This window comes from Erythrolamprus reginae, chromosome 1 (genome assembly GCF_031021105.1).
Source record: "Erythrolamprus reginae isolate rEryReg1 chromosome 1, rEryReg1.hap1, whole genome shotgun sequence".
Classification (NCBI taxonomy): Eukaryota; Metazoa; Chordata; class Lepidosauria; order Squamata; family Dipsadidae; genus Erythrolamprus; species Erythrolamprus reginae.
Genome location: NC_091950.1, coordinates 268,921,994 through 268,993,359, shown reverse-complemented (window position 1 = coordinate 268,993,359; position 71,366 = coordinate 268,921,994). Strand labels below are relative to the sequence as shown.

Sequence of the window (71,366 nt, the reverse complement as noted above, 5' to 3'; positions counted from 1 at the left end):
CACTTTGAATTTTGACCGGAAATAGATCGGCAACCAATGCAGACTGCGGAGTGTTGGTGTAACATGGGCATACCTCTTGCGGGTTGCAAGAGTCTGGATTTTTATTACATGATCATAGGAATGCTGAAAGAGTCATTGATGGAGTTAGAGATAAGTCATTGCAGGATGCTAAGGTATCTGACTGTCTTCCCAATACTTACTGCTTTTTATACAGTTTTCCAAGCAGCAAAAGGTAGAAGAAAGTAACAGCATTTTTACTGGTGAATTCTCCCTGCCAATCCTTAAGAATATCCTCTTTGATACAATGTAGATGAGATCACATACCAGTCAGGTATAATGTCCCACATCATCCTGGCTATGTGAACTGGGTGAGATGATGTGGGGATTAGAGGCCCCACATCATGGCAGTTTGCTGCACACAACCTTCACATGGTCTCCATCTCTTCAAGTCATAAGTGTGCAAAATCGTCGTTCAGTTGTTTTCAGTGCCATTGTAACTTTAGAAAGGCACTAAAAAAATGGTTGTAAGTTGAAGACTATCTATAAATAAATCAATAATTCAGTTGTTTGGAAGAAGAAATCCATTTCACTTGAGTGCAAGGCTGGCCTTTTAGATTCCTATCCCAACACAACAGAGTAGCCAAGAATGGCGGAAGTTGAAATCTGGCACCATACAAAGATCTGACTTAAAGTCTGGCATATTTAGACACATCCTAAAAAGGACCAATTTTGGTTGAGATTCAGTTTGCAGCCAATGGAAAGAATATTTCCCAAACCTAGTGGCACTCACTGTATTGGAAGATTATTACCCTGTACATCATGTTGACTGGCAACTATAGAAATTTGAATTTTAACACCTCTGGAAAGCTGCAGGTTGAGAAAGAATGAGCAATAGTTTCCCACCAATTGAAAAGTCCACAATGGTTAGTGCTCTCATGCATAGTGCAGTCACTTGAGAATTCATATTCAAACTTGTCATATTCTCCTAGTCCTATTCTCTTTCCCTATCATCTTTTCCCACAGACATAGGATCTGTTTTTCAGATCAACAAATGCCATTTAAATGAATGCCACTTATTGAGATCAACAAATGCCATATATTCTCATAATTCAACTCATAGTAAACCTATAGGGAAAACCTACCTACTCATATTGAAAAGCGGAAAAGAATAGCCCTTTTTTAATAAAGAGAGATTCAAGCCCTCATCACTAAGATCCAACCCAATTCTAATTTCACTTGCTAAAATATATGTGTGTTTATGTTTAGGCAAACACACACATATATTATGTCATATATATTGCAAGCTGATGCTAGGTTTAGGCTGAACTACTGTACTTGATTAGTTCAGGCAGTGCTCTTCAGATGAGGTCATGCCCCCTTGCAGATTGCAATAATTTATATTGCCAGATTGTGACCAGACAGAAAATACTTCTGTCGCCAGGCATAGGGGGGCTAACTATCTCTTCCCCCACCACCACCTCTTTTTTTTTCTGACTGTAATACATGAAAATGGTGTGATTGTGCAGTACCGATTTTTTTTTTAATATTTGTGGGTTTTAAATTTAACTTTTTTATCTAATATTGGATTTGTCTAGAAAGCTTAGAACTACGATGCCTAAAACACTAACTAAGTATTGCCCACAAAATCATATGCAGCAACGTCCTGCCTGTCAATGACTACTTCAGCTTCAACCGCAACAACACAAGAGCACACAACAAATTCAAACTTAATATTAATCTCTCCAAGCTTGACTGTAAAAAATATGACTTTAGCAATCGAGTTGTCGAAGCATGGAACTCATTACCGGACTCAGTAGTGTCAACCCCTAACCCCCAACATTTCTCCCTTAGACTATCCATGATTGACCTCTCCAGGTTCCTAAGAGGTCAGTAAGGGGCGTACATAAGTGCACTAGCCTGCCTTTCGTCCCCTGTCCAATTGTCTCTCCTTATCTCATATATCATATATCTTTTCTTCCTTTCATATATCTTCTCCTCTACTTTTATATCTTTTCTTTATATATAATACTTCATGTCTATCCTCTTCAATATGTATTGTGTATTGGACAAAATAAATAAATAAATTAAAAAAAATAAGATGGAATAAGGTCTGTTCCATTGTTTTAATGCACTTCTAGAGTGAAAAAAAATCTAATGATGTAACCAAGTAAATAGCTGGGATGCAAATTTTTAGCTGTAAAGTTGAAGGTTATATAGTTGTATCAGATCATGTGATGACCCCTTAATGACTGCAACAATTTACAATCAAAATTTCAGGCTCAGTTGTGGTTGTATATCAAAATTCCACAATCAATTGTTGCAGTTTATTTAATCAAGGAAAATAGTAATTCCTAATCTCTTTGAGGAAAATAGAAGATTTTCACAAAAAATACAAAATTCATATTTTTTCCTAATATAAATCCAATTTTTAAAAAGATAAATGTTATATTTTGTTTATATAATCCATTACCGTATTTTTCAGAGTATAAGACGTACCTTTTTCCTTCCTAAAAGAGGCTGATAATTAGGGTGCATCTTATACACTGAATGTAGCTTTTTCCCCCAGCCCTAACTAGCTGCTAACAATCTTCCCAGCTCTTACCTTGCAGGCTCTTTCATTGTTTCTCTTTGCAAAGAATGTTTTCCAAGCCCTAAATCTTTGCAAGGTTTTTCTTTTCATTGCTGTACTTGAACTTTAAACTGGGTGGAGAAACCCTTGTAGCTTTAGATTCGGGTGTCTCCCAAATGTGCCAGCATGGCTCTGTTAATAAATTAGAACTTTGAGAAATACTTTACCTCGAACTCTGATTTAATTTATGATGCTATTTGGAACCTTGATAGAACCCTTGATTCAGTTTATGGACATTGTGCATATGGTTTAATAGCAATCAACAGAATATAAATGAAATAAAACATTTTCTTTTTTAAAAATCAGATTCATTCCCTTTCCCCCTCCTCTCTCTCCCCTCCTTCCTTCCCTCCCTCCCTCTCTCTCCACTTCATGGACTGAAAAATAATTCATTCCAAGTTCTTTGCAGGTGTTCTCGGAGGAAAAGAGACAAGTGTCTCACAAAGGCACCCCAATGGCAACTATTTTCTCTGCACTTCTTTAGGAGAAATAAGTAGTCAAAAATATACCTTAATGGAGATGAATATTCAGTCCCATTTCAGGGTCATTTCCTGATGCATTACAAAATAACACATTCACCTCACAAAGCCATAGAAGTCTGTAGTTCACCTGCAAGACAAAAACAACCCCATTTTTAATACAGGCATAAAGGTAACTTTCATTGTCTGTCCTAAAGAATTGCATCAGAGACTATTTTTGATGTGAACCTGCTAATTACTCGTAGATGGATTGCTTTGTAACCAAGCTTTTGTTCCATTGGAAATAGCTGCTACATTTAGTGTGTGCTTGTCAAAAGCAGATGAGCACATAATTCCATGAGTAATTAAAAGCTTTTGATGCAATCTCGCATTTTAAAAAAAAATGTTTTAAGCCTTCATGTCTTTGTATTGGCTTTTTGAGGAAGTGAAAAGCAGTACCAAAGACAATACATATTACTCTCATAAACTATGTATTTAAATAGAGTCTTTTTGTTCCATGAATGGAAAAATCCCTAAGTTTTATAGTCAACACTAACTAATTTGGGAATTAAAAATTTAGTTAAATCAGAAAAGGCGATAAATAATAATAATAATAATAATAATAATAATTATAATTATTATTATTATTATTATTATTATTATTATTATTATTATTATTATTATCTGGAAACTACTTGGAATCGTAGAGTTTAGTCTTAGCCTCCCTTTTCTCTTTGTAATAGTTCCAAAAGATTAGATCACAACGGAATAATCTTTTTTACATTACCAAAACATCATCCAAGTTATGAAAAAAAAATGTCTGGTTGGATTACAAAATTTTAAGTAGGCCTTCACCTTTACCATCTTTACAATGTTATAAAGTTTATTTATTATTTATTTATTTATTATTTGGATTTGTATGCCGCCCCTCTCCGAAGACTCGGGGCGGCTCACAACAAGTGAAAAACAATCCAATACATAATCCAATTAATTAAAATATTAAAAGTTTTTTAAAAAACCCTATACTAACATACACACATACACAAGCATACCATGTATAAATTCAGCGGGCCCAGGGGGAGATGTTTAGTTTCCCCATGCCTGACGGCAAAGGTTGGTTTTGAGAAGTTTACGGAAGGCAGGAAGAGTAGGGGCAGTTCTGATCTCCTGGGGGAGTTGGTTCCAGAGAGTCGGTGCCGCCACAGAGAAGGCTCTCTCCCTGGGGCCCGCCAACCGACATTGTTTAGTTGACGGGACCCGGAGGAGGCCCACTCTGTGGGACCTAATCGGTCGCTGGGATTCGTGCGGCAGAAGGCGGTCTCGGAGATATTCTGGTCCGATGCCAGTTGGCTGTAAAGTTGGCTGTAAAGATTATTTGGCTTGGGGATTTGAGTTTGCTATCTCTTTGAACTGTTTTGCATTTCCTATTTACAAGCCAACATCAGTGTTAATTACTCCTCAAGCGAGTTGCCAGTTGCAGGTTATGCAGAACCTTAATTAATGAGAATGCAATAGATAGGTAGAAATGATAGTCTTGAAACTAAGCTCGTTGTTTCAGTTTTATTTGTCTCCAGAAGTTGATCAGAAACAGGAGCATAAGTGACAAGATAAACTTTATGCCAATCTTGTATTGTAGCAGCAACATTAGTCTCTCCAATGTTTGCTGGGAACTAGGAAAAAGTCAACATGTATCTCAGAAACAGTTCAAAGTTATATGTATCATTTTGTTGTGGGAAGAAATGCCCATCTGGGTTCAGTTCCAGATAAGCCCATATCTCAACAACACTCCACGGCCTGCACTGGCTGCCGATCAATTTCCGGTCACAATTCAAAGTGTTAGTTATGACCTACAAAGCCCTACATGGCATCGGACCAGAATACCTCAGAGACCGCCTTCTGCCACACGAATCCCAGCAGCCGATTAGGTCCCACAGAGTTGACCTTCTCCAGGTCCCGTTGACTAAACAATGTCATCTGGCGGGACCCAGGGGGAGAGCCTTCTCTGTGGCGGCCCCGGCCCTCTGGAACCAACTCCCCCCAGAGATTAAGACTGCCCCCACCCTCCTCGCCTTTTGTAAGTTATTAAAAACTCATCTTTGCCGCCAGGCATGGGGAAACTAACGCACACCCCAATTGTCAAGGCTGGTGTATAGTTTGATTGGTTGTGTGATTATTTTATTTTATTATAAGGGTTTTAAATTGTATTTTAAAATTGTATTTGTACACTGTTTATGTTGTTTTGAGCCGCCCCAATTCCTCAGAGAGGGGCGGCATACAAATCTAATAAATTATTATTATTATTATTATTATTATTATTATTATTATTATTATTATTTTATGCCCTAAATTTGAGCTTTTATTCTGATTGGTTGTCAGACTCCCATGGGGCCATGCAGCAGTAACTTTATAGGTTGTCTTTTAAGTCCCCGGCTTGGTTGACTCTTGCTGGGTGATCTCATGAGAAGTCAAAATCTCATGAGCAAAATCTCTTGAGAGGACATGTGCGTGTGTTAGATTTTGGCCATTTTTTTGCTTCTGCACATGTGCGGAAGCAAAATCTCACTGGGACACGCACATGTGCACGCCGGCAATGCGGAGCTGCACACATATCGTACCAGTAGCACATGCTACCTCCTGAAGCTCCAGAGTTCAAAAACATGGGAATTTGGGAGGTAATATGGGAATGTGGGAGGGGTCATTGCATGAGGGATGTCTGCATATAGCCATAACAAATTCCTTCTGGATTGTCAAGGTCCTCTTTTGTCTTCTACACCTGCTATCAAGTTGGCAGATGATGATTGGTCAACACGATGAACTTGGGGTGGGGGGACAAGGGATTGAAAGTTCAACTGGGTGGAGAAACCCCTGGGACTTCAGATTCATCCATCATCAATCTGATTGCTATGTCAAAATCAAGCATAATTTGTGCAAGCCAAAAGGTATTGACAACAGAGTTCACAGATTTAAGGGCCAGATCTTGATGCCAACATGGCTCTGTTAATAAATTTGGACTTTGAGGAATCCTTTGCCATGGTCTCTGATTTGATTTTGGATGCTATTTGGAACCCTGACAGATGGCACATTGACAAAGGTGGGGATTACTAGGAGTGAGTCTTTCTCCTGCCTAAAATCATGTTTCTCCATTTCTCATACTGGGATATTCTATATAATATTCTGCCTTTTAAATACTTTGTAGGATATTTCATTTTTCTAGGAGAGGGGTGGGTGCTAACTTCCTACACAATCAATCAGGATAGAGTTGGAAGGCACCTTGGAAAGACCACACCCTTCCTTCCCTCCTGTAATCAGCTTGGTTGTTACTAGCCTAGTCCTGATGTATAGTCATTCCACCTGTTTACATGACTAAGCTAGCAACAACCAAGCTAATTACAGGAGGGAAGGAAGGGTGTGGGCCTGTGACATGGGCAATGAACAAATTGAGCAGCATTATATAAAATCAACTGTCTTCAATGGGGATTTTAACACTCTGACAACGTTAGTAGAGGACTAACGAAAGCTTAGTTAATTTTAGTAGTTTTTAATAAATTTAAAACGTTCTGGAGATCACAATGGCAGTTGCCTCTTCATATACAGTGATCCCTCGTTTTTCACAGGGCATGCGTTCCAAGACCACCCGTGAAAAATGAATTTTCGTGAAGTAGAGGAAAGGTATTGTTTTATGTATTTAACAAGTATTTGATATTTTAAAACCTACCCTTTGCATTAAACAGTCATTCTATAATGTTTCTCAGCTGGAACTACATGTGATATCCTACCAGTTTCTTTAATAAAGTACAGTAGTACTGTAGAAGAATTTTACGAATTTTTATTGGATTTAAAATTTTCAATGGATTTAACGGATTTAAGCCCACTTTGAAAACCCTTGAAGTAGCGAATCCGCAAAAGATGAACCGCGAAGTAGAGGGATTACTCTGTGTGTGTGTGTGTGACATGTTTTTGCTGAATTAGGGAGACTAGGATAGATTGTTTGTTTGTTTGTTTGTTTGTTTGTTTATTTGATTGATTGATTGATTGATTGATTGATTGATTTTTATGCCACCCTTCTCCTTAGACACAGGGCGGCTTTACAACATGTTAGCAATAGCAGTTTTGAACAGAGCCAGCCTATTGCCCCCACAATCTGGGTCCTCATTTTACCCACCTTGGAAGGATGGAAGGCTGAGTCAAACTTGAGCAGGTGATGAGATTTGAACCACTGACCTTCAAATCTGCAGTCAGCTTTAGTGGCCTGCAGTACTGCACTCTACCTGCTGTGCCACCCCAGCTCTATTTCGGCCTTGTTCTGGCCTCATCAGCTAGCCATACTTGAACTTGCAGCATTCACCTTGTAAGTCAGAGAATTAACCTCTAGGCTACAGTATCTAATTCCTTCAGCTTTGTACCAGGGAAGGGTTATATGTTTTTTCTGTCGAATCACCCTAGTATTTTGAAGGAGCATCACAGCTTCCTTTTTGCCTCTCGGCCCAACCCAAGGCCATTTCCAAGGCAGTTAATTTATTCATAGCCAACAATCTATCTTCTGTATGTGTCACATCTTTTTGCTGAATTTGGTACAAAGCTGAAGGGATTAGATACTGTAGCCTAGAGGTTAATTCTCTGCCTTACAAGGCAAAGGCTGCAAGTTCAAATCCCAGTGAGGGAATGGCTAGCTGATGATGCCAGAACAAGGCCAAAATAGATCTATCCTGGTCTCCCTTAATTTTCAAATTCAGCAAAAAGATGTGACACATACAGAATATAGTTTGCCGACTATGAATAAATTAACTGCCTTGGATATGGCCCTGGGTTGGGCGGAGAGGCAAAAAGGAAACTGTGATGCTCCTTCAATATACCAGGGTGATTCAACAGAAATATATACATATATTATGTATAAATGATAGTAGAAGTTTATAATCTTCTGGGACCTCAATACTAACTAAGGAGGGCCTCATGCAACCAGCAGGTCATGGGTTGGACACTCCTGGCCTAAATTGTCTGTTCTCTCAGATTTCTTATGTCCTCAGTGCCCATTGTAGGACAACAGCAGTAGGGTTGGGTTTCAAATTTAAGAATCCAAAGCTGAAACTCCTGTTCAGAAACCCAAATCCTTCACAGAGAGTCTTGAGCAAGTTATTCTAGTTTACAAGATTGATTGGAGGAAAAAAGAGATCCAATGATTAAGTGTTTTTATACACTGATATTGTGGCTTAGAAGAGGAACGTGACCAATTTCATCAAAATTGAGAACAAAGAACACTGTCATATACAAATTATATATTGCAGACTAGCCTGCCTGTTGCTAGGATATGTTCCCCACTTTAAATATGTATAAGCTTGGAGCAGGTGATGCCAAATGCAACAACTCAATTTGTTGAATTAACAACCATTTGGTTGACTGGAAGTGAGCAGAAAAACTATGTTACTGAGATTCAGTATATCACATCATACAGAAAAATGCTCACAGGCTGACATATTTTCCATCTGCTACAGATGACTTGCTTAAAAAAAATGTTCGTATTTCATTATAGGCAAAACTTACATAACATTGTTTTCATTTAGCAATATAAATTCTGGACTCAATTAGCAATAGCAATAGCATTTAGATTTATACACCGCTTCATAGTGCTTTTACATCACTCTCTAAGCAGTTTACAGATTCAGCATATTGCCCCCAACAATCTGGGTCCTCATTTTACCCACCACGGAAGGATGGAAGGCTGAGTCAACCTTAAGCCACTGGTGAGATTTGAACTGGTGAGATTTGAACTGAAGTAGCCTGCAGTGCTGCATTCTAACCACTACACCACAATTGTGGTTGTTAAGTCGAGAACTACCTATATACGTACCCTAGATTTCTCCATACGTGCTTGTCAAATGGATGGAAATTCAAATTTTGTTATCATTATCCAGCAGCTGTAGATGGGCATATGGGATATGGGATCCAATGCAACTAGGGGATAGCATAACCAGGAATGTTGAAGTACACAGCTGCATAATAAGAATTCATTCTTCTGGATTTATAAGAAGCATTTTTAACTTCTAAATCATCTTAATGAAACTAGCATTAGCATTAGCACTAACAATAAAATTAGCATTAGCATTAACAATAAAATCCAGGTGATTCCTATCTACGGTATCTTTTTATAAATTGAATTTTCTGAAACTGGGGATAGAACCCTTTTATCAACCATATAAAGAAGGTATAAGACTGTTCTCAGTTAATGAACCGACCTGTCTACCCTTCACCCGAGGAAGGCTTTCTTCTTAACAAGGAAAAGTTGTTTTTTTTTAAAGATTATGCTAAAAGCAATCCTGTTAGGCAAATCTTTGAATGCTTGCCTGTTCAGCTAGTGCATGAATATAAGAATCAAAATATCCTGATCTTGCTAGATACAGCATTACAGAATACAAAAAGTCAGCCACAGCGGCATCTCTGTAAATGGAAATCTGGCACAACTCCAGTAAATTGACTGAAGCGGCGTTACTAGGATGTCGTTTCTCTATGCACTTGAAAGACACCATCATTTTCCATCTTATTAGAATGAACTTCACAAACTGATGGACTGACCCTGTTGTTTGAATTAAATAGGAAACTTATCATTGAGATCAAGACAGGTTTCTGAAGCATGTTGGACTTAGTATCAGTTTATTCTTATGAAAGATTATCAGCTTTGTACTCTTAAACACATCCATACTTTGTACTATAAAAACACCCTCCACACCATCCCCCCGGAGGCTCTCTGGAAGCCAAAACTGCCCTCCTAGAGCCTCTGTGCAAGCCAAAAATTAGCTGGCCAGCACACATATGCACATTGGAGTGAGCTAGGGAAACTGATTGCATGCCAGCAGAAATGGCTCTGCATGCCACCTGTGGCACCTGTGCCATAGGTTCGACATCACTGGTATATAGTATGCAGATGGGAATTAATTCTGTGAGCAGTCTTATTTTACAGGCTATCAGTCTGAGCAGGAATAGTATATTGGCAAATTTAAGTTTATTTACTTGTCTGTTTGTCTGTTTGTTGGACTTGTATGCCACCCCTCTCCAGGGACAAAGTGAAAAATCCATATTTTGCCTTGTTTTTTTCCCTTCTTCTCTTGGGGTAGGCAGTAGCTTAATTTTAGCATCACCTTTCTTTGGTCTAGCTCTAGCTCATTATTGTAATAGGATCAAATAAGAAGGCACTTTATTGAACTGTGTTCATTGGTTATATTATTTGCTTCCCTCCTTTGTTCTCCCTATTTTAACAGTTTGTTTATATTGTATTTTATGTCTGATAATTTTGATATCTCATCTCGTATATCATATTTATGAAAAGTTCAAATATTTTAAATAATGGAAGTATAAGCTTTATATATTGCAGGAAATGCCCATGCGTGGAAAAATTGCTCAGCGACTCAGTGACACTGTAATAATCCCTTGATTATGTGTGGTATGGTTTTTAATTGTTGGGGTTTTTATATATTTTATTATTAGATTTGTCCCATTGTTATACTGTTTTTTATTGCTGTCGTGAGCCACCCCGAGTCTTCGGAGAGGGGCGGCATACAAATCTAATAAAGTATTATTATTATTATTATTATTATTATTATTATTATTATTATTATTGATGAGATGTAAGGCGTTGACCCAGATATAGTTTTTCAAACAGGATTAATTCCAAAAATTCTCTGGCAAACCTGGGCATTGCTGAAATTTTAATTCAGACACCTGGAAAGTTTGGATTAGGGAATCTTGATCTAGATACTTCTTGCCTTGTGGGAGTCCAGTTACTAGATGAATAATCTCAAGATATAAACCAGCAACCTGGAACCTACTAATGTCCCAATCAATTCCAAATTACAGCTCCTACCAGCCCCATTCTTAATGCATAGCAGTCCCGCAACATCACTGTTCAGCAATGGGGGAGAAAATGTGCTTATAGCTAGATTTGGAGGCAGTGAACACCAATACTGTGGACCAGAAAGGCAGTGTAAAAATTAATCCCAGGTTATTGGCCTCGGCAAGCCTGAATGGAAGGATTGGCTACATAAGAGGATTATTTAGAAGGCAATTTAGCAGGTGAGGTTTTGCAAATGGTGTCCTGGTCTGTTTATTCCCCTTTGCATTTGACATTCTATTATATCCAGAGGGCAACCGATTATTCCGAGGCGACATGAATTATGTAAAAGATGAAAGGCTCATAAGCATTCACTGGTTCTCAGCCTCTTATCTGCTGCTCCAGAGGTGCTAGGGTTTTAATAAAATGTGGCCGGCAGTGATCAGCTTCTCTGGATTCTAAATGCCTATGTAAAACTGTTGTTTCTTTGGGCTGCTTGGAGTTCTTTTACACTCCCCAGTGACTAAAATGTGAAAGAGGATGGGAATCAGCAATTTTAAATGTAGTAAAAGGACCAGTTACAACTCTCAAGGAATCAACACAAGATGCTGTTTATAATTCTTCCTACACATTTTTTCCACTGGCTTTAAAGCTATCTCAGCAACATACTTACAATACCTCAGAACAAAGCTTCTCAACTATATCAGCATTATGAGAAAAGAACAGGACTGGATAGAATGTTTCCAATGTGCAAAAGGTTCCAGACAGCTTTGCAAACTTTGCAGCTTTCCAAATCTGCTGTATCATAACTGTCAACAGTTTGGCGGGTTGTTAAAAAAGATAGCAACATGTTGACAACTAAAGATCCCATGTCTAGCCATCAGTTGTCCAACACTACTCTATCAAACAACTTTAATCAATTCTGCTGTGTGGAAATGCTTAATATAGCCTAAGACTTTTCAGAGAAAAATGGGCTAATACAAGGCAACAATCCTCCAGTGTATTATTCTTTTTAGCTTATGGCATTTTGAGAACCTACCTTTTGATTTCCATGACATTTGACCTGCTGGTTATCATTGTATCTGAAAACTCTGTTGGTCAAGTGTTTCTTCTCAAGAATAGATACCATATAGGCCAGCTTAACGATGTAAAGATGTCTGGCAAAAATATTTTGCTACATAAACATTACTTAGCCCCTTTTCATTTCTAAATAAATAGATCAAAAGTGGATCTGCAGACTTCTGGGTTAAACAATAGAAAACTGGCCTGCAAAGGTTGTGTTCTCAGGCCAAACTGCTTTGTCCCCAAGCAGGCACTGTTTTTTGGAGCAACCACAATAGGGATGCAAAAAGGGGTGGCTCAGCCTGCCCTTTCCCCAATATGAGGTCTGGAGATCTTCCAAAAATAAGTGTGAGATGGGGTGTGGGGCCATCAGGTGGGAAGCAGACCCAAGGTCAGCAGGAACCTATCATGCAGGGAGATGATGATGATGATTATTATTATTATTATTATTACAGATGAAACAATCGATCACATACTCAGCTGCTGCAAAAAGATCACACAGACTGACTACAAGCATAGACGTGATTCTGTGGCACAGATGATCCACTGGAACTTGTGCCGGAACTACCATTTACCAGTGGCAAAGAACTGGTGGGATCATAAGCCCGAAAAAGTGGTCGAAAATGAGCAAGCAAAACTACTGTGGGACTTCCGACTGACCGAATTCTGAAGCATAACACACCAGACATTGTGATCGTGGAGAAAAAGAAAGTATGGATCATCGACATTGCAATCCCAGGAGACAGCAGAATTGAGGAGAAGCAGCTAGAGAAATTAGTGAAATACGAAGATCTAAAAATCGAGCTGCAACGACTCTGGCATAAGCCAGTGAAAGTGGTCCCAGTGGTACTTGGCACACTGGGCGCAGTGCCAAAGGATCTCAGCGGACATTTGAAAACCATCGGAATTGACAAAATCTCCATGTGTCAATTGCAAAAGGCCGCTTTACTGGGATCGGCAAACATAATTCGCCGCTACATCACGCAGTCCTAGGTGCTTGGGAAGTGCCCAACTGGTGATGAAATACGAAATCCAGCATAGTGATCTCGTCTGCTGTGTTGTATTGACATTATTATTATTATTATTATTATTATTATTATTATTATTATTATTATTATTATTAATTAGATTTGTATGCCACCCCTCTCCGGAGACTCGGATAGGCTCACAACAAAAACAGTACAAATCCATTAAGTGTTGGTTATGACCTATAAAGCCCTTCATGGCATCGGACCAGAATATCTCTGGGACCGCCTTCTGCTGCACGAATCCCAGCGACCAGTTAGGTCCCACAGAGTTGGCCTTCTCCGGGTCCTGTCAACTAAACAATGTCGTTTGGCGGGACCCAGGGGAAGAGCCTTCTCTGTGGCGGCCCTGACCCTCTGGAACCAACTCCCCCCAAAGATCAGAATTGCCCCCACCGTCTCACCTTTCGTAAACTCCTTAAAACCCACCTGTCGTCAGGCATGGGGGAACTGAGATATTCTTTTCCCCCTAGGCCTATACAATTTATGCATGGTATGTTTGTGTATGTTTGGTTTTTAAATTAGGGTCGTTTAAATTATTTTAAATTTTAGATTTTTTATATGTTGTTTCACTATTGTTGTTAGCCACCCCGAGTCTATGGAGGGACGGCATGCAAATCTAATAAATAAATAAATTAAAACAATTTAAAACCCTCAATATAAAAACAATCATACATCTCATACAAACCATACATAAAACGAAGACGGTCCTGGGGGAGATAGGCAGGGCACGCTGCAACTTTATGCATTATGCACCTCTACATTAATTTGTGTAAGAACAAATGTAGGTGTTTCAGCAGCCATAACTTTGAAAACAAGTTAGCTCTTTTGGTGGGGGTGGGGAGTAAAGGTCCATTGTAATTTTTTTAATATTCAGAAATTGGCATTATGCCTACAATTAACTCAAGGTGGTGGAACATATCCAGCATCTTCCAGTCAACCTCGCTATGTTTCATCTCTCCACTACACTTCAGCTATCATAAAAAATGGGGGGGGGGGGTTATGGGGGATTTGGGAGGGAAAGATTTCTGGAGGGGCCCTGATAACTTTCAGTTCTCTGGCAAAGGCCAGTATGAGTTTCGATTTCTCTGAGAAGAGGTGAGAAAAAAGTCTGTTAGAAGCTGCGTTCCATAAGTATGACGTGAGGCTGAAGATGCGTCCACCTGACAAAGACGGACAATGGGTATTGGCCATTTCCCAAAAGGGAGCAAGTGGGATTCTTTGATATGGGCAACTATCGCACCTTTTTTTCAGTCTTTGCTTTGCTTCTGATGCTTTCAGTTCTGATTTAAGTAAAAATTCACTTTTGAAGTTCAAAATGGGCTGAGTTTTATTTTCCTTAGATTCTGATTGGAGCCAGCCTGACACTTCCTATTTTCCCCACAAATCCATGAAGTGGTTGGGCTGAGAATAAATGGTTCAAAGCCACCTAATTGCTTTGGGACTTGAACTCGTAGTTCCCTGCTCTGTAGCCTGGTGCCTCCTTAACCCCTGCACCAAATTGACTCTTAATCACTTGTAAATTACTCACAAGGTTGTCTGATACTATAAAAATGGATATAGCAAGCTATAAACAATTTTACTACATAAAACAAACTAAAGCTGATTTGAATGCAGATTTTTAAAATATATCAAACAAGTGTGAGGTTGAAAAAGATACTGCAGATTTGAAAATGGATTTTAAAATGCTAGGTTACAAGGGTGATATGGAAAAGGATGCCACAATGGATTTGCGTTTGATACCACCTAATATCTTGATAACTCAAGGGGACAAATAATAAATCAGAAGTATGATTTAGAAAGTTTTCTTATTTTGGATTTAAGAAACTATTGTTAAATTATTGAAGCTGTTTCTAAAAAGAGACAAAAAAAAATATAAGAAATTGACAAGATTAAACATTAAGACTTTTTAAAAGTAAACATAAGGAACTTATTTAACTAGGGTTAAATATAAATCATGTGGTTTCTGGTAGCTATTAAAGGAGTTTCTTTTTGACCAGGACTTAAAGAATACTTTAAAGCTCTTGTTTATAAATAGATTTATTTTGCTTTTTTACTTAAAGTGGTAACTTGGAATATAAAATTGATCTAATAAAGATTAAAATATATGAATTACTATTTCTGATAACTCTCAACATACCTTTTTTAGGACTCAATGGCCAAGTTTTATAATTAAATTATTGATGAGTTATGGGAAGGCATTTTTTAAAATTAATACTTGAACTGTTAAGTCACTGAAGTTGTTGAAACTTGTCTGAAGGCTGGGGGAGCTATCATTTACAGTAGTCCTTTCCCCCCCCCTATTGATTTCTCTTTGTACTTGTCTGCCATCTATTGGCACTCCAAAAGCACTTTCTGTGTGGCCGCACTTACCCTCTGAAATGAGCACATATGGCCCCCACCTACTGCCATTCCAAGAGATCTTGAAGGCCTGGCTTTTTACCCAAGCCTTTAGCCAAATACTGTATGTTTAAAGCCCCCTTTTATTTTTCCCTATTTGGATGTGTTAACTCTGCCATCTGGGTTCCTTTTCTTTTGTATTTTCTTATGGATGCTTTTAACAATTTGTAAACCACCCAGTATTTGTAGAAACCCGGCAACATAGAATAAATTAAAAATTGCAAAATGACAAAAATAAATTAAAGGCAATCCTATACAAAGTGCTGCGAATGTTCTAATTTCTTCAGTGCAGAAAAAAAGAAGTAGGAACTGCACTTCAAAATGAGTTTTCTTCCAGATGCCGTAAAATATGTTTCATCAGCACCTATTTGATATTGGAGAAATTATACAGGTTTAACAGATAGACTGTATCATATAAAATATTTCATAAGCTATTGGAAACTGGCAGGCTTTTGTCTACCTGCTAACATAGTGTATGGGGCATTCAGGGAGGAGTAACATCTCTGGTGTAAGGGCATGTCGTGTCCTTTTATGGCAGCTCATTTTAGGGCAGTTTTTAAGGGCAGCTCGTTTGCCTTTGATACCCACTTGTCACTCAGTTCTCGCCTGTGGCTCCTAGTAGCGGTAGCATACAGTGGCCACACTCCAGGCAACAGCTTTGACAGGCTGGCCAAACCAGGTTGGTTGATGGGTCATTGACCTCCGGTGAGATAGGGAATTGTCTATCCCAGACAGATTTCGGCAGACTGAGTGAATGAAATCTACTAGAATAGGACAAGGATCATGAAGGCGGTCTCTGCAAGTGACGTGGTATGCTAAGAGCACAGCAAGACATGAAAAACGCCCTGGTCAACTAGTGCACTGCCCAGCCCATCTCCAACTGACTTGACTCTTGTCCTGCTAGTGGAACAGGATGGAATCTAGGAAGAGGCTGACTACGCGCACCTCTCTCTCACTTTAATTCAATTCACGTGCATGCCTTGACATCTCTAGATGTCCATGGTCCTAGATGTCAAGGTTCTCTTTGAACACAATGGACGAACATCAATATAGCAATATGTATCACTGATCCGTATAAACAGAAAAAACAGCTGGGGCCACCAGGTACAGGCCCTGTTCCTTTATCAAATAAGTACATGCAGCACACACAATTCAAATATTTTTTTGGACTGTATCCTAAATTAATAATGGTTTGGATACAAGTTAAAAAGAAGCAGGGCTGGAGTGTTTTTACTTAGAAAGCAACTCAATAATATTTTGATACAACAGCTTGAAAAGTGGAATTTAATGAAGTTTTACTTCTGTACAAAGTATTCTGCCAAAAAAGTAAACACAAATCAAGTAAGTTTCCATTTCAGGACATTGATTTAATTTACATGCAAGTAAAAGAAATTAAGATAATGCAGACTAAAAGAGTTTATTCCAAACTCACAATACCAGCCTTTTTGAGAAACAATAGGTTAGACCTTTAAAGTGCTATGTTTTATGTACAATCTATTAAAATAGTAAATATTTAAAACCTGTATTGGGCCTTATGGTTACATGTTCATCAGCATTGCTGCAATTTATTTCAGGAATAGAAAGTCAGCAAAGCATGCTTTAAGTTAACAGAACATACCACTTTACAATTGTTAGTATTTCCAAAAATGTGAACAGCTTGTTACAAAACACATTTTATATTTTTTTTGGCATTTTTCTGTTTAATTTGCTATGCCGATTACGTCACGTACCACCACACATTACCAGCACAACCGGATTTTGAAGATAATGGGCCAAAGCCACTAGCCAGTCACTTCAAACCAGCTAAAAAGTCTTACTTCCTTTAGAAATCTGCATCCAAAGTGAATGAGTTATCTGCAGGACTTGACATCACACCCATCCTTTGATATTCTCCTACGCGCTTTTCAAAGAAATTAGTCTTGCCTTCCAGAGAGATATTTTCCATAAAGTCAAATGGATTCTCAACCTTGAATATCTGAAATTGACAATTCAGTCATATGGTTATTACTAAAGCAAAACAATATAAGCCATTTTTGCTTAATATTTCAAATGATCTCAAATGGCTATTGTCAACTATTTCACAAGATCCCTATTTTTGTTTCAGTTGTTACCTATTGTATTTTTGGAGTAGTTGTACATCTACTTATGAACTTAATTTATTCTGTGACCAGGTTCTTTAATAGACAGATTTGTAAGAACAAGCCACAGGGAGGGTGGAGGCCCTATTTCCTCCCAGGATTCCTAGAGAGGCCCCAGGGAGGCTTCTCCCTGCCTTTTTCGGTTAGTTTCAGAGGCTCGGGTTTGTAAGTGGAAAATGGTTCTATATAAGAACGTCCGGTTCTTATCTAGAAAAGTTCGTAAGTACAGTAGAGGCGTTTCCACTGTATAAGACACACCTTTTTCCTCCCTAAAAGGGGCTGAAAATTTGGGTATGTCTTGTACTCCAAATGTATCTTTTTGAAGCTTTTTTCCCTGGGTGCTAATGATGCTAAAACTAGGTGCTAATCGGCTTCCTACTCCCTCCAAAGGAGGCTATTTTCCTGCCCTAAGTCTTTGCAGGCTTGTTTCCATTCCTATGGAAAAGGCTTTTTCAGCCCTAACCAGGGGATGAAATGATGTGCTGAAGCTGAACAGACTAAGGGCACTAGCCAGATGAATACCTGGTAAGTAGATTATTTTCTCTATTTTCCTACCCCAAAAGTAAAGTGCGTCTTATACCTTTAAAATTATGGTAATTCTCTTTACTGGAATTCTTTCTTTAAAGCTAAAAATGATTTCCCCCCCCCAAATGCATATTGTTCCCTGTAGTGTTCCCCAATTCATTACAACATTGCTCCCATTCAACTTTTAATACCCTCTAAGCCTAGATTCATAATTTATCCCTTAATTAATGTGGGTTGTACTTTTAGCATGATGAAGCAAGAACTATTAAGTAAGTACACCATGCCAGTCTATGTCCACCATAGTTATCCTTTTGGATGTGAAGATGGAAAAGATAAAAGAAGTCCAGATAGCCTGGAAATATTTAGAATAAAATGACTCAACAGTGCAAAGTTGCAATAGCATGATGGTGCATTTGCAGAGAGTACAATTGAGCTTACTATAAATTGAGATAATGGTTATCATTGCAACAGTGTTCTGTTTAACCGTGAAGTAGCACTAAGGAGCCAGAAGCCAATTACTTAATGGCAAAAGGGCAGGCTTAAATATAATTAAGATAGTTCTTAAGAAACAGGGCACAAGACTTACCTTGTCAAAACCTAATTCCAGGATCAGTCTGTCTGCTACAAATTCAATATACTGCTTCATTAAAATGCAGTTCATGCCGATTAGGTTTACAGGCAATGCTTCTGTCAAAAATTCCTGCATTTAAGTAAACAAAGAATCTTAACACATGAACATTGCACCATAGAGAGAATAAAATGCCCTGGTAAGTTTTAAACTTCTTTTACTTCGATGTGAGAATGTTTAACCTTACCAGAAAGAACTGCCAATTACCTGTTCTATTGTGACAGCATTTGTGATGATCTCCCTCACTTTTTCCTCAGTTGGTTTGTGCACCAAATGTTTGAACATTAGACAAGCAAAATCACAATGCAAACCCTGTAAAGAATTGGAAGGTATTTCAAAGAACAATTGGGAGAAGCCACATATTTGTGTTATCAAACAGCACACTAATTAAAAGACTTCCATAAAAATTCCATATAATTGGTTAGAACAATGATCTTCACTACTGTTACCACCAATAAAGCAAACATAATTACTGTTGTTATTAAGCTTTGACACTACAGAAATTTTCAATTTTGCAGAACTAACTCTCTGATGGAATAACCATTTTTAGTTTCCTTGATCAACAAGCCGTACCTCATCTCTACTAATCAGCTCATTTGAAAAAGTAAGTCCAGGCATTAGACCTCGTTTCTTCAGCCAAAATATTGACGCAAAAGAGCCAGAAAAGAAGATTCCTTCAACTGCAGCAAATGCTACTACACGTTCGCCTGTTGAGAGAGAGAAAAGCACAGTGGCAGTGAAGAATAGCTCAAATGCCATAAAGAAATGACATCTGGAAAGTCAATCAAGTACAATACTGTACACACCATAAGTGGCTTCTTTGTCCCCAATCCATCGCATGGCCCAATCAGCTTTCTTTTTCACGCATGGCAGGGTTTCAATAGCATTGAACAGAAATTCCCTAAAGGAACAAGATAATGCCGGTTGATATGCTTCTGAGGTTATCATGCTTATAATCCCTGCTAAATAATACAGAATCCTCCCTAAAAAAGATCCTGCCTAATGCATGTTAGAAAAAGAAAAAGAAATAAACAAACATTGGCCTTTCTTTTCCTTGGCTTGCCAATCCTTTTGAAGGTAAATTCCGTAAAGCTCTAAAGACCCATCTCTGCCGACAGACTTGGGGCCATTGAAATTTTGATACCTTGCCCCGCCCAGTGAATGAATGTACCATGTATGACATATGAATCTGGTTGTCTAATTTATAACTGTGGGGATTTTTTTAGAATGTAATTTTATTAGATCAGTATTTCCCAACCTTGGCAACTTGAAGATATCTGGACTTCAACTCCCAGAATTCCCCAGCCAGCATTTGCTGGCTGTGGAATTCTGGGAGTTGAAGTCCAAATATTTTCAAGTTGCCAAGGTTGGGAAACACTGTATTAGATTTCTAACATTTGTAAGCCACCCTGAGTCTCAGGAGAAGGAAGGCATAGAAATTGAATGAATGAACTCCCTGCAATTGGTCTCATTGGCCATTCTAAAGGCCCCGATTTTGCATATTTTGAGAGTTGCATCCTCTCTCTTCTCATAACTGTTCTTGTGAAGAGCCAATTGCAGCATATTCCACATTAACTGAGGGAGAAGTCCAGAAGTCAGACTTCTCCTCTAAGCACATTTGTACTGGGACTGCTCAGTCATAGTAGAGATTAGCACAGAAGTTTAGGAAAGCACCCTAAAACTACATACACAAATCCAAACCACTTTTCAGCTTATATATAGGATGGTGGGACAGTTGTATCATTTGAACAAAACCTAATTACAATCTCCCTACCATCCCATTGATTAAACTGAGATTTGTGACAGCCCTTATTATGGTGTCAGTGGCATTGCTTCAAGCAGTGGTCCTCAATCTGGAGGTCAGTACCCCTTTGGAGGGTCGAACGACCGTTTCACAGGGGTCACCTAAGACCAAGGGAAAAGACAAATTTCCCACGGTGTTAGGAACTAAAGCTTCTATTCTGGCACCTTGGAACATATTTTTACAATCCAACCAATCTGACATTTCTGCCAATCAGCTTAAAGCTATTGAGAGAATTGGCGCTAGACTTATGGTTAGGGGTCACCAATGGCTTAAAGCAAGAATGAAGAAATGCAATTTCAATTCAGCCCCTTTTGATATACCAAGTAACTGGTGCTTCATGGCATGATTTTCTCCCTCCCTAATGCCTCATTCTATATCCCAGCTCCAAATGTAAGAACATAGAGATTATGGTTGAGAAAAGTGCCCAAAAAGTAGGAGCACAAGTATGCCACTACAGATCACAAGAGGAAAGACAGGTTTACTGTTATGACCTGGGAAATTGAGGATGACACTTGTTACCCCACTGTCTGAAATATTTTGCCCTGCAATATACAAATATCTACCAATGCTCATAACTACACAGTAGCAGCTGGAAATTTCTTTTATTCACTGAAAACATAACCCGAGAGCATGTGGATATCCAAGCAGATTTGGAAACAATTCAGTTCAAAACAATTCATCTTGGGTAAATTTTAAACTGCGTTGGAAAGGATTAAGCAACAGAAATCTATTGTTCAGAAAGCCCCACTATTAATCCCACACTTACATATGCACTGCAGCAATCGATATATGAAAAGGAGAATGTGTACAGGAGTATGCAGATACTTACATTACATCCATCAGTCTTAAAGAGACTGCTTTTTTCCCTAGCCCTTGTGGCACACTCAAAAATTGATGAGCTGACAACAGGAAGATGTACACTCTTGTACTTCCCTACCCCTTCAGATCTCTGCATAGTACTTAGGCACTGTATGATTCTGTTGTTTCTGCTTTACAAAAACAGAATACATATATTTTCTTATATTGTTGGGCGGGGGAAAACCCCTTATTTGCAGAATTTCTTTAAAACTAAGCAATAGAGCCATGGTTTTCATATTCGAACTGTTTGTGCGCACTCAATAAATATTTAATGCAGCATGCTCAAGTATGCATCTGGAAAGAATACTAACCGTTCTTTAGAATCCTTAATGTAAGTATCAATAAGTAAACTATACATTTCTGAATGAATGTTTTCCATGGCAATCTGGAAGCCATAGAAACAGCGTGCTTCTGTGATTTGTACTTCTTGGCTGAATCGCTCCACCTAGAGGACAGATATTTACAATATGTTACAATGCATATATTTCATTTGATCAGGTTATTTCTGGCTACTTTCCTGCATATGTAAGGCAAATGTCCTTTATCTTCCAATAATGTGCCAAATTCTGGCAATAGACTGTTATTAAATTAAATTTTCAAAAAATTAAACAAATACTCAAACACATGTTCATGTTTACTTGCTTAATAGGCTAAGATATCAATCTTAGTTTCATTCCTTCCATTTTAATTACCTATTTTATTACATCTAAATAGTCAGATTACTAGATGAAACTGAACTTACATTTGCATCTTGAAAAAAATGAAAATGTTTTTGAATCAGGCCAATTCATGTATTTTTCTTGGCATTATGTAGGAAATTTGTCATTGCTTTCTTCCAGATTGTTTTGCAACTTCCCAGTCTAGCCTACACAACATATGCCAAGTATTTCGTGATAAAACCTATTCTGCTAAAATTAGGTAAGTACATGACAATGTTTGTTTCAAACTCAGAATAAAACACCCCATGCTGGAAATTCTGCATGGCGAGAGGTTAGATAGAACAACCTCAATCATTTCTTCACTTCCCCACTGATATCACCCCACTGCAGCCTGTCAATCTGGCTCAGATTTTACTGGACATAGCCTACTCTCTAATAGAGGGGGAGGCAGACATAAGGAAGACTAGGCATGATAGGACTAGTGGTATACACCACTGCTTTCCACTAAATGAAAAGGCCACAATCAGTCTTGCCTTTTCCTCTCTGCCCAAAGCCATTGGCAATGACAGATTCCTTCCCAGCCTCTTCTGCATGGAAAACTATAGCATTGTAGTTCTACTTTACTTCAAGCAAAGCACCCAAAATTATATTTTGTACTCAGATTTAAATTGCATTTGCTCCTCTAAAAAACGTCATACACAACCTTCTTCCATTTTCTCTACATGTACCATATGCAGTTCATATTCATTAACTTAAGCTTAATTTTCTACAACTCATTACAATCTGAATACATAACCAGTCCTTCTAAATAAGCACTGTATCTAGAGATATTCATATTGCATTGTGCCTATGTTAGCTTATTTACCGATACTCAGTGTTCCCTCTAATTTTTTGGGGGGTGGGCGGAAAAGTAGTGTCTGAGCGGCAGTCCCTTCGGGACTGGGCGGCACAGAAATAATTAATAAATAAACAAACAAACAAACAAACAAACAAACAACCCACCCTGTTTTGCCTCAGAGAATTTCAAAATAAAATACTGTACTGTGTGTCTATAACAGTGAGCTCATAATAGGGCAACTCTATCAATATCAAAATGCCACTTAAATAGTTGAGCTAGTTTCAAACTAGATTTTGATTTTCTTTCTCTCTTCCTTACTCCCATTCTTTTTTTCTCTCTTTTCCTTCCTCTCTTTTTTCTATCTGTTTCTCTCTCTTCCTCTCTTCCTCTCTCTCTCCTTCCCTCTCGGCTTCTGGGCAGGTTTGGAAAACTCTGAGTTGATGATGATTTTTAAGTGAGCGATTGCTCACTGCTCAGCTTAGAGGGAACTATGCCGATACTATCCAATTATTCTATCATCTAATGGTCAATTTATAATCTATGTCCCAGGTCACCAACCAGTGATCCACCAGAAAATTTTGGTATTACGTGGAGAAATCTTGGCCCATGGGCCAGATATGGCTGAGAGCAATTAATCCAGGGAAAGGAAAGGACTACAGCTACAGCTCTGGAATATGGGACTGACTTTCCAAACATTAGCAAGCCACCATCAAATAAGTTTCAATTATTTTGTAATAATTACCCCCACCTTCAATAATTTAGTTACAATTAAACAACCTTTAAACATTTTGTTATGATTAAATAAGCATTTATGATTTTGCTATAATTATATAAACATTTATAATTTTGTTATGTTAAATAGGTGCATTTCATATTAATAAAATGGAAGTTCTCTGATCATTATTTTACAAATGTAAGTTATATTAGTGGTTTGCAAGATTTAAAATTATGAATTTGGTGGTCCATGTGATTTAAAAGTCTGATCTTGGTGGTCTCCTGAGGTCAAAAAGGATGGGGACCCCTGATCTATACGACAGTATACTATACTATACTATATGTATACTATACTATCCTTTAAGAATCAGTAACAAACTTATTCAAATGGCATTGAATGAGTTCGCGGAGTTCCAGCCACTGTAGCATCCATTTGAACTGGATCCGTGACGCTGCTGGGTGTCATACATGTGTATGTGTATGTGTATATATGCATAATGGATATCCTTGGACAGCTGAATGCAATGAAATGTCATTTTAATATATGCTGATTAGTATACATTTGAAATGATAGTAAAGTTCTATTTTATTTAATATATTATTTGCATACTATTGAAAGCCACTTTTGAAATTGGGAAGAAAAATCATTAAATTTAAAATTATACCCCATTAAAATGGAGCTATTATTCTCACAAGTCTATGAGTTTGCGTAGCTTTTCCTCTAGTTTCATGTTTCAACTGTGGTGGTAAATATTTAGGAAGATTCTTTACTCATAAATCAGAATTTTGTTTTGTTTAACATTTGTTTTTAATCGGCTAGAAAAGCTACAGAAAAGCCTCATAGGCATCATAACCAATTTTATAATTTTGGTCTAGGAAAAATTTAAAAAGGGCTAGAACATTACGGCCTGCTTCTTTTGATAGTATATCTGAATTGCTATTTTAAAGTAAGGTGCAGTAGATGCTGTAGATTACTGGCAACTAATATGCATACAGAAAATTGGGGTAATTATTTTGGCATATTAGATAAATAATTTGAACACACTTACCAAGTTTTCATTGACAATACCATCACTTGCAGCAAAGAATGCTAAGACGTGTGAAATGAAATACTTCTCTTCTGGTTTTAAGGACTCCCAGTGTTGAAGATCTTTAGAAAGATCAACCTAAATACACCAAACAGCCAGTGAGAATAGTCACAATACAAGCAATTACTTTAAAAGCTTTTTATTTTTCAAAAGATAGGACAATAATTTAAGTAGCACTCTTCCTTCCACTTTATCTCGTCTAAGATAAATCCAATACTGATGGGCACTGATAGTAATTAATTAAAAGACATTCTAGTGAGCTTCCAATGACCGAGTTCAGGACTACAGTGATCCCCCGTTTATTGCGTCCCCAACCATTGCGAACAGGGTACTTCGCTATTTTTCAACCCGGAAGTCAAAATACCATCTACGCATGCGTGCCCGTGGGCACGCATGCGTAGATGGCAACCGGGAGATCAGCTGCTGGGCGGCTTCCCTGAGTCTTCCCCCTCTTGCTGGCGTCAGCGAGGAGTTTCCCCACCGCCCACGCAAACTCCTCGCTGCCGCCCGCCCTTCGCCCGCCCACGCCGTTCATTCTCGCCGCACGGGCCTGTCCACGCTGTCTCTCGGCGCTTTCCAGCTGAGTCCGGGAGCGAAGTCGCTCCCCGACTCAGCTGGAAAGCGCCGAGAGACAGCGTGGACAGGCCCGTTCCTTGGCGCTGTCTCTCGGGGCTTTCGTGCTGAGTCCGGGAGCGAACTCGCTCCCCGACTCAGCTGGAAAGCCCCGAGAGACAGCGTGGACAGGCCCGTTCCTTGGCGCTGTCTCTCGGGGCTTTCCAGCTGAGTCGGGGAGCGAGTTCGCTCCCGGACTCAGCACGAAAGCCCCGAGAGACAGCGCCAAGGAACGGGCCTGTCCACGCTGTCTCTCGGCGCTTTCCAGCTGAGTCGGGGAGCGAGTTCGCTCCCGGACTCAGCACGAAAGCCCCGAGAGACAGCGCCAAGGAACGGGCCTGTCCACGCTGTCTCTCGGCGCTTTCCAGCTGAGTCGGGGAGCGAGTTCGCTCCCGGACTCAGCACGAAAGCGCCGAGAGACAGCGCCCCCCGGACCCCCAACCCGGGTTTGGGGGGCTGCTAGGAAGCCCCCCATGCCGGCGGCAAACAGCCGCGCCGCCCCCAATCTTCGGCTCCTCGCTAGCGCTGTGGGAGTAAAAACACCGTCTGCACATGCGCAGACGGTGTTTTTACTTCCGCATCGCTACTTCGCGAAAACCCGCTCGTTGCGGGGGCTCCTGGAACGGAACCCTCGCAACGAGCGGGGGATCACTGTATACCAATCTTGTGAAGTTCTAATCCAGCAATCTGATCAGACTGGCTCGTGACAGTTATTCTAAGTCTATCTTGTTAATGCTGCTCCTATCTCCACTCCAGAGCCTCAAAGGAAAGAAAATAAAAGGCCTTCACCTCTTCCGCTGTCCAGAATGATGCCTCTGCTTTCTTGTACATTTGCCAGATGTCGTGGTATTGAATAGGAAAAATGACAAAACGCTGAGGATTGTCCCTTAAGAGAGGCTCATCTTGCACATTGTTTGATGGAAGCGGCTTCACTCCTTGAGGCACCTCCTGAAAAGTACAAGTGCAATATATTACCATGTTAGAAGCATTCATGAGGTAAAAAAACGTATTTTCAATAGTTGTAGATTAAGACAAATTCAGAAATAAAATCAGGCCAAATCTTATTATTTTTAAAGAGAATTAACAAAAGCCCAACTTCTTAGATTCTACTATACATCCTAAAAAAGACAGATTGGCTTTGTATACAAATAGGAACTGAACAGTCCAGAGAGGAAGAAGTTAGAATGCAAAAGCATCAAAGGGCAAGAATGATATCAATTCAAAAGAGAAAAATAAGGAAAAAAAGCTGACAAACTCAAGAAAATGCCTTTTAAGTCCTCTATGGACCATTCAATTCTGGTCTATATATAAAACATGTCTGTATTTTAAAAAAACCTTTGTGTGAGTGTGTGTATACAACATCAAATCTATGCCAGGCAAGTTAAGAGCGCTCAGGTCAGAAATCAAAATAGGAAGAGGCCCCAAGAAAAACTGCAAGGGCAAGTGAAGTGAGCCTTCTCCTTTGCTCAGCTGATTCACCTATTGCCACAAAGCACTCTAAATGTGTTGCAAAACCTAAGAAAATGAACCTTAATCCAAGGAAGGAAGAAAAAGAAAGAAAGAAGGAAGGAAAGGAGTAAAGAAAGGAGGAACTGAAGAAAGAAAGAAAGAAAGAAGTGGGAAGAGAAAGGAGGAATTGAAGAAAAAAGGAAGGAAAGAAGAGGGAAGGAAGAGAAAGAAAGGAGTAACTGAAGAAAGAAAGAAAGAAAGAAGTGGGGAGGGAGAGAAAGGAGGAATTGAAGAAAAAAGGAAGGAAAGAGGGAAGGAAGAGAAAGAAAGGAGGAACTGAAGAAAGAAAGAAAGAAAGAAAGAAATGGGGAGGAAGGAAGAGAAAGGAGGAATTGAAGAAAAAAGGAAGGAAAGAAGAGGGAAGGAAAAGAAAGGAGGAACTGAAGAAAGAAAGAAAAAAAGAAAGAAAGAAAGAAAGAAAGCCCTCTGAAAGGCCAATGATCCACTGTTTTCCCCTTTAACAGCAAAGGCCAATGCCTGTCTGTCTCTTTGCGTAACTGGACGTTTGGCGCCAAAGCTGCAGACAAGACAACTGAGTCCCGCCCTCACTCGTTCCTATGCGGCGGGAACGAGTGGAAAGTTAGGGTCTCCACCCTTCCCACACAAAGGACTAACCTTCCATCCCTCCCCAGCCTCCCGGCCCCCCTCCCGAACCCTTCGAGCGGTTCCCCACCCCCCAAAAAAATCGGCGAGACGAGCCCGCTCGCCTCGCCTCACGAAGACTCACTCACCACATCGGCTTCGGGCTCCCGAAAGATCTTCCGCGCCGTCTTGGTGGCCAGGACCCGGGTGGCGTTGAGCGAGGGGGGCTAACGAAGGAAGGGGGTGAGGGGGGAAGAGACGGGAAACGAGGTCAAGGTGGAGGATTTCAAAGGCGGGAAAAAAGCCAGGCCCCTTTCAAGAGAGCTTTTTTCTCTCTCTCTTTCCCGCGCGAGCCCTCCGGCGAGGACTTCTAGGGCTTTTTCCCCGGCTGAAGAAAGGGCCAAGCCTTCGCATTGGACAAATTTTTCATTTTTTTTCTTTTATGTACACTGAGAGCATATGCACCGAAGGCCAAATTCCTTGTCTGTCCAATCACACTTGGCCAATAAAGAATTATATTCTATTCTATTGGCAGGGGGAGATGTGGGGATTCAGTTCCCGTCATTCCAGTCAAGGCCCGCCAAAAAAAAAAGAAAAGAGCAAAGGATGGCGGGAGTTGTAGTCCGATACATATTTAAAGGGCTTCGCGCGCGAACGACCCGTCGCAGAAATTTCGAATCCCTGCGGTGAATATTTTTCATCCCGAGAAATCGCTCCCGCAAATAATTGGAAGCCAATGGAGCAAAATGCCGCAAAATGTCTAACGAAGGGCGTCTCCGGATAGCCCCACATTAATTACCCAGATCAGGGGTAGGCAAAGCGGGCTCTTCGATGACATGTGGACTTCAACTCCCAGAATTCCTGATCTAGCATGATTGGCTCAGGAATTCTGAGAGTTGAAGTCCACAAGTCATAGAAGAGCCCGCTTTGCTTCCCCTGACCTAGATTATGGGCTCAGGAAAGGCGCCTTCTCCCCCTACTCCCATGTTCCTCAATATAATCTGCACGGTCTCCCGCTAGAGCTGACTTGAGTAAAAAGTTTCTCAAGAAAATTTAAAGGCAACTTTTCTGGACCTCCGGATTCAACTCCCTCCCCGCCCCACCGTAGCAAAGGGGCTTTCGGGTTGCTCTAAAAAATTCACACACACCCCGGGAGATTAATCATTCCTCGTCTCCCTTTTAGCCTCACCGTGTTCTCCTTGTTGTTCAAAAGCGCCTTCTTCTTAGGCGAGAACTGGGCCGGCGCCGGTTGCTGCGGCTCATTCCGAAGGGAAAGAGGGTTGCGAGTAGACAGCATAGTTCGGCTTGCGAGAGAGAAGAGCGAGCAAAACAAGGAAACAGCCAACCGGAGAAAAGCGAGAGCCAGCCCGCTCGCCGCTTTATATGAGTTTCGAACTTGGCGCCAGAACACCGGCTCGCCCAATCGCAAAGCGATGGAAAGCCCTCTTTGCGGCTTGCCATTGGCTGAGCGACGCACCCCATTGTGCCCCAAACGCGGGAATTTGAAGTAAAAGCCAGTCCGTGTATATTGGGATTAAGCACCCGAAGCAACGCGAGATTGCTTGAATGGGGGAAGGGGTAATAATCACCTAAATAGGTTTCTTTTTTTAAAAAAAAAACCCTGCAACGACTCGGATGACTGAAAATCTCCTTAAATGAAAGGCAATAATGTTATTAAGGAGATTTTATTAGCTGTAGGGGCGAATTCTTCAAAAAAAGGTCAAGAAATGTCAACCTTCTCACGCAGTTTACAAATAGAATGACATGACAACTCCCCCTCTCCATGCACTAAGAATTTATACAGTGAAAGAAATTAAAGAGTACTAAAGTGCAGTGTTCCCTCTAATTTTTTTTTTTGGGGGGGGCGGAAAAGTATAGTGTCTGAGCGGCAGTCCCTTTGGGACTGGGCGGCACAATAATAATAAATAAACAAACAAACAAATAAACAAACAAACAAATAAAAAACCCACCCTGTTTTGCCTCAGAGAATTTAAAAATAAAATACTGTACTGTGTGTCTATAACAGTGAGCTCATAATAGGGCAACTCTATCAATATCAAAATGCCACTTTAATAGTTGAGCTAGTTTCAAACTAGATTTTGATTTTCTTTCTCTCTTCCTTACTCCCATTCTTTTTCTTTCTCTTTTCCTTCCTCTCTTTTTTCTATCTGTTTCTCTCTCTTCCTCTCTCTCTCCTTCCCTCTCACTCTTTCCCTCTCGGCTTCTGGGCAGGTTTGGAAAACTCTGAGTTGATTATGATTTTTAAGTGAGCGATTGCTCACTGCTCAGCTTAGAGGGAACTATGCTAAAGTGTACTTTTCAAATGTAGTTTTTTCCTCAAGCACTGCAATTATTATTTATTTATTTGGATTTATATGCCACCCCACTCCTGGAGGACTCTGGGCAGCTTACAACCCAAAACAACAATATAAATATCCGTTAAATATAAAATATAAAACTCCCTAAAAACAGTACAATATAAAATCCCCTAAAAACAGTACAAAACGATTTAAAATCCACAATTACCAATCAAAACAGCTAAAAAACCATACATGTCTTTCCTGGTCAGATACCATCTGATCAATGACCCCAGGCCTGCCCCAAAAGCCAGGTCTTTATGGGTTTACGGTAGACCAGTATGATGAGGGCGGTCCGGATCTCGGGAGGTAGCTGGTTCCAAAGAGAAGGAGCTGCCACAGAGAAGGTCCTCCCCCGCAGGCCCGCCAGCCGATGCTGTTTAGCTGACGGGACTCAGAGAAGACCAACACTGTAGGCCCTAATTAAACCTATTGTCATTAGTGTTGGATAAATAGCGATAGGGTTGCTGCTAGATTTAGATTGGGTAAAGTTATTTTTTTGATAAACCATTGCAATGCCTAATTTTGCCAGTCCAGATAGATGCTATGATTGAGGCTGAGCAATCATGGAAAGTCAGGATCAATGCATCACCCTATCCTAAATTTTACCAGAGACCGTCCACAAGTATAATCAATGCCATAAAGGAAAGGTTTTAGACAGGATGACAATTGCTCGGTATTGTTGGACCCAAGAAATGGCTTCTTGAGTAAAATGTATATTAGTATCTCCTATCAGACCCTCCATCAGATATCAATGCTTACTGCTTGGACCCAACCATATGACTTTTAGCAAGCCATTAGCAACAAGGAAGGACATTGTTCTAATATATAGATGACTGCCTTCATAGCCCTGAGGACCCTGTCAACTTTGTTTGACTCAAGATATTCAATCCTTCCAAATAATCTAGCCAGATCTGCTAGATTGCGTCTGTCAACTTCATGGAACTTGCATAGAATTTGGAATCCAGCCTGGATGAATCGGAACAACTTTATTCAACTTATGCCTTGGATGGTCCTCACCACAGCCCTCCTGATAGATACTTCTCTGGCCTCTCCCTACCCAAAAGGGACCGTGTCACCTGAAACATGGCTATCATTTAGCAATTCGTGAATGAGTAGGAGTGGAAAAATAACTACATTTTACCATTTTTGTCACCAAGAGCTAATTCTTATCAAAAACACTTACATGTGTGTTCAAACCTATTTGCCTTTCGTTCTTGTTCAGAGGTGCTCATTTCTTCTCCAATAATCCCTTTGAAATTCCCTAGGATTTTTGCAAAGTCTTAGATGAGGCATCTTTGACAGACATGGAGAAGGCTTTGCCATAGGGTCCAGAAAAAGTGCACTGCATTTGTAATATTGTCTTCTATGTGACATATACAATTTCTTTTCTTTGTCACTTCAATGATGTTTGCTGAAGCTATTGATTAAAACCAGTTTGGTCTTGTTGTTAAGGCACCAGGCTAGAAAGTGGGAGATTGTGAGTTCAAGTCCCATTTTAGTTATGAAAGCCAACTGGGTGATTTTGGGCCAGTCATTCATTCTCAATCTAACCCATCTAAAAGGGTTGTTGTTGAGGAAAAATAGGAGGAAGATGTGTTGGATATGTTTAACTGCTTTGGGTTTATTTGTAAAAATAATAAGACAGAATAATAATAAAGATTAGGATGGGGAAATGGTATTGTAACTTCTGGTCCAATGTGCAGTGAGACAAAAGCACAAAAAGTGGCAATAAAAGACTATTAAACATGCAATATTTCATCCATTGCAATTATTCCCAATTATTACATAAGGGGTGATTAAGTAGAAATGTTTAATCAAAAACTTTTCTTTGGCAATTGTAATGGAAAAGAAACGGAGAAGTTACAGTACTTTGTAAAATTTCCTTTTTTGGGCCATTATCTTTTACAATTGGAAAGGTATATATTTGTAACACCACCCAGCCCTTCTGACAGCCTGTTCTTTGAGGAGATCAATTGTTGCAGGGATAGCTATATGTCCAAAGAAATTGCTAGTTCAGAAATTATTGTAGAACCTGGAATTAACATGCCTTTATTCAAATCTTGATGCCAAAGTCTAGCACAGTATATGCCTACATATTTGGAATTGACTATCATTAGAACTGCAGAAAAAACAAATGCTGCCAATCTGCCTTGCATTGAAGACCTGTATACTGCGCGAGTCAAAAAGAGGTCTGTGAAAATATTTACTGACCCCTCGCATCCTGGACATAAACTGTTTCAACTCCTACCCTCAAAACGTCACTTGCACACCAAGACAACTAGACACAAAAACAGTTTTTCCCCAAATGCCGTCACTCTACTAAACAAATAATTCCATCAACACTCAAAGTTTTTACTAAGTCTGCACTTCTATTTCTACTAGTTTTTTCTCATCATTCCTATCACCCATTTCCTCACACTCAAGACTGTATGACTGTAACTTGTTGCTTGTATCCTAAGATTATTATTAATATTGCTTCTTCATTGCTTATTTGACCTCTATGACAATTATTAAGTGTTGTACCACATGATTCTTGACAAATCTATATTTTCTTTTATGTACCAATGCACCAAGACAAATTCCTTGTGTGTCCAATCACACTTGACTAATAAAGAATTCTATTCTATTCCTAAGTTTAGTTAGAATTTTGAATAAACATTGATAGGAATGTAGTGCACAAACCAACCAGATTTCTACACTGAAAAGTTATTATTTCTCCTGTCTACTATCTAAACCTTTTTGACTTTCTTATCACAGTTGCCTTGTTCTGGGGCAGGTGCCTGTCTGTTAGTCCAGGAACGCTATAGTTTCTTCATTTTTAATGCATTTATTTGATGGTTGCATCAGTTTTGACTTGCAAGCAAATGGTATTTCTTACAGATCTTGAAATGCATCCATGCTGCTACTTTGTTATGCCATTGCTTGTAGTCAGTTTGTGCAATCTTCTTTAGTTAGGCAGTTTACTATTAGCTTGTTTGGCAGTTCCTTGATTGGGGTATTGCTTAGTTCTTAATTGTTTGTGTGATTTAGTCCTATGCTTGAGGACCCCTGTTAGCCTAATAGAGCCTAAATAACTCCAGGATAGCCTACAAGAAGTACCAAATGCAAATTAATACCATTTGGATCGTTCAAAATAAGGGCCAGATCCAACATGATTCCCAAACGAACATTATAATCCTTAAGGGAGGAAGGCGAGGCCGGCCCAAACATCTCATCCTGTCCGCTCGCTCAGAATTTTTGACTTTTCAGCAACGAGAGCCTTGCTTTCGTTTCCATTACCCGTCAGTCGGACGTGCACCCCGCCCCCGGTTGCCACGGCCACTTGCCAGTGCGCACGCGCAAATCTTTCCAAGCGTAAACCATCCTTAGAGGACTGTGTCGTCAGAGGCAAGATGGCGGCGTCCAGCGAGTGAAATGGTCCCGGCATTCGCGGGCGCTCAATTTAACCTCGTTTCTGTTACAGTTTCCCCAACGCCTCGGTGATTTATTCACCTTTCTTCTCCTCTCAGATGTTGCCCTTCGGTCGCGGTTTGCACCGCTTGGCGGTACCGGTGGTCGTCCGGTGGCGGTTGCAGAGAGCGCGGAGCAGCGGAACTCCGGCCGAAGAGTCGCCGGGCACTTCGAAATATGACGTCATTGTCATCGGTGGGGGCCACGCTGGCGTGGAGGCCGCTGCTGCGGCTGCCCGGGTGGGAGCCCAGACTTTGCTTATCACGCAGAAAATTGACTCCATAGGTAGGAGCTTATGAATATGGCCTCATTGTATTTGAACAAAACCTAGTCCAAGGGTCTCCAACCTTGGCAGCTTTAATAGTTGTGGTCTTCAACTCCCAGAATTCCTCAGCCAGCTTTGCTGGGAATTCTGGGAGTTGAAGTCCACAACTTACAGTTGCCAAGGTTGGAGAACTCTGACCTAGTACTGTACACCACATTAGATTACCAAAAAGAGAAAGTGTCTATGGAGATTCTCAGTCGTCCTGGTCATGGTTCTCCCTAAGGTGTTTCTTCAACAGGCAACTGGACTTTCTGGGTGTTTTGTTTGTTTGTTTTTAAAGATGTTTTGCTTCTCGGCCAAGAAGCTATAATTATAAATACAGTACTATAATTATTTTTGCATAATTTAAGGATGAATCCTGAGTCCTTCCGGAGTTGGAGGCATACAAATATATCTATCTATCTACCTACCTACCTACCTACCTACCTACCTACCTAGATCAATTTGAATCAACCCTCCAGGAAAACTCAATACTTTGGGAGGGAAAAATAACAAAAATAGCTTGGATGAGAAGTGAAAGGTCTTCGAAAGAAAATCCAGAAAGTAATTGAAAAAGCACCTTTGGAGACTTTAGGGTGCTATCTCTGTTATCCCATCCATTATAGCTAGTTGGATTTATTGTATTGGGCATAACCAATTGGATTTATTGTGTAAATTATGGTCCAATTAACAATTTAAGCATGAGAAGCGTGCTGTGTAACTATACAAGTGATGGCGAACAGTACTGAAAAGGGAGTGTGCCACGGGTGGGAGGCATTGAGGGAGAGCTTTGCACTTGTCTGAGCCACAACCAGGAATAGGAGTTGCCTAGGAGGCATATGCCCAACGCAAAATATACTTCTGGTTTCTGGCACATGCATGTGTGCCATCCAGGAAGTCTTCAGAGAGGGGTGGCATACAAATCTATTATTATTATTATTATTATTATTATTATTATTATTATTATTATTATTATTAAATATATTGTTACTCATGTCCTAGTACTAAATTGTAAGGAAGTTGCTATTTCCAACCCACAGGAACTGTTTTTCTTGCCTGTCAGCCTTTACACCCATTTGTGTGTGTGTGTGTGTGTGTGTGTCTTTATATATACCCCTATATAAAAACTGAACCTTGCATTTGGTGCAGGACAAATGTCATGCAACCCTTCCTTTGGTGGAATTGGGAAAGGACATCTCGTAAGAGAAGTGGATGCACTGGATGGCCTCTGTGGTCGAATCTGCGATCAGTCTGGAGTGCATTACAAAGTGCTAAACAAAAGAAAAGGACCAGCAGTTTGGGGTTACAGGGCACAGATTGACCGAAAGCTCTACAAAGAGAATATGCAGGTGAGATGGGAAAGAGCAAAGTGGAAAAATAGGTTGTCTTAGACTTTCTTTCAGGAAATAAAATGGCAGTCAAATATCCAATTGGATTTATTATTTGCCAAATGAAATAAGTAATTGCTAAATGAATAAATAAAAGATACACAAGTGCTTTCTTATAGCATTAATTCTAAGACATTTTTGAAAATGCTCATTAATCTCTTTTATTAACTTTTTAAAAGTACTGTTGCCTCTTACAAGATACTGAAGGAATACATAAGGCTTCGGATACAAAGGTGTACCAAATTGCTAGTACTTGTAAGGTTTTTGTTTGTTTTTCATTCCATAGGAGGTCTTGATCAAGCAAGGGTGTTCAATTCTTTTTCCTTCCCCAGTAGAAAGAAATTCTGCAAACCCCATTCTTGACCACTTGTGAGGCATCAGTGGAAGATCTGCTGTTGAATGTACCAGAGCCAGATCATCCTGGCAAATCCTCCGTCAGTGGAGTCATTCTGGGTTAGTATTTGAAGAAAGTGCTGCTTCCCGAATCAAGGATTCCATTCATCTGCACTGAGAATCATTGCTGTGGAAATCTATTTCTAGGGACTGGAGAAGCCTAGTTGCGGCCAGTGATAATTGGTGTATAAGGTTCTCATGACTAGGACTTCTCTCCTCCTCCCTTCTCTCCCAAGTTATTTTTTTCAGGTGCTGCTTTGTAAAGTAATCTATAAGAAAATGTATCTCCTTTCCTTTGCGTGAGAACATGGTGGCAGGTGGAATTTAGTTTAGGAATTAGCTCAGTTAACCATAGAAAGTAGTTTTGCTTACCGTATTTTTCAGAGTATAACATGCACTGGAGTGTAAGATGGACCTTAGTTTTGGGGGAGAAAAATATGTCTGCCAGATATTCATCTGGCTAGCATCCTTAGTTTATTCAGATTCAGCACATTATTTTAGCCCCTAGTTGGGGCTTAAAAAAACCTTATTCGGAGAGAGTAGAGCTTGCAAGCTGGTAAGAGCTGGGAACATCATTAGTACCTGGTTAGGGTTGGAAAGAAACTGAGCAAGTAGAGCAATAAAAAAAAGCCCGCAAAGACCTATGGCTGGAAAAATATACTTTGCAGAGAGTAACAGTGAAAGAGCTTGCAAGCAGGTAAGAGCTGGGAAGATTGTTAGCACTTAGTTAGGGCCGGGGGGGAAAGATTCAATGACTCTTTTCCTGCCCAGAAATGAATTAGTGTTGAAGGGTAAACACTAAAAACAGTTTCATTAATAAAAGATTGGAAACTCTCTTGTATTTTAAATAGTAGAATGCAGGTGATCAATGAATGGAACAAAGGCAAAAGAATCCCATAAAACATATGAAAATAAATACAGTGGTACCTCGAGATACGAGTTTAATTCGTTCCGGACCTGGGCTCTTAAGTCGAGCAGCTCTTATCTCGAACGACTTTTCCCCATAGGAATTAATGTAAATAATTTTAATTGGTTCCAGCCCTCAAAAAACTCACAAAGTTAGTCTAAATTATGCAGAAAGACATGTTTTTAATGAAGAAATGTACATGTACATATAAATGAATAATGAAGTTTCTTTCACTTAACTTGTAAACTTTCTTAAACTTTTAAATTTACATATGTACACAGTAGCCTAATCATCTGAAAGAAAGAAAGAAAGAAAGAAAGAAAGAAAGAAAGAAAGAAAGAAAGGGGGAAGGGACAGGAACAGAGGAAGGGAGCAAGGAAACTTATGAAAGGGGAGAGTAAGAGAGGAAGGACTGAAGGGAGGGAGGGAGGGAAGAAGGTAGGAAGGAGAAAGAAAAGAAGAAATAGAGGAAGGGAAGGTAAAAGAGAGAAAGAAAAAGAGCAAGAAAGAAAGAGAAAGAAAGAAAGAAAGAAAGGGGGAAGGGACAGGAACAGGGAGGAAGCAAGGAAACTTATGAAAGGGGAGAGTAAGAGAGGAATGAGTGAAGGGAGGGAGGGAGGGAGGGAAGAAGGTAGGAAGGAGAAAGAAAAGAAGAAATAGAGGAAGGGAAGGTAAAAGAGAGAAAGAAAAAGAGCAAGAAAGAAAGAGAAAGAAAGAAAGAAAGAAAGGGGGAAGGGACAGGAACAGAGGAAGGAAGGAAGGAAACTTATGAAAGGGGAGAGTAAGAGAGGAAGGACTGAAGGGGGGAGGGAGGGAAGAAGGTAGGAAGGAGAAAGAAAAGAAGAAATAGAGGAAGGGAAGGTAAAAGAGAGAAAGAAAAAGAGCAAGAAAGAAAGAAAGAGAGAGAAAGAAAGAAAGGGGGAAGGGACAGGAACAGAGGGAGGAAGCAAGGAAACTTATGAAAGGGGAGAGTAAGAGAGGAATGAGTGAAGGGAGGGAGGGAGGGAAGAAGGTAGGAAGGAGAAAGAAAAGAAGAAATAGAGGAAGGGAAGGTAAAAGAGAAAGAGAAAGAAAGAAAGAAAGGCAACTTCAAAGAAAGGCTCACTGAGCATCTCTCACTCTCTCTCTCTTTCTATCCCTCTTTCTTTCTTTCTCTTCCTTTCTCTCTCTCCTCTTCCTTTATCTCCTCTCTCTCTCTCTCCCTCTTTCTCTCCCCCCTCTCTCTTTCTCTCGGTTAATGCAAAGAGCCGCTGCAGCCCGCCGTCCCCAGGAAAGCAGGACCGCTCCGAAGCCTGCCCACGTCGCGAAGGGGCTCGGCGGGAGAGCGCGGAAGAGCAACAGCCGTGGGAGACGAAGGGAGAGAAGCCGGCAGAACCGCCTTGAAGGCATCCAGCCGTCCCAGGCGCATAACTTTGCTGAGAGCACTTTCGTCCCGGGCTCGTCCCCCGCCGCCTGCTTTTCTCTCTCTCCTTCCCTGCGCCGCTGCTCCGCTCGATCGGAGGCTCCGGAGACCTGCCTTTTCTCCCCCTTCCCCGCCGCCACCGCCCGCTGGCTGCAAGCGCTCTGCCAGGCGGCCAGGAGGCATTCAGCGCGTGGAGGAATGGGAAGCTCAAACGCCGGTGGCTTCAGCTTCCCATTCCTCCATGCACTTCGCCCTGAATGCTTCCTGGCCGCCTGGCAGAGCGCTCGCAGCCCGCCGTCCCCAGGAAAGCAGGACCGCTCCAAAGCCTGCCCACGTCGCGAAGGGGCTCGGCGGGAGGGCGCGGAAGAGCAACAGCTGTGGGAGACGAAGGGAGAGAAGCCGGCAGAACCGCCTTGATCCAGCCGTCCCAGGCGCGTCTCGGGGTCTGCCTTGGCGCATAACTTTGCTGAGAGCACTTTCGTCCCGGGCTCGTCCCCCGCCACCTGCTTTTCTCTCTCTCCTTCCCTGCGCCGCTGCTCCGCTCGATCGGAGGCTCCGGAGAGGCAGGAGCTGGGCGCTGTTATGCGCCAAGGCAGACCCCGAGACGCGCCTGGGACGGCTGGATCAAGGCGGTTCTGCCGGCTTCTCTCCCTTCGTCTCCCACGGCTGTTGCTCTTCCGCGCCCTCCCGCCGAGCCCCTTCGCGACGTGGGCAGGCTTCGGAGCGGTCCTGCTTTCCTGGGGACGGCGGGCTGCGAGTGCTCTGCCAGGCGGCCAGGAAACATTCAGGGCGAAGTGCATGGGCGCTGGCCTGCCTTTTCTCCCCCTTCCCCGCCGCCACCGCCCGCTGGCTGCGAGCGCTCTGCCAAGCGGCCAGGAGGCATTCAGCGCGTGGAGGAATGGGAAGCCCAAACGCCGGTGGCTTCAGCTTCCCATTCCTCCATGCACTTCGCCCTGAATGCTTCCTGGCCGCCTGGCAGAGCGCTCGCAGCCAGCGGGCGGCGGCGGGGGGGGGGGGAAGAAAAGGCAGGCCAGCGCCCGGCTCCTGCCTCTCCGAAGCATCCGAGTTAGGAAAGCCCTACTTTCCCCCCCCCAGCCAAAAACTCAAAGCAGCGGGCCGGCGGCTATTCAATGTCGGGGCCGCACGGGCGGTTGCGCGCGCTCCCGATCTCCCTGCTAGGCCCCTCGGAATTAAAAATAAAAAAAGGCTTTGTGGGCGACAGTCCCCCCTGCCACCGTTCGGATCCCCCCACCCCCAAGCAGAAGCCAAGGACCCCCAGAAGAGTGGGGCGGCAGGGGAGGCGAACGCCTCTCCGCTTACCAAGTGTCGGGATACGAGCCGAGAGGAGCCGGGCGCTGGATTGCCTTCCTTCGTTGTAGCGGAAGCTGCCGAAAGCGTCAGGGGGGCGCGGCTCCTCTCGGCTCGTATCCCGGGTGTGAGCTCGGGAGGCGAACAAAAATGTCGCTCTCCTCCGAGCTCTTATCTCGAGTTGCTCGCAAGTAGAGCAGCTCGTATGTCGGGGTTCCACTGTATAGGGATTCTGGCAAGTCACATACTGGCAAGTTCAATTCTGACCATTGAACTTTTGCCAATAAGGATCAGCTGATTTTGTTGTTGCAAAGATGCTTTTCAAAAGGCAACTGGGCTTTTTGGTTTGTTTTTGAGGATGTTTTGCTCTTCTTTCAAGAAACTTTTTCAGCTCTTCTGTTTTTGTTGTTCTTGTTGTTTCTATGTATTAAGACAGCATCTCTGGAGATTTGTTTCAAATTGACAGAAATATCCTTAAATTACACTGTTCTAGTTAAGTGTGTGTATTGCCTACTGCAGTGACGGCAAACCTTTTCTTCTTCGGGTGCTGAAAGCATGTTTACGTGCTATCGCGCATGCACGAGTGCCCACACCCATAATTCAATGCCTGGGGAGGGCGAAAACAGCTTCCCCCAGAGGTCCTCTGGAGGCTGGAAACGGCCTGTTTCCCAACTTCTGGTGGGCTCAGGAGGCTCGTGTTTTCCCTTCCCCAGGCTCCAAAGGCTTTTCTGGGGCTGGGGGAGGGGAAAAAAACACACTCCCCCATTCCCCTAGAGGCTCTCTGGAAGCCAAAACCGCCCTCCCAGAGCCTCTGTGCAAGCCAAAAATCATCTGGCTGGCACGGAAATGCGCGTTGAACCTAAGCATTGGCTTGCGTGCCATCACATATGGCTCCACATGCCACCTGTGGCACCCACACCATAGGTTCACCATCAGTGGCCTATTGTCTGCCTTTGTTAGTTGTATATGGCTTGCTGTTATGCCCTTTGTTAAAAGGGCATTATAAATAAGCGATGATGATATGATGATGATGATGATTATTATTATTATTATTATTATTATTATTATTATTATTCAGACACATAGAAACATAGAAGTCTGACGGCAGAAAAAGACCTCATGGTCCATCTAGTCTGCCCTTATACTATTTTCTGTATTTTATCTTAGGATGGATATATGTTTATCCCAGGCATGTTTAAATTCAGTTACTGTGGATTTATCTACCACGTCTGCTGGTAGTAATTAATTATTAAAAGTAATTATAGTACACAAAAAAATTATGCATAAACCTTTGTTGTAAATGAGATCATGTAAGTACAGTGGTACCTCTACTTAAGAACTTAATTCGTTCCGTGACCAGGTTCTTAAGTAGAAACCTTCTTAAGAAGCCATTTTTCCCATAGGAATCAATGTAAAAGCAAATAATGCGTGCAAACCCATTAGGAAAGAAATAAAAGCTCAGAATTTGGAGGGGGGGAGGAGGAGAAGGAAGAAGAGGAGGAGGACAGTCGTTGCCGAAGGAAGAAGGTAAGGTGAGGAGAATTTTAAAAATCCCAAACTTTAAGGCTTAAAAAAAAAAGAGGGACTCTGAGATGGCAAGGAGGAGCATGCGCCTCCCATTCACCCGGCGTGAGGCTGCCTCCCATACACTGCCTCCCATACACTGGTTGCTTCTGCTGCTTCCTGCTCCCTCTTCCTTCCCATGCTGAAGGGCTCTCCTTTCCCTCGCTCGCTTTGTAGCCGGCGCATTTCCTTCGCTGTGGTGACTCCTCAGCTGCCCAGAGCGAAGGGAGTGTTTCTTTTCTCTGGGCACTGGCAGAGGTTAATTCCCTCTCAAAGCGCCCAGAGAAAGGAAAATGCTTTGTTTGCTCTGGACTGCCAAAGCCTCCTTAAGCGCCACCAAAAGGCTCCTCTAGCAGCCCAGAAAAACCCGAGATGGCCGGGATTAAAGGGGGAATGGCAGGAAACTGGCTGGACCTTCGTGCCGCTCTCAAATTTCCTGGGAAACTTTTCTGGGTTCGGGTTCTTAAGTAGAAAATGGTTCTTAAAAAGAGGCAAAAAAATCTTGAACACCCGGTTCTTATCTAGAAAAGTTCTTAAGTAGAGGCATTCTTACGTAGAGGTACCACTGTATAAGATAAGTATAAGTTTAAACATTAACATTGTATGGTTTGGAGTGGCATTCCCTAAATTAATATCCTTCAGATATCTTAGAACCGTAACTCCCAAAATGCAGGCAGATACCAGATTGAAGCTGCATTAGGATTTTATACAATTTTAATGGGATTTTCTTTTCTAAATTGTAAGTATCCGTATTGATCTAAATCTACTTGCCTAAAAAATGCTTACAATTTTCGACTATCAGAAATGATACATGGTCTGTTTCATTTTCTTTTTCCATCCTCAGAAGATGGAAGAAAAATCCATTCTGGGAGTGTCATTCTAACTACAGGGACATTTCTGAGAGGGATGGTTCTAATCGGGTTGGAAATGCATCCTGCGGGACGAATGGGAGACCAGCCCTCCGTTGGCCTGGCTCAGACACTGGAGAAGATTGGATTTACCATGGGAAGACTGAAGACTGGAACTCCTCCACGGTTGCTGAGAGACTCCATTGATTTCACTCATCTTCGCAAACAGGAGCCCGATAACCCTCCTGTGCCATTCAGTTTCCTCACTGAAGCTGTGTGGATTAAGGTGAGCCAGAAAATGCAGAGAAGTGCATATAGTCCTGGTATTTTCCAGCACATGAAGAGGCATGGCTGTTTTCACATGGAAGGGGTCTGAATGGCTAGGGCCATTATTGATTGATTGATTTGATTTGATTTGATTTGTATGCCGCCCCTGTCCGTAGATACGGGGCGGCTCACAGCATACAATGAAACAATTCATAATAAATCTAATAAATTTAAAAAACTTTTTAAAAAACCCTTTATTAAAACAGACATAGAGACAAACATACCATACATAAATTGTATAGGCCCGGGAGGGGGGTGCCTCAATTCCCCCATGCCTGACGGCAGAGGTGAGTTTTAAGGTACATGGTGGACCATATTCAATTTGAAATTATGGAAGAAAGGATAAATTTGGATAATGAAACTGAGTTGGAACAGCTGATGGGACGGTGGGACAAGGTAAGACGATATATGACGAGCAGAATCCAAGACCAAGCTACAAGAAATAAATTGGAATCACTCTATAATATGTAAACAGATATATTGCTCTTGGTTTAAGTGGACTATAAATGAAACACCCCCAATTTGGTGGTGGGGAATGTGTGTGTGTCGGGGTGGTGGGCCCAATTCACTACGCACTGTTTTATGCTGTGTGATGTTAAAATTGTTAAAAATCAATAAAAAATATATTTATTTTTTTTTAAAAAAGGAGTTTACGAAAGGCAAGGAGGGTGGGGGCAATTCTAATCTCCGGAAGGAGCTGGTTCCAGAGAGTCAGGGCCGCCACAGAGAAGGCTTTTCCCCTGGGACCCGCCAGACGACATTTTTTAGTCAATAGGACCCGGAGAAGGCCAACTCTGTGGGACCTAATCGGTCACTGGGATTCGTGCGGCAGAAGGCGGTCCCGGAGATATTCTGGTCCAATGCCATGAAGGGCTTTATAGGTCAAAACCAACACTTTGAATTGTGACTGGAAACTGATCGGCAACCAATGCAGACTGCAGAGTGTTAGTGTAACATGGGCATATTTGGAAAAGCCCATGAATGCTCTCGCAGCTGCATTCTGCATGATCTGAAGTTTCTGAACACTTTTCAAAGGTAGCCCCATGTAGAGAGCATTACAGTAGTCGAGCCTCGAGGTGATGAGGGCATGAGTGACTGTGAGCAGTGAGTCCCGGTCCAGATAGGGCCGCAACTGGTGCACCAGTTGAACCTGGGCAAACGTCCCCCTTGCCACAGCTGAAAGATGGTGAACCTATGGCATGTGTACTGGAGGTGGCACACAGAGCCCTCTGTGGGCATGCACGCTGTTGCCAGCTCTTCTGATTTCCGGTGCGTGTACGCACTCTGGCCAGCTGGTCTTTGTGAGTGCCGGAAACCCAAAGACCAGGTGGCCGGAGCCTGCATGTGCACCGGCCATCTGATCTTCGGGTCTCTGGCACTCCAGCACACATGCACAGGCTTCTGGTTTAGACACTTGGTGCCAAAAAGATTTGCTATAACTGGGCTAGGGGGTTTCATAAAAGAACCCCTCCTAAATCAGGGCCAAAGCCTATATAATGTAGCAGTCAATGACATTTTTCAGAGAATATCTCAAAGCAGGTTGTATGGGTTACCGTTCCCTTCCTGTCTTTCTATATATGGAATGGAGAGATCTGAAGATGGTATTTCTCTATTGACCAGCAAAACTTTGCATTAGCTGGCATAGAAATTCTAATTAGCTTTTGATTTATTTTTTTCTAGTGAGTGCAATCCAAAGTCCACCGAGTGTATATTTGGCATGTATAAAAATTATTTAATGCATTCACCAAAAATCCTGACAATTCTTTTACAGCCAGAAGATCAGTTGTCCTGTTATTTGACCCACACCAACGCTGAGGTAGAGCAGATCATCCGTGATAATCTTCACCTGAGCAATCACATCAAAGAAACAGTAAAAGGACCCCGGTGAGCCTCTATTACATTTCTTCATGTGTGAAGTGCAAGGCTCAGCAACTTTTCCAAATGGCAAGCACTGTCATGTGATTTTGTATAGCATTGTAGAAACCAAAAGTAGGTTTTAAACATGTGTTATAAAATTTTATTTTTAAAAATGAGTGGTAGTCAGCATATGATGTGACAGTCCTTTGGGAATAAAGATGGTGCTTACTTTCGGTTTCTTTCAAGAAATTAATATGTATTGGTTGTTCGTTGTTCAGCCTGAGAGTTACTGCTTTTTCTGTTGTTATTTTAACATTTTACTATATTATAAGCCATGTAGAATTGATGTAATGTGTCATGTCTTGTTGTTCACCTGAGATTGTATCTATCTTCTTTTAAGAACTGCTAAGGACCAGGTGATCTTTATTATGTCCTGATACCTAAAATCATAGAACTCAAAGAGGGTGTACATTTTTTTTCACAACACTGTATCAGGTGCCCTCTAGTGACTGATTCCCTCCATATGCCCATGTTACTCCAACACTCCGTAGTCTGCATTGGTTGCCGATCAATTTCCGGTCACAATTCAAAGTGTTGGTCTTGACCTATAAAGCCCTTCATGGCATCGGACCAGAATATCTCCGGGGCTGCCTTCTGCCGCACAAATCCCAGCGACCGATTAGGTCCCACAGAGTTGGCCTTCTCTGGGTCCCATCGACTAAACAAGGTCGTTTGGCGGGTCCCGGGGGAAGAGCCTTCTCTGTGGCAGCCCCGACCCTCTGGAACCAGCTCCCCCCTGAGATTAGAACTGCCCGCACTCTCCTTGCCTTCCGCAAACTCCTTAAAACCCACCTCTGCCGTCAGGCATGGGGGAACTGAAATATCTTCCCCAGGCCTATACTGTTTATGTATGGTATGTTGTGTGCATGTTTTTTTAAAATTATGGGTTTTTAGCTTTCTAATTATTGAATTTGTATTATACACTATATTGTTTTCTGTTGCTGTTGTGAGCCACCCCGAGTCTGCGGAGAGGGGCGGCATACAAATTTAATAAATGAATGAATGAATGAATGAATGAACGAATGAATAAATAAATAAATAAATAAATAAATATTACTGATTCCTAATATCACCACTAATCTCTGTGATACTTGACGGAGTATAATAAAGCCCTAAAATAAAATAAGGGATAAACATACATTCTGAGGAGCTTAAAATCTAAATGTCAGTCCATGCAGCCAAAAGGAAAAATAGCTGTCAAGAAGGGGGAAAAGCACAAATACAACTGCATTGTACTGAGTCATGATTTCTATAGTTTCACCTCCTCTTGTTGAAGGCTTTTGAGCAGGATGCCAGGAGCTGCAGTCTAAAACCTAGATGATCCCACAATTATAATAACATACTTTTAATCACACAGTTTCAATATTCTAATAATCATTATCATTAAACTGTCTTTAACTTAATCTGCTTTTTCCGAAAGTTACAATTAAACATTACAGTTTTGACGGCAGCTTTTGAATTGACTTGAGGTTCTGCTCACAAATCTTTGTCAGTGTTATGCATCCCTGTATTAGAAGCTGAGGAATTCACCACAAAATGAGGCCCTCCCAGACCTTTCAAGTGTGTGAGCAAAGGCCCCGTAGGTTGCATGGAGTTGTTTCTTTTTTCCTGTTCTCATGTGGCTTCTATCATTTATTATCGTTTTTGGTTTGTTTCATATTGTATTTTGTTTTGAATTGCAAGCTGCCTAGTTATTGGGAATTGGGGGGGGGGGGCATACAAGTGAATAGGTTAGCTTCCTGATGGTATTGACGTTCTGATTTAGCTATCTGTCCTGTATCTAGATACTGCCCCTCCCTTGAGTCTAAAATTCTACGTTTTCCGAATCGCCAGCATCAAGTCTGGCTGGAACCTGAAGGTCTGGATTCCGATGTCATATACCCACAGGGAATGTCCCTGACCCTGCCTTCTGAGATCCAGGAAAAAATCATCGGTCTTATCAGAGGCTTGGAACATGCTAAGATGGTACAGCCAGGTGAGAAGTTGGGAGAAGGTCAGGTTTTGGGGTAAGCAGTTTGATTTGGAAAATCATGTTATTTCCTATGTTCTCCCACTCGTGGAGGGATTTACCTGTTCATCTTTTCCTCCTTTCAGGGAAATGGTTCACTAATCTGTACTTCAGCACCCATAGAAATACTTAATATCAAGATTTGTAGACTTACGTTTTCTGAACAAACATTGTTAGTCAAATTATTTTATGTTAAGATATTCATGAGCTAGGAGATCCCATGTTAACAAGGTTAGCCATTGAATAGGCAAAGCAACTAAGTTAACCAATGGGAGCTAACCACTTTTGAGTCTGTGCAGAGAATCGAAACTGGAAATTTAAGCTTAAGGCTGGGTGTTGCTTCAGTCCTCTCTGCACTTTCCTCTCTGCAGAAATGAAACTAATTCCTGCTTATGTTTAGTTGAAGAAATAATCTGCTAATGGTATAGTAAATTCATGTTATTATGTTTATCAAGAAGTTATTGAATCCAACTGATTCAGTCATCTGTGTGTGCTTCTGGTTTTGATTTTGCGACAAACTTTATGATTTTATCCATACCAGGCTATGGAGTCCAGTATGACTTCCTGGATCCACGTCAGCTGAGTCCCTCCCTAGAATCTCGTCTGGTACAGCGTCTATTCTTTGCCGGACAGATCAATGGCACAACAGGCTATGAGGAAGCTGCAGCCCAGGTGGGTGACTTGAGAAAAGCATGCAGGAAGTGGACCAAGATTCAGAGCCAGCATCTAATTTCATCATTGACCACGAGATACTTTACTAGTTCATTCAGATTAAACGACTGTTCCTCGTTCTTGTAAGGGCTTTCTTAGAACACACAACAATGCCCTTTTCACACAACTTTAGAATGTGTGCGATGAGGGATTTTTCTCTTGTCCTAGAAGAAATCTGGGGTTCTGGCTGCCTAAGGTCCAGTCATTTATCTTAACATTCATGCTTAACAAATGAATATTTGGGTTGAACAGCAGAGGGCCCTTGAAGATGTAACAGAGATGAAGCCAGGGATCTTTGTTTTATTGTTTTGAAAAGCTGTATTAGTGTTAATAATGGCAGTGAAAAAAACGAATCTGACTTAGACATTATTTCAATGTCTAAGTGAGGAGTGAACCATATTTTTCTGAATAAAAGGATGCTTGGTTCAAAAGGAACTAAGGAAAGGAACCTCTTTCTAAAGGAAAAGTTATACAAGACAACAGAGATGTCACTGGGGATGTGTCAAATAATTAATTTGGTGCAATAAAGGGTTTTTCAAGTCAAAGAGTTACTTAATCAGACATTAATGTCTAAGCCCTATAAACACATCCCTCTCCCAGCTTGACCAGCTTTATTTGCTAACATTTAAAATAAGTTTTACATTTAGAAATCATCTTAATTGGTAACAAAGTGGACCTGAGCTTCTGCTCTCTGTTGGCATCATCTACATAGCTGTTGGTCATTGCACTAGCTTTCCCTATTGAGGTTCCCTTTTAGATCTTATTCTTCTTACTCTAAACCATTCATTGTTTGCGTTCTTTTAAGATTTTCAGTTTTCCTTCTGCTGGAATCCTTGGCTCATGGATTTTTCCCCCCTAGGAACTTTCCAAGGTCTTTCAGGTTAATTCCCTCCAGGGCAAAGCTGGCCAATTTGTAAAGAATTACGTTTCAATTCAGTCTCTGGATCTGCTGTTTCTTCCCACCACTAATATGGAGACGTGACTAGACAGTTATAAACGTTTTTAGACTATTGATTTACAGAGATAGAGCATTAAAGATAAGAACAGAAGTGATTTGTCTCCTGTAGGCCTCTCACACCCATACCTCACCCTGAAAAAAAACTACTGAAAGGAAAGTTTTTGTCTTATAAAGAAAGTTTTTGTCTTATAGCTGCCAAACTTTTATGTGGTGACTTTGTGACTCTGGGGACCCAAATTGGATATTGGAGAGCCACAGGGGTGGGTTACTGTCCGGATAGGGGGAATCACAGTGGGGTAGCAAAAATGGAGCTCCACCTCAGAGCACCCAATTTGCACTGAAAGATGTTGAAAGAAAATGCAAAGCGTCCTGCATAAGCCATGCCCACAGTGTGGTAGTAAAACTTTTGATAGCCCTTCACTGGAGAGCCATATATGAATCTTTGGCTGCCCCCTACTACTCTACAGTTAAAGTAGCTTGTCCAAAACAGTGGGCTGCAACATCGATCAAACAGACCAATAGTATTTGCTATCCAGTCATATTTTCCTTATAATTCTCTTTAAACCATGGTCATCTTGCAGGGCATTGTTGCTGGAATCAATGCAGGCTTGCGGATCCAGGGGAAGCCTCCTTTTATCATCAGTCGCACCGAGGGATACATTGGAGTTTTGATTGATGATCTTACCACTTTTGGCACCAAAGAGCCGTACCGGATGTTTACTAGCCGGGCAGAGTTTCGGATGTCCCTGCGACCAGATAATGCCGATAGCAGGCTCACCTTCCGAGGTAGTCACCCCTTCAACATCTTCTTTTGATACCCTCCTCATTCTGTCCTCATTCCAGGTGCCATTCTTTTTTCTTTTTTTTCTTTTTTTGGGTATACATTTCAAGGCTACCATGAAGCTGGTTGTGTGTCACAAAAGCGGTATGAACAAGCCTCCTTGATGAAAGCAATGCTGGAAGAAGGAATGGGAGTACTGAAGTCTGTTCAGTTTGGTTATAAAATGTGGCGGCAGCTCGTTCCGGAGGCCAGAATAAGTCATCACCATAATTTCCCTCGCAGGTTATGGTTATTCCTTTGTTATTCTAGAGTTTTGTTTACTGAGGCATATAACCATCATTCTTGCATTCCAGTTCTTATCTTTTACTAGAACAATCTAGTACAGTGGTACCTCGACATACGAGTTTAATTCGTTCCAGACCCGAGCTCGTAAGTAGATCAACTTGTATCTCGAACAAATTTTCCCCATATGAATTAATGTAAATAATTCTAATTAGTTCCAGCCCTCAAAAAAGTCCCAATGTTAGCCTAAATTATGAAAAAAGACATGTTTTTAATTAATAAATGTACAGGCAACACGTATAAATAAACAATAAAGTAAATAATGAAAAGAGAAATGTACAAAATACAATAAGAAAATGTATAAAACACGGTACAGTAACCTTATCTTGGCGACAGACGAGTGCGGCTGTGTACTGTAGGCTACGTAAACAACACTTTCTTAAACTATCATAAACATAAACAAAACAACAATTCCACTTTTTTGGGACCCATGATGCACACAAAAAGTTCAGATTAAAATATACACTCGCTCTAAACACTGACACAGCCGAGATGAGACTTTGTTTTGCACGCTAACGTGTGCAAATGGCCGAGATAACCGGAAGCAAGGGGATTCTGGGTCAGAGAGGCGATGCGCCTCGCGTCGCAGCTCGTAACTTGGAATACTCGCATGTGGAGCAGCTCATATCTAGAGGTACCACTGTACATGTATGGATTTTAAGAAATTATTTGAGTGCACAAAGTTGTCCAGGTATATCTTTGAAAATATAAATACATTTCCTTCACCACTGATTTGAATGAGCCCAGATGCATGAGAAATTGAGCATTGTTTGTTTAAAAGATTAAGCTTCCCCATACATAGCCAATAATGCATAGGCTATATGCATAGCCAGTAATAAAACCCACTAAGATGCAAATTGGATAAAAATGCCAAACAATAAAATGAAATTTAAAAAAATAAAATGTAAAATGTAAAATAAAAGCATTTACAAACTAGATAGCAGAAAGCTATTCACTTCAATTCCAAAAAATGTGACTTAAAATGCAATTAAAAGCCAATGAATAAGCCTGAGAAAATACATGGGTTGTCTTCATCTCATGTCAAAATGATGCTTATGTGGGCACCACTTGAGCATCTCTGGGAGGGCATTTTATAAGTGACATGCCACCACTGAGTAAGCAATCTTTCCTGCTCTAGACTCACATTACCTCTTTGGTGGGAAGATTTCAAGGAGCCTCTCCTTGGAAAAACTTAACACCCAAAGAGGTAAATATGGGAAAAGGCAATTCTTAAGTAACCTGGTCCTTAGTAAGATGGTAGGATCAGGGGCTGTGTGCTGACAGCTTCAGTTAGATGAAGTAGGAACTACAGTTTATAGGAACAATAGAGAAATCTAACAGTTTGTGATTCAAATATAATCAAAATTTCAAAACAGAAAAAAAGAGTTCCTGGGTATACTTGTTTGATTTATTGAGACACATTTAGAGATTATTTCACTGCTTAATAATAGGATGGCTTGTTTCTTTTTGTCTAGTGCTCTAGAAATTTTCCGGAATCCAGAGGTCAATATGGATATTTTAGCTAGAGCTCTCCCAGAATCCATGAAAAAATTCACTGAATGGAAACTACTGGCAGAAAGGCTGAAAATAGAAGGTACAGAATATTTTATTGGGTGGTATATAATTAAAATAGTCACAGAATTTCTTTTGCAAAAATTTAGCTCAAGACATAGGTCATAAATTCCTGTCAAACTGAGGACACACTGAATTTCTATGAAAAATAAGTGCTGTAGGAAGAAAATGTTGTCCCTTCCCTTCTGCAGTGCAGAAGGAAATTAAGCACTAGACCCCGTCGAGCTCCATGGTTCAACGAGGAGCTCCGGGAGTTGAAACGCCAGAAGAGACGTCTAGAGAAGCGATGGAGGAGGAGTAAGTCCGAATCCGATCGAACACTTGTAAGAGCTCATATTAAGACTTACAAAGTGGCACTCAAGGCGGCAATATGCGCGTATCATGCCGCCTTGATTGCATCAGCGGAATCCCGCCCGACCGCTCTGTTTAGGGTGACCCGCTCCCTTCTTAACCAGGGGGAAGTTGGGGAGCCCTTACAGATTAGTGCTGAGGATTTTAACACATTTTTCGCTGATAAAATCGATCGGATCCGGACGGACCTCAACTCCAATTGGATAACAGAGTCGACTGACAATGAGTCAGTCGAGGTGACTGGGGCCCGTACTTGTCCATCTGTCTGGGAAGAGTTTGATCTGGTGACGCCTGATGAAGTGGACAAGGCCATTGGAGCTGTGAGTTCCGCCACCTGCTTACTGGATCCGTGTCCCTCTTGGCTGGTTTCGACCAGCAGGGAAGTGACACGGAGCTGGGTCCAGGAGATTGTCAACACTTCATTGGGGAGGGGGTCCTTTCCGGATCCCTACAAGGAGGCACTTGTGCGCTCCCTCCTCAAGAAGCCTTCCCTGGACCCAGCCATTCTTAACAACTACCGACCAGTCTCCAACCTTCCCTTTATGGGGAATGTTGTTGAGAAGGTGGTGACGCTCCAGCTCCAGCGGTTCTTGGAAGAAGCCGATTATCTAGGCCCTCAGCAGTCAGGATTCAGGCCCGGCTACAGCACAGAAACTGCTTTGGTCGCGTTGATGGATGATCTCTGGCGGCCCCGGGACAGGGGTTTATCCTCTGTCCTGGTGCTTCTCAACCTCTCAGCAGCTTTCAATACCATCGACCATGGTATCCTTCTGCGCCAGCTGAAGGGGTTGGGAGTGGGAGGTACTGTCCTTCAGTGGTTCTCCTCCTACCTCTCCGGTCGGTCGCAGTCGGTGTTAGTGGGGGGCCAGAGGTTGACTTCTACGCTTCTCCCTTGTGGAGTGCCTCAGGGGTCGGTCCACTCCCCCCTGCTGTTTAATATCTACATGAAACCGCTGGGCAAGATCATCCAAGGGCATGGGGTGAGCTATCATCAGTACGCGGATGATACCCAGTTGTACATCTCCACCCCATGTCCAGTCAACGAAGCAGTGGATGTGATGTGCCGGAAGTTTAACAGCCCTGGGTTAGATCTCTCCCTCTTTCTCTCTCTCCCTTCCTTCCTCTTTCTTTCCCCCTCTCTCTCCATCTCTCTTTGTTTCTCCCTTCTTTCCTCTCTTTTTTGCCCTCCTTCTCTCTCCCTCCTTCCCTCCCTCAATGTCTTTCCCTCACCCTCCTTCCCCCCTCTTTCTCTCTCTCTCTTGCTTTCTCTCTCTCTTGCTGTCTTTCTCTCTCCCCCTCTCCCTCCCTCTCTTGCTATCTCTTTCTCTTTTTTTGCTTTCTCTCTTTCTCTCCCTCTCTCTCCTTCTCTTACTATCTCTTTCTCTCTCTTTCTGTCTCCCCTCTCTCCCTCTCTCCCTCCCTCTCTTGCTATCTCTTTCTCTCTTTCTCTCCCCCCTCTCCCTTTCTCTCTCTCCCTCTCTTGCTATCTCTTTCTCTCTTTCTTTCCCCCCTCTCCCTCTCTCTTTCTCTCTCTCCCTCTGTTGCTATCCCCCCTCTCTCTCTCCCTCTCTTGCTATCTCTTTCTCTCTTTCCCCCCTCTCCCTCTCTCTTTCTCTCTCTCCCTCTGTTGCTATCCCCCTCTCTCTTTCTCTCTGTCCCTCTCTTGCTAACCCCCTCTCTCCCTCTCTTGCTATCTTTCTCTCCCCCTCTCCCTCTCTTTCTCTCTCCCTCTCTTGCTATCTCTTTCTCTCCCCCTCTCTCCCTCCCTCTCTTGCTATCTCTTTCTCTTTCTCTCCCCCCTCTCCCTTTCTCTCTCTCCCTCTCTTGCTATCTTTCTCTCTTTCTTTCCCCCCTCTCTCTTTCTCTCTCTCCCTCTGTTGCTATCCCCCTCTCTTTCTCTCTCTCCCTCTCTTGCTATCTCTTTCTCTCTTTCTTTCCCCCTCTCCCTCTCTCTTTCTCTCTCTCCCTCTGTTGCTATCCCCCTCTCTCTTTCTCTCTGTCCCTCTCTTGCTAACCCCCTCTCTCCCTCTCTTGCTATCTTTCTCTCCCTCTCTTTCTCTCTCCCTCTCTTGCTATCTCTTTCTCTCCCCCCCTCCCTCTCTTTCTCTCTCCCTCTCTTGCTATCTCTTTCTTTCTCCCCCCTCTCCCTCTCTCTTTCTCTCTGTCCCTCTCTTGCTAACCCCCCCTCTCTCTCCCTCTCTTGCTATCTCTTTCTCTCCCCCCTCTCTCCCTCTTTTTCTCTCAGCAGTGGCAGCAGGGTGATCAGCTGTGAGGCGGAGCTTCGGAACCGAGGCACCGACGGCGGCGGCTAGACATGTTGTGCCCAGCTAGGAGGCGGTGTTCTCGCCCCCCCGCCCCCCCAGCTGAAACTGACGTCCGGCCGGGGCGATTCTTCCCTGGCCGGACAGGCATGCATGTGCTGCCAAAGGCAGCGTGTGGGCGAGCCTGTGCTCTGCGCAGGCGCGCCCAGCTAGGAGGCGGTGTTCTCGCCCCCCCCCCCCCAGCTGAAACTGACGTACGGCCGGGGCGATTCTTCCCCGGCCGGACAGGCATGCTGGCATTCTTGTGCTGCCAAAGGCAGCGTGTGGGCGTGCCTGCGCTGTGCGCAGGCGCGCCCAGCTGGGAGGCGGTGTTCTCGCCCCTCCCAGCTATCGCAAATATCGGCGCCGCGTGTCACCGAAAATGGCTACGCGTGTTAGTGCTGACACGCGTGTCATAGGTTCGCCATCACTGCCCTAGGCTATACAATTTATGCATGGTATGTTTGTATGTATGTTTTGTTTTTTAATAAGGGTTTTTTAGTTATTTTAAATATTAGATCTGTTATATGCTGTTTTTATTATTGTTGTTAGCCGCCCTGAGTCTACAGAGAGGGGCGGCATACAAATCTAAAAAATAAAAAATAAAAAATAATAATTACATGAACTATGGAAAAAGCAAATCTTAACTTGTGGCTTTGAAAAAAGCCAAGCTTACTCACATCACTTTTCTTGTGATATTATTCCTCATGATAAGGCATTTGTTTTCCATTTGCACTAAGAAATAAATAAAAAATCCTAAGCAATTGCCATAGTATACAGTTGTGGGGGGGGGGGGGGGTTTCCTGTACCCTATTGTTTGCTTCTTCAATCATGCTTTTTTCCCCATGGCTTTTCCTACAAGCTGTTTATGGTTTACATGTGGCCAATCAAAAGCTGGAAATCGAGGAAGTACGTCAAGATGAGGCTCTCCGTTTACCTGAAGATCTTGATTATCTCACTATCGATGTATCTCTATCCCAGGAAGTGCGAGAGATACTGCATGCCCACCGCCCCCCAACGGTAAAGTACTGGAGGAGGCAGAAAGCTTAATGAATTCTGTGTAAACTGTGTTACGTGTACCCTGGAAGAGTTAGACATTTTCAAATGTGGTGTTACATACAAGTAGTCTCCAATCAGCAAACTCTCTGCCTTTATTTGAAATAAAACAGGAGAAATATATCTAAAGAAATACTAACAATTGACTTTGCATGGCAGTTACAGAGATAATAGTTATTAAGTTATTTATCTTGGTTATCTTCTTCCCATAATCACCCCCTTTTTAATCAGTAAATTTGGACTTCACCAGTTCATTTTTATCCATTGTTGGCAAAAGAAAAAAGAAAAGATCATAAATGGTTTCCAATTTTTTAAATAAAATTAGTAATTGCTTCTTCTCGAATCGAGCAGGTCACTTTAACCATTTCTGTAAGCTCTGTCATTCTCATAACCCCTTTCTTTGGTTGTTTCTGAAATCTGTCTTTGTGCATCTAATAGCCTCATGACAGTTATATTATAAAACTTGCTCTTTTGCCTTCTCTGGTTTTAGATCGGCGCCTTCAGCCGCATCCCTGGAGTTACACCAGCTGCTGTTTGTCATCTACTGGGATTTGTGAAAAGAAACCATAAAAGAGCAGAGCAGATAGACAATTTATCTAGGACTGCTGAGCCATTGTCTGCTGCGGAGCTGCTGGGTCAAAGAAAGTTTGAAGCTACTGGTTACAAATAGTGCTTTTGAACCAGAGCCACTGAACCATGATGGGTATTCCTGGTGCTTACAACTATAAATCCAATTCAGTTAATGTATATCATTTAATACATACATAAATATTTATAACAACCTCAGCAGTGGATTTTGTGCTATTTTTTTGTATCCACAAAAGAGCATATCACTGAATTTGATGTTTTGGCAAAGGAGGATTGTGACGGTCTTAAACATCTGCTGGTGTGATTATTTCTGTAACATCTGTTTACATTTAATATTTAAACACACAGCTTTGTGTGGTTCCTGGTCACAAGGAAAGAGCTAGGGCAATGAGTCCAATTAGACAAATAAAAAAATTTCTAAATAATTTAGGAAAAAGTGTAACTCTCATAATGAATAATATTCATTCATATAATCTTCAGAATGTTTTGCTGTACTTTGATACTCCAAAGAAGCAGTGCCTATGTAGTCTCTCCCCCTTCCCCTCTTGGATCTAAAAGGAATACATCTGTTTTATTTTCAACAGGGAAAAGCATTGACAAGATGCAAATGTACTTTTAATCATATAGCTTTCTTCACTTTAGACAAAGTTGTTCCACATGCCATGCCTGTTTTTCTTTTTTTTCTTGTTTGTTAACTGTTAAACAGCAGTATGCTTAAATACCTCTATTTGCTAATGGGGACTCAATATGTGAATTGACTGGAATAACCACCAACATTTGCACCCCGGCCAAAGACTGTTGAGGAATACAATCTCCAAAATAACTGCTATTTATTTTGAAGGAGCAAAAACATGTCTAGTTCCCATTTGTTTTTTTTTCTCAGATTTAAAGACAATCCAAGGAGTCTGTTGATTTTAGCTTTGCTAATAATCTGCAAGACACTATGTGAACTCTAAAAAGAAAGGGGTTAGCCATACATTCCTGAATTTTGAGCTTCTGAACCCATTCCTGAGAGAATAAGTTCCTGCCTTAACTTGGCACTGATGAAAAAGATGAAGCAGATTTTGCAGCCTTTCTGTAGAATAAAGAAAAAAGAGAAAGGCTGGACTGTTTTGCTGCTAATCTCTGGGTAGTGTGCTATTCAGAGAGGAACCTATCGCACAAAGGGAATTGCCCTCTGAATCCCTGAGGTGTTTGAATAATCACCGTGAAACAAGTTTATTCTACCAGCCAAAAAATAAAATGTATTAAGATCAACAAGGCCAAGATCCCATAGCCTCAAGAATACATTTGCACATGATTAATGGTGGGAAATGCATGAATGGAAACAAAAATTTACATGCAATTTTCATTGATCTGATTGATAATTTTTGGAGATTTTAATCAGCATTGTAGTTCATTCTTTTCTAACTGCAAACTAATTCATCTCAGTTCTACATGACAAGTTTGTACTGTTGCAGTAAAAACAGCAGTGGCTTTCCAGATGCTGCTGAACTAATAACAAAATATACATACCTGATAGATAAGATGCCATCAAAAAACACTGGGTTTATTACATAATACAAATTTCACAAATTATATACTTTCATCATTTTACTTCAATACATGACACAAGTAGGAATAACATTTAGACTTATATACACCTCTTTATGGTGCTTTATAGTCCCCTCTAAGCCGTTTACAAAGTTAGGTATATATTGCCCTCAATAACCAAAGTCTTCTTTTAGCTGAGTCAGCCTTCAGATGGTGAGAATCAACTGCTGGCTGTCAGCAGAATTAGCCTGCATTACTACATTCTAACTACGGCTCAAATACATATTTTCTGTCAATAACACAACATATGATGCACATATTATCACCCACCAGAGGTGGGTTCCTTCCAGTTTGGACCAGTTCTAAAGTACTGGTAGTAACTTGGTGGCCTTGGTAACAGGAGCCGGCAGGGACCCAGGCTTGCCATGCCCCTGAGCTGGTTCTCTCGGTGGTACCATCTTGTTTTTTGTTTTTGTGATTGCGCAGAAACTTTCAAGTACTAAGTACTATTAACCAGTGCCTCACTGAATTATCATTTTAGAGATATTTCCTAAACATAGAAACAGAATGATTAAGAAAATGGGCAAAGACGTGATGGGGACAGAAACAACCTCCAACTTCCTGATGGTTTCACCATTGACTTTTCCTGGCGGAAACTGGCAGGAAATGTTGGAAATTACAATCACATGTCAGTGTTGAAGCAGCTGCAACTTTGCCAAATTTCAACCCCACTAGAGTGGTGGGTCCTGTGTTTTGGATTCAAGTTAGTTCATTTGAAATATATTGATTCAAAAAATGTTGCCCTGTGATGTACTGTTACACTGAAGGTTATAAACAGGCAGACAAACCAGTTTTCTAATAGAATCTAGTAAACTACTGGTAGTAATACATAGATCCTCCTCAACCCCAAGTGTTTGCAATGAATTAGACTAACAGAGATAGAAGGGATCTTGGAGGTCTTCTAGTCCAATCCCCTGCTCAAGGAGGAGCCCCACAGGTGGCATACAGAGCCATATCGGAGGGCACACGAGACGTTGCCCTGTCTCAGCTCCAGCACACATGCATGCATGCTGGCCAGATGACTTTAGGACTTGGAAAAGGCTGTTTCACCCTCTGGACGCTTCAGGGAAGCTTCCTGAAGCTCCGGAGTGTAAAAAACAGCCCAACGGACAAACTGGAAGTTCGGAAAACTTACTTCTGGTTTGCTCATTGGGCTGTTTTTTTTTGCACTCCGGGGCTTAAGGAAGCTTCCCTAAACCCTCTAGAGCAGTGTTTCCCAATCTTGGCAACTTGAAGATATCTGGACTTCAACTCCCAGAATTCCCCAGCCAGCATTTGTTAATAAAACAAGATGGCATGCGCAGGAGCAGCATGGGGGAACTCACATACACGGAGGGGAGGGAATGGGTGTGAGCACGTGCACACATGCCAGCACACCCACACACACCCTTTTGGCACGCAAACCAAACAAGGTTCGCCATCAGTGCCCTATATAATTCCAAAAGCTTGTCCTAACATAAGCTTGAAAGCTGCACCATGATTTGGTTATGTCTGGCATATCTGGCTAAGAATATCTGGATTTTAACATTTAGTTACTGCTCTTTTATCCTAACAGGGCTGCGCAGTGGTGACCGGAACGTAGCCATTTTGTCTCACCTGCTTGTGGGCAGGGACAAAATGGCAGCCACTAGACAAACTGCTTGATTTCGCTGCCTTAACCCGAGGCCTGCACTGCAGTGCAAAAGCTGTTGCATGCTGCAGAAAGCTTCTTCAGGGCTGTGCAGACCTTGTTAAGGCAGCAAAACAAAGCCATTTGTCCCCCCAATTGCACAGAGGCAACCTGAATAGAGCCCCCACTTCCAGAGGCATGCCCTATGTCCACCCAAAGAAGCAATCCATTCCAGCTTTCTGGAAGGCCTTGGAGGTCTTCAAAAATAAGTGAAGAGGGGAGTGTTTGGCTTGGTGGGGTGGGAAAAGGCCTGTGGGGACCCAACGGGCAGGAAGCAGAAAACAGGGTCTCTTTGGGAGTGGAAGAGACTTTGGGAGCGCCAGGGAGGGAAGCCTAGGCTGTTCAAGGCCTCCAAGGGCCTTACCTACCCCTAAGGCATCCCACGCTCAGCTTAACAACCCATTAATGGGGAAAGCAGGGGTGGGAAGTCATTGTTGTGACATGGAAAGCTCTATTAAGGCCGTATCTTAAACCCACCTCTGTGTCAGGCATGGGGAAACTGATTCCGTTTTATGTATGGTTTGTATGAGATGTATGGTTGTTTTTTATATTAAGGGGCTTTAAACTGCTTTTACTATTGGATTTGTACTGTTCTGTTGTTGTGAGCCGCTCCGAGTCTCTGGAGAGGGGCGGCATACAAATCTAATTAATAATAATAATAATAATAATAATAATAATAATAATAATAATAAATCTCAAGGACTACCTATACAAAATAAGTCCCTTTTATTAGGACCAAGCCCATGCACTCTAATCTCCCTTCTCAGATTTTCTAAGTGCGAAGAAAAGAATGGAAAAAGTACAGTTGCCAAATTCATTTCGGAGAAAAAACACTTCTAAAAGCAAATAGCTCATGTCTACATAAATAGCTACGTGAGATCTATTTTTAACCAATCGGGTTCTTAAAGCCAGAAAAACAGTGTTATTCCACAGCTGGTAAAAATCTGTCCAAATCCCTTTGGCGCTTCTGTTTTCCAGCTCTTTTTCCAACAGCGGTGCTTTTCCAATGCTAAATCTAGCCTTTACATTATTATTCTTCTTTTTTTTCCTCCCCAGAAAAAAATCCTGAAATTTGATATAGCTGTTCTGGAAATTCTCAACTATATTAAAAGTGAACAACAGTAAAAAAAAAAAATAGAAATCCCAGAACCAAATTTTAATCTTTGGGAACCAGAATAATTGTGCAATTATATATTTCTCAAACATACCTCCCCCCTCAAGATCTATGGTTTTCTTTGTTTGTAATAACATTCTTCTTACGCTTAAAATATATTTTCTTTTTGTTGTTTCTTTGATCCATATCTAAGCCCAGTCATTAAAATAAAAAAAGCAAGAGGCAGTCAAGGAGAGAGTTATTTGAAGGCACATTTATTCCAAAGAATGCTCTATTGAGTGTAAATTGAGATACATACCACAGCTAGCTATCATTGTGCAATTAACTTTTGACAAATGTGGTTAAGATAATGAACAACTTAAAAAAAAAAACACAAGCTAACTGAATTCCTGAGCTCTTACTAAAAAGAAAACATTTTTGAAACTGTTGAGAAACACGCTCAGTATCCCCTCACCAAATTATGAATTGATTCATTTTTAAAACTTCCCATAATATTTTTTATTGCAAAAGGCCCTTTGTTTTGAATCGTTTAGATACCCCTTTTGTTCCTTTTTTTAAAAAAAACTATCCACAACTAAATTAAGGCCAAGTAGGTCCAAAGTACAGCGTTTGAGCATTCTTCCTTTCCTTTTTTTGAAATCTAGCTTCATTCCAAGGTTACACCCATGTAGTGTGATCCAAAACCAAATGCTTGAGATTAAAACAAAAAACAAAAAACCAGAGAGGGAATAGAAACATAGAAACATAGAAGTCTGACGGCAGAAAAAGACCTCATGGTCCATCTAGTCTGCCCTTATACTATTTTCTGTATTTTATCTTAGGATGGATATATGTTTATCCCAGGCATGTTTAAATTCAGTTACTGTGGATTTATCTACCACGTCTGCTGGAAGTTTGTTCCAAGGATCTACTACTCTTTTAGTAAAATAATATTTTCTCATGTTGCTTTTGATCTTTCCCCCAACTAACTTCAGATTGTGTCCCCTTGTTCTTGTGTTCACTTTCCTATTAAAAACACTTCCCTCCTTAACCTTATTTAACCCTTTAATATATTTAAATGTTTCGATCATGTCCCCCCTTTTCCTTCTGTCCTCCAGACTATACAGATTGAGTTCATTAAGTCTTTCCTGATACGTTTTATGCTTAAGACCTTCCACCATTCTTGTAGCCCGTCTTTGGACCCGTTCAATTTTGTCAATATCTTTTTGTAGGTGAGGTCTCCAGAACTGAACACAGTATTCCAAATGTGGTCTCACCAGCATTCTATATAGCGGGATCATAATCTCCCTCTTCCTGCTTGTTATACCTCTAGCTATGCAGCCAAGCATCCTACTTGCTTTCCCTACTGCCTGACTGCACTGTTCACCCATTTTGAGACTGTCAGAAATCATTACCCCTAAATCCTTTTCTTTTGAAGTATTTGCTAACACAGAACTGCCAATACAATACTCAGACTGAGGATTCCTTTTCCCCAAGTGCATTATTTTACATTTGGAAACATTAAACTGCAGTTTCCATTGCTTTGACCATTTATCTAGTAAAGCTAAATCATTTACCATATTACAGACCCCTCCAGGAATATCAACCCTATTGCACACTTTAGAGTCATCGGCAAATAGGCAAACTTTCCCTATCAAACCTTCCCCTATGTCACTCACAAACATATTAAAAAGAATAGGACCCAGAACAGACCCTTGTGGCACACCGCTTGTAACCTGACTCTGCTCAGAATACTCGCCATTAACAATAACTCCCTGATGTCTATGCTTCAGCCAGCTGCAAATCCATTGAACTATCCAGGGATTAAGTCCAATCTTCACTAATTTATCTATCAGCTCTTTATGTGGAACCATATCAAAGGCTTTGCTGAAGTCCAGGTAGGCAATATCCACAGCACCACCTTCATCCAACAATAGGAGAATTAAATAAACTTCAATATGTTTTCCCTTCCTTTTAAGCACTTTAATTTTAATTGAATTAAATTTATTTACGTCGCCTTAAACACGACCTAAGCATAGCCCATAAAATCTGCTTCAACATCCATCCTTCCTGTCAACAACTACTTCAGCTTCAACCACAACAACACATGAGCACACAACAAATACAAATTTAAAAGTAAACAGCTCCAAAGTCCAAACTCTACTGCAGGAAATACGACCTTAGTAACTGAGTAGTTGATGCATGGAACTCACTTCCTGACTCTGTAGTATCATCACCTAACTCCCAAAACATTACCCTTAAGACTATCCACCGTTGATCTCTCCCGATTCCTAAGAGGTCATAAGGGGGCGCATAAGTGCACCAGCATACCTTCCGTCCCCGGTCCTAATGTTTCTCTTGTATCATGTATAAAAACAGTTATACCATTTTATGCTAATACGTACTTGACAAAATGGATGGATGGATAGATAGATACAGTAGGTAGGTAAGTAAATAAGTAAGTAAGTAAGTAAGTAAGTAAGTAAATAAATAAGTAAATATATACGTAAATAAAATTTGATTTATAAGCCGGCCAACTCTAATCGGAAAGTTCTTAGGACTAGCGAGAAAACAACGAGGATGAATCCCCACCCTCTTGGGCCACCGCCCGCCAGGAAGCCGCAACAGTTGGGCTTTAGAATCAGAACCATCTGGAAAAGCAAGCGGGAACAGCCAAGCGGCTGGCTTCGAGCAGCTTGCAACCGCACGGCGAGCCGAGGGCGCTATGGGCACCGGCAGCAGCAGGGAGGCCAGGGCGCGTACTTTCAGCCCGCCACTGTGCTGGCGAGGTCCCGGGCCGGGCAGGCCCACTCACAGCGCCCCCTCTCGGCAGGGCCCGGCGGACGACGGGGAAGCGGCGTACCCCGAGGCTGCGGACCGGTCCCCTGAGCTCGTCCCCTCGCTGCAGCTCGAGCAGCCCGACTCGGACTCGGAGCTCCTAGACCGGGTGCTGGAGGAGTGCGAGGAGGACTATCCCCGGCTCCTGCTCGCCGCGCCCCGCCGGCCTCCGTGCCGCGGCTCCGGAGACTGCTGCCCCCGCCCGGCAGAGGAGAACGCAGGGCAGCGGGAAGCGGCGGAGGTAAACGTGTTGGACGAGCGGCGGGGAGGGACGCGGGTAAAATGTGCGCGGGAAAAAGCAGGAGGGATGAAGAGCCTTCGGTTCTTTGGGACCGAAAGGTTGTGTGGCTCTTTTTTTCCCCCTCTCCGGCGCTTCCACAAGCGGAGAGATGTGTGTCTTTATAGATGCGACATTTTTTTGCGTTGGGCTGGCGCTGCTTGAAAGTGTTTCCCAACATTTGGCGACCCTCGTTTGGGCGTGTAGTCCTCGACTTATGACCGCAATGGAGCCCTCGCGCTTCTGGTATTTAACGGAAACGTTGGTTGAGTGGAGTTTGCCCCGTTTCTGGCCATTGTGGTGAAGTGAAGGGCTGCAAAAAATTTTACTACCACGCTGTGGGCGTAGTTTATTTTGTGGATGTGGCTTGCCGACCATGTGACCAGGCAGGAGTGGCTTGACTGTGAAGGGGTGGCTTAAAGGTCATGTTTGTGGCTTAAAGGTGGCCAACTTGACATCACTCCCCTCAAGGGTTTGGGTTAGGGTTAGAGAGCCTGGCCTCTCCTCACCTCAATTTCCCTCTCTATTTACTATTACTAAACATCCAAAATATACTATTTACTGGTAATTCTATGTATATATGCCATTTGTGTACATATATATTACAAACAGACAGTGAAGGGCTACCAGATTTTTTTTTACTACACTGTAGGCGTGGCTTATGCAGGATGCCCTGCATTTTCTTTCAACATCTTTCAGTACAAATTGAGTGTTCTGAGGTGGAGCTCCATTTTCGCTACCCCACTGCATTCCCCCCACATCCGGGCAGTAGCCCACCCCTGCAAACAGGCATACAAAAATATACTTTATTATTATTATTTATTAGATTTGTATGCCGCCCCTCTCTGAGGACTCGGAGAGGCTCACAACAAAATACAATGTCACAAATCCAATATATTAAAAACCCATTATTAAAACCATACAACTCAGACAGACCATACGCAATTCTAACATAGCCTTAGCATAGCCTAGGGGCAACTCAGTTACCCCCAGACTAATATAATTAATTCAGTTCTACCCAATACTGTAAAGATCCAGACCCTGGCCTTACCTAAACACCCAGACCCACTTTACAGACCCCTAATTGTTTGCTTTACAGCAACACAGTGCACCACAGTCACTGCGCTGGAGTGTTTGCATGGTTCTGTTTTCAGCCGCTCTCGGTAGGAGGTCGGGGTCCGCTCCAGTGCAAGGATGAAAGAGGTCGCCGCGTCTGCCAGGACTCCTCTGGTTCCTGCTTTCCTCATGATTCATCAGGAAAGCAGGAACCGGAGGAGTCCCGGCAGGAGCGGACCCCGACCTCCATGGACCGCTCATAGATAGCGGCGGGCTGGTCACAGACAGCGGGCGGGTTGGGTGCGGCCCGCGGGCCACCCCTTGCCCAGGTGTTATCCAGAGGGTGAAACGGCCTTTCCTAAGGCCAAAAATCAGCTGGCTGACATAGGGCAACGCCTTTCATGCTCTCTGATATGACTACATGTATTATTATTTATTTATTATTTATTTATTTATTTATTGGATTTGTATATTGTAAGTAAAGCATGAATTCTATTCTAAGTCCTGTACAACTTAATTTACTGTCACTCATCTTGCATACATAAGCCATTTTTCCTCCCTAGACCCGACCAAAATTGGTTCAAAAAGCTAATTGTTTAATTATAATATTTTAATCCCTGGGGCTTTCTTCTTTATGTGTAACAAAGAAAGTCTCATTCAAGCCAAGCCACACTCTTGGGAACTATATGACTATACCTACGTTAAAATGGCAACAATATGGAAGTAATTAAATATCCTGCATATCTACAGTTATTCATATTTGTCACTTGGGAACATTTGGTGTCCTGAAAGCAAAAGGAAGAAAGAACCTAGTCAGAAACAATTCTGACTCGTCGCTGAGAGCTTATTAGCGTCTGTGTTTGCCTTTGGGATGTAATTAATGCAAAAATGCATTAATTAGGGGAGATGTTACTGTGTCAAAGGACTTCTTTGAGGCTTTTATTAATCAACCAAATGGTGAAAATGACATTTGGATTTAGAAAACCAAACTAATATGCTTAATTTTAGTTCCAGACTTTTGTTTTCTTTTAGCAAAGTCTTTATAAAGCAATGCCCTCTTGTGGCTGCCTCATTTATCAGTCCTGTGTTACAAAAATCAGTATTTCTTGTATGAACCTGATACCTTACTCTGGGAATGGCTTCCTTAAAACCTTGGGGTGGAGGGGAATGCAAGCAATGGCTCAGCGTTGCTAGATGGCTACATTCCTATTGCAGTATAAGTTTAAAGCCCTATGCATAAAGTTGGTTAAAACTGAATATTGTTAACACGGGCCTATCCTATGCTCCTGTCAATCGTTGCAATTCCTTGCCAAAATGTATTCCTTGTATTTGCAAGTGGACCAGTTTTCACAGCTCTGTTAGTTGGTTCTTCCTATCTACCCACCCAGCCAGTTCTTGGCACATCACCGTCCAGCAGATACCTATTCTGCTAGCACTGATGTTACCTACTTTGGGTAATGAAACATCTGCCAGAAAACAATCTCCGAGAGCACCAAGAACCCCTCATGTCAACTCTGAGGTACAAATATTAATATCTATTCTCGTATTGGGTTTAATTTGGCCCAAATTTGGTCAGATTCCAAGGATGTTGGGGGGGGGGGGTTTCTCTTAGTTTCTATGTACTGATTCGCTGGTTCTTCCTTCTGCTCACTGTTTGGACACTTAATGGGCTAAAGCAGGATGAAAGGAAGACATAAGGAGATGGCACCCAATCATTAATCTGTGTGTGTAGCCATTTTTTAAAAATGAAAATGAATTAAATGTAATTTAACCTGGCTCTTAAAGCAACTGACCAACTCCAAAACAGATTCTAGGTCAGACAGATATAATTAGGCATGCTTAGGGATATCCTATGGCAGAACTAGCCTGTGAACCAGAGTCTGGTATTTACGTTATGTACTGAAGATAATTTTAGGTCAACTTGACTTCTGGATTGCTAAGTATCTAAAATTGGTCACTGCTAGCCTCATCTACAGTATTACAGCACTAGGGAAAGTGATTATTCTGAGAAGCAGATCTTTTCTCTGCCTTTTTTTTTCTCCTTCTTTCTGGTTGAAAACCAAGCAAAGTGATCTCTTCCTGGGAGTCACAGGGGTAGGTTTCTCCTGGTTCAGATCAAATCACCCAATATCGGAATTTGGGTGGGAAGAGAAAGAAGAGAAGGAGGATAGTCGCTGCGGAAGGAAGAAGGTGAAGTGAGGGGAATCAAAAAAAATCCAACACTTTAAGGCTTAAAAAAAAAAGAGGGACTCTGAGGTGGCAAGGAGGAGCACGCGCCTCCCATACACCCAGCACGAGTCTGCCTCCCATACACTGCACCAGAGAAAGAAACCCAGGCGGGCGAGAGGGGGGAACCTCCTGCTCCTTTGACCAAAAGGCAGCTGCTGCTACTACTGCTGCTAGTACCTGCTTCCTCTTCCTTCCCATGCTGAAGGGCTCCCCTCTCCTCTCACCCGCTCACTTTGTAGCCGGCACCTTTCCTCCACTGTGGTGATTTCTCGGTTTAGCTGAAGCCAAGTTGATCCAGCTGGGGCGAAGCGCCCCCTTTTGCCTTTCCACGCCCAGATGTTCCGGGAAGCAACCTCGCGCCGGGTGTATGGGAGGCAGCATGAGGGAGTCACCACAGCGAAGTGGTTTATTCCCTCTCCAAGCGCCCAGAAAAAGGAAAACAATCCGTTCACTCTGGACTGCCAAAGCCCCCTTAAGCACTACTGAAAGGCTCCTCTGGCAGCCCAGAAAAGCCCGAGATGGTCAGGATTGAAGGGGGAATGGCAAGAAACTGGCTGGGCCTTTGTGCCACTCTCAAATTTCCTGGGAAATTTTTTCAGACCCGGGTTCTTAAGTAGAAAATGGTTCTTGAGAAGAGGCAAAAAAATCTTGAACACCCGGTTCTTATCTAGAAAAGTTCTTAAGTAGAGACATTCTTAGGTAGAGGTACCACTGTAATTGGAATAGCAGGAAGATTTAGATTAAATTGTGCTATTGGTGTATTTATATTGATCTGAAAACTGGTATGGAGAACAGAAGTGGCATCTCTATCTCAGACTCTTAGCATGAATGCACACATAAATATGTACGGTATGTTGCCATCTTCCCATCATACTTACTCTCCTGTTAATATTTTTGGTATCATTTTAGGATTTTTATTGGTAAGGTAAAGATGCATGTTCCTCAACTCACACAGTTTCTCACACAGTTTGTGTCTGCATGAATCCCCTTCTCATTATCTTGTCTTAGAACTGAGAAAGGTAAATGTATAATATCCATTGTACGCTGTTGTAGACAGTCATCAACTTTTCTAATCCCAGCAATCAAAATGCTTACATAGAGGAATATCAGAGTTACTCATCTTCTTTACCAAAAATTACTTTTGCGTTCAGAGATACAGTATATATCATTAGGAGATTTACTAGCAGGGGTAAATCTGTGTTTCTTTGGTCATAGGCTATCTAAGTGTCATTATGTTCATGTGTTTTTCAGACTTTCGTAACAAGATCTACACCAGGGAGCAATAACTTTGCCAATCAGTAAGTTATCGTGAATCAAATAACCAGGATTGGAGACAACATCAATGTACTCCTTTGCAGAAATGAAGAAGAGCTTACATTCCTGTGCTTTCATCAGTTGTTCAACATGGTTCAGTAATAATTTTCTTCACATTTTTCTACAAGCATTTCTGAAGGAAATATTGCAGCAAGAAGGGTTTCTTTTCTTTCAATGGCAGTTTAACAAGATTAAACTCTTGCTTTTCTTATTAGATCTCTCAGACTATCCATATGCTTATAAAAAAACTGATGGAGAGACTGAATTTAATCACAAAATTGTTTTACTAATTTAAATGTCAGATGGTTGAAGATCACATGCATTGGTCATCCATTTGATTATAAATCTTTATTGCTATAGTTTAGATTTCTTTTAGCATTCTTTTTCTTTTAGAATTGTTTCCTGAACATTATTGGTACATTTCTTCTTCCATTTATGGGGATTCTAATTATAATCAGAGTTTTAAAAAGGTTTTCCAATGTAGCATGTCATTTCAATCTTTTCATTCTTCCAGAGTAATTATTCTGCTTATGTCTTGGTCTACTTATCAACTGGATCTCTGTCCCCATCATGGTGTACATATCATTGTTGGCTGAAGTGCTTTGGGTATTAGAGAAGGGATGTGGCAAGAGATTCCAGAATAAAAACAAAGCTTTATTTTTTTAAAAAAAAGATGGATACTTATATAGGAAAGCCTACATTGAGCAATTTTTACAATGTACCCTGTCAGTACTCGACTTTCCTTAGCTAGAAAAAGTCAGAGATTTTTGCTGTAGGCCAGAGGTAGGCAGAGTTGGCTCTTCTATGATTTGTGGACTTCAACTCCCAGAATTCCTGAGCCAACCATGCTAGCTCAGGAATTCTGGGAGTTGAAGTCCTCATGTCATAGAAGAGCCAATTTTGCCTACCCCTGGCCCTAGGCAAGCGATGGCAAATCTACGACATGAGTGTCAAATGTGACATGTCACAATGTTTCAGGTGACAATTCTAGCATTCCGCAACACCCGGCAACTATTCTTAAAAGTATGCCGAGCATGTGGCCTAGGTAGGCCTAGGGCCTGTCAGTAGAAAGAGACTACCACTTGAAGGTAAGAAGCATGCAACAGATTGTCATGCCGGACTCTTCACTAATAGCCCCCAGTGAGTTAGGAATGCAAATTCAAACACACACCGGCACAGAAGAAATGAAAATAGTTTATCCAAACAGTTTTTAAAGCACACACTTTAAAAAGAGCCAAATTTCTCTCACCCAGATAACAGTCCTGGAATGCAGCCAATGGCAAAAACAAACGAGCAATTAAGGCAGCTGTGAATCCTCACAGGCGCCCCCTTCTGTGAATCCAGAAGAGGTAGTTAACTGTGAAGTGCCCAAAAAGTCAATAGAAATCCTGGAATAATCCAAACAATAGCAATTGGTCTTTCTCCAAACGGATAAATGCCCACACGCACACTCCCCAATGCCCATAATTTATCACCAAACACATTAACCTAATTGCCCCAGCAACAGGTGTTCTCTCTTATTTTCGATGATACCTGCGCAGCTGGTCCCTTCTTGTCATGAGCCTGCACATACGGGCATCTACCAGCCGATCCTCCTCCGAGTCTGACGTCTCACTAATGGGAGCATTAACTGATGGGCTGGCTGCACCCATCTCTCCATCTGATTCCCCTCCCCCACTGTCTGTCCTTGGCAATGAATCTTCACTATCAGAATCTGCTGGCAATAACATACATCTCTGTGACCCCGAGAATTCCCCTGAAGCAACATCCAAATTCCCCGTTGCAGAAGCTGGCCCAGAGCCAGCCACAACACCGATCCTGTGGAATGTTGGGCTATGGAGATAATCACACTGTTGCCCAAAGTTCATATGCCTTGGGGAATGGCGCGAGGCAGCCTTTTTGAGTGGCAATGGTGGCATTGGGACTGAGGTCAAATCCCGGGCCTCTACTTCAAACCCAATGTGGCCCTGCCATTGAATGCTGCTGCTCAGAGTGGCCCAGATGGGGCAGTGGGGAGCGTGGATATAGAAAATTGTTTTTCTTTTGTTTGGAGATACAGGCAGCGACATGTCAGCAAAGTCAAGTTAGGCATTTTCTGAATTTTTGACACATTGAATCCAAAAGATTTGCCATCAGTGCCCTAGAACTGGCACACATTTCTCCTTTCACGGCCCTTTTCGAATCCTGTTGTTCTTCCATGTAATGAGTTCCATTTGTTTAAAATTAAATGTTATCAACCTGTTCAAGAACATTGTGAGAATTATGTACAGACGGTAATTATTTATTATTTATTTTATTTATTTATTCGATTTTTATGCCACCCTTCTCCTTGGACTCAGGGCGGCTTACAACATGTTAACAATAGCACTTTTTAACAGAGCCAGCATATTGCCCCCACAATCCGGGTCCTCATTTTACCCACCTTGGAAGGATGGAAGGCTGAGTCAACTTTGAGATTTGAACCGCTGACCTACAGATCTAGTAGTCAGCTTCAGTAGCCTGCAGTACAGCACTCTACCTACTGCGCCACCCCGGCTCTGAGAAATGGAAAGAATTTGGAAGAAATGGGAAGGTATGCCCATGTTACACCAACACTCCGCAGTCTGCATTGGTTGCCGATCAATTTCCAGTCACAATTCAAAGTGTTGGTTATGACCTATAAAGCCCTTCATGGCATCGGACCAGATTATCTCCGGGACCGCCTTCTGCCGCACGAATCCCAGTGACCGGTTAGGTCCCACAGAGTTGGCCTTCTCCGGGTCGTGTCGACTAAACAATGTCGTTTGGCGGGACCCAAGAGAAGAGCCTTCTCTGTGGCGGCCCCGACCCTCTGGAACCAGCTCCCCCCAGATATCAGAGTTGCCCCCACCCTCTTTGCCTTTCGCAAGCTCCTTAAAATCCACCTCTGTCGTCAAACATAGGGGAATTGAAATTTTCCCTTCCCCCTAGGCTTATAGAATTTATACATGGTATGCTTGTATGTATGATTGGTTCTTTAAATTGGTTTTTTAAAGATTATTTTTAATATTAGATTTGTTTACATTGTCTTTTTATTGTTGTTAGCCGCCCCGAGTCTTCAGAGAGGGGCGGCATACAAATCTAATAAATAAATAAATAAATGAGATGTTGTTAGCTAAATTAGGCCTAATTTTAACTTGCTTTATTATTTTTGGTCCTGATTATTGCTTTCTCCCATAAATCTGCAGGTTGCCTCTCAAGAAGCCAGAGAGACAGGCCAAGATATCCTACGACTGCTCTGAAGAGGAGCTGATGGCAACAATAGAGCAAGAGTACTGTCGCTGAAGCCACTCACAGCTATACCAATACGGCCATTAACAAATTTACCTAGGGGCTAGGTTATAAAACTACAGTGTTTCTGAGAAGAAGTCTACTAGCATGGCATACAGAAAGACAACTCAGAACCCTGACCAGAATGATACTACTACAGGAAACACTTTTATCCGAACATTTCCTATGGAAAAGGGAAAAGTTATACACAAAGGTTCACCTTCACTTAAAGCTTGAGGTGTGAAGTAGTGAAAGAGCAATCATTTGTCCACATTTTAATGAAATTAAAGACCATTCACTTTGGGTGGCCTTACCGCATAGGTAACTTACTATGGAATGGTAATAATAATAACCAGTAAATCAGTAAGACCTTAATTACTCCTTCACACGAAGTTTGGGGTCACATGGCCCATCTTTTATAATACTGGTTAATGCCAGTGTGCCTAAATGGAAGAATCCTTGAGAAAATTTCAGGATGGCAATAATCATTTTGTCTGAGATACTCTTGAGTAATCACTTTAGATTAGTGGCTAACCAACTCTGCTGGTCATTTGCAGAGAATCACATAGGCTGAAGTACCTCTTATAGATAATATGTGACAAAAATGTTCCTTCTAAATCACATTCCTGGCAGATGTCTGCATGCAAAATGGAAGCATGAAGTTAACAGAAAAGGTTCTGTTCCTAAAGATGTTAGTGGTGCAGTGTGCTTTGTGTATCTTAGTAGATGCAAAGAGCACCAGAGGGGTTTGTGTGCTGTGGTCACTTTGCCTAATTATCTCTATGTGAATCTTATCTCAGACTCAATGATTTGGAAGGGCCATTTAAGATATCTGGCTCAATTCTCTGCTTAGTGTAAAATAATAACAAACGGCTATCTAATCTGTTTGATTGGAAGGACAAGCTCACCACCTCTCTATCCAATGGTACAATGCAAAATTGACTATTGTACTTGCATCATTCAAGGAGTTGTGCGACATGCAGCGTGCATGCTCACACATGCTCCAAAGCATCTTTGTTTCCTTGGAATCAAACACAAATTATTCTGTTTCCCCTTTTTTTTAGATTTTTAATTATATTTTTAACATTATTCTCTCTCTTTTTTTGTTTCTGCATCTGTCTTATGAAGGTATATCTACCCTTTTCAGGATAAAAGAAGGAATCTTGTCAACATTCATGCTGGCAGGATTCTGAAACATTTCAGCAAGATTAGAATATAAATGTTGGAAATATTAACATATGCTTTAAATGGTTCCTGCTCATGTATTGCTGATAGATTAATACTCAGATCATATAACAATAAGAGACTTCAACTGAGGAGAGTATTTATACTGTTTCAGGTTTGCAAAATGTAATATATAGCTTTCATATTCAAATATAAGAAAGACGTCTATTAATACAATAGTATTATTGTTAAACAATTATTTATATAATGGTGTCTGTCCAGGGAGTTCAATCTGTTTAGGTTGTGCTGTGGATTCCATTGATTAAAAAATGTCATCTTTCAGAACACTGGAAGTGAATCTTCTTTATAGTAATGTCTGCCTTCTAGAACCATCACATTTATAAACCATCTCTTAACTTGGGGAAATACGGTAACTGGCGATTCCTGTGTTCGAGGGGACACTGAATTGTAACTTAAATGCTATACTTAAGTGCAATGGGTATTATAATTCTCCTATTCCTTTATGGTACTGTTTCACATTAAGAAGATTGTCCGCACAAGGGAACAGAAAATACAACCAAAACTTTATGTAAATATCCACTTTACTAGAAGAGGAATTACAACACAGCCCTTGAAGAAATACAAGAGTACTTGTATGTATAT

At 41.6% G+C, this 71,366-nt stretch overlaps 3 protein-coding genes across 4 annotated transcripts; 2 read left to right on the top strand and 1 right to left on the bottom strand.

Annotated features, from left to right (window-relative positions):
• Positions 1–16,663: 16,663 nt before the first annotated feature.
• Positions 16,664–28,842, bottom strand: RRM2 (ribonucleotide reductase regulatory subunit M2). 2 transcript variants are annotated; one of them, XM_070732977.1, is made up of 10 exons: positions 28,538–28,842; positions 27,498–27,575; positions 26,047–26,205; positions 24,607–24,723; positions 21,658–21,791; positions 19,491–19,585; positions 19,258–19,391; positions 18,892–18,996; positions 18,643–18,756; positions 16,664–17,368 (listed from the first exon to the last, which is right to left on the bottom strand). In XM_070732977.1, exons 1-10 carry the CDS (start codon positions 28,643–28,645, stop codon positions 17,216–17,218), a joined length of 1,197 nt encoding a protein of 398 aa, XP_070589078.1. In that variant the 5' UTR covers positions 28,646–28,842; the 3' UTR covers positions 16,664–17,215. The 2 variants fall into 2 exon arrangements, with proteins under 2 accessions (XP_070589078.1, XP_070589079.1); XM_070732978.1 differs by having other exon boundaries at positions 27,501–27,575; positions 28,538–28,841.
• Positions 28,843–33,075: 4,233 nt separating this feature from the next.
• MTO1 (mitochondrial tRNA translation optimization 1) lies at positions 33,076–54,380 on the top strand. The gene is made up of 12 exons (XM_070732976.1): positions 33,076–33,443; positions 34,612–34,811; positions 35,186–35,303; positions 41,268–41,557; positions 43,370–43,482; positions 45,300–45,490; positions 46,065–46,195; positions 47,774–47,978; positions 48,084–48,255; positions 49,791–49,909; positions 53,401–53,558; positions 54,085–54,380. Exons 1-12 carry the CDS (start codon positions 33,218–33,220, stop codon positions 54,262–54,264), a joined length of 2,103 nt encoding a protein of 700 aa, XP_070589077.1. The 5' UTR covers positions 33,076–33,217; the 3' UTR covers positions 54,265–54,380.
• A 6,784-nt stretch (positions 54,381–61,164) lies between these two features.
• Positions 61,165–71,048, top strand: CYS1 (cystin 1). The gene is made up of 3 exons (XM_070732975.1): positions 61,165–61,616; positions 66,189–66,235; positions 69,458–71,048. Exons 1-3 carry the CDS (start codon positions 61,263–61,265, stop codon positions 69,552–69,554), a joined length of 498 nt encoding a protein of 165 aa, XP_070589076.1. The 5' UTR covers positions 61,165–61,262; the 3' UTR covers positions 69,555–71,048.
• Positions 71,049–71,366: the final 318 nt, after the last annotated feature.

Coding starts and splice junctions, on each gene's coding strand:
- RRM2 (XM_070732977.1), bottom strand. CDS start 28,645: ATGCTGTCTACTCGCAACCCTCTTTCCCTTCGGAATGAGCCGCAGCAA. Junction 24,724..26,046: donor CATTCTGGACAGCGGAAGAG/GTGAAGGCCTTT, acceptor TGGTGTATTTAG/GTTGATCTTTCTAAAGATCT. Junction 19,392..19,490: donor GGACAAAGAAGCCACTTATG/GTGTGTACAGTA, acceptor CTCTCTCAACAG/GCGAACGTGTAGTAGCATTT.
- MTO1 (XM_070732976.1), top strand. CDS start 33,218: ATGTTGCCCTTCGGTCGCGGTTTGCACCGCTTGGCGGTACCGGTGGTC. Junction 34,812..35,185: donor TCTACAAAGAGAATATGCAG/GTGAGATGGGAA, acceptor CTTCCCCAGTAG/AAAGAAATTCTGCAAACCCC. Junction 41,558..43,369: donor CTGAAGCTGTGTGGATTAAG/GTGAGCCAGAAA, acceptor ATTCTTTTACAG/CCAGAAGATCAGTTGTCCTG.
- CYS1 (XM_070732975.1), top strand. CDS start 61,263: ATGGGCACCGGCAGCAGCAGGGAGGCCAGGGCGCGTACTTTCAGCCCG. Junction 61,617..66,188: donor GGCAGCGGGAAGCGGCGGAG/GTAAACGTGTTG, acceptor TGTGTTTTTCAG/ACTTTCGTAACAAGATCTAC. Junction 66,236..69,457: donor AGCAATAACTTTGCCAATCA/GTAAGTTATCGT, acceptor ATAAATCTGCAG/GTTGCCTCTCAAGAAGCCAG.